Here is a 72,089-nt window from a genome sequence, read left to right as displayed (position 1 = left end):
CATCAACGTCTTGATTTACAAACAACTATTTTGCAATGTTTTTTCAAAGTGAGTTTAAAGTACATGTATGTATAATCAACGTTGAATCAATGTCTTGTGCCTGCTGGGTATTAACTACACAATCCTCCATAAAAAAAACTGCCCTGATACATTTCTATAAATACTTAAAAGAAAACTGGTTTTGTTTAATAACATTCTACCCACATATTTAATAAAGTCAAATACTAATAAGGCAACAAGAAGTTGTAAATCTGTACAGCAAATATGATCATCTACGTCAGTGGTTCTCAAATGGGGGTATGCGTACCCCTTGGGGTACTTGAAGGTATGCCAAGGGGTATGTGAGATTTTTTTAAAATGTCTGTCAAAAAGAACTGTGAAAAGAAATGCAACAATGCAATATTCAGTGTTGACAGCTAGATTTTTTGTGGACATGTTCCATAAATATTGATGTTAAAGATTTATTTTTTGTGAAGACATTTTTAGAATTAAGTTCATGAATCCAGATGGATCTCTATTGCAATCCCCAAAGAGGGCACTTTAAGTTGATGATTACTTCTATGTGTAGAAATCTTTATTTATAATTGAATCACTTGTTTATTTTTCAACAAGTTTTTAGTTATTTTTATATATTTTTTTTCCAAATAGTTCAAGAAAGACCACAACAAATGAGCAATATTTTGCGCTGTTATACAATTTAATAAATCAGAAACTGATGACATAGTGCTGTATTTTACTTCTATATCTCTTTTTTTCAACCAAAAATGCTTTGCTCTGATTAGGGGTGCTTGAATTAAAAAAATGTTCACAGGGGGTACATCTGAAAAAAGGTTGAGAACCACTGATCTACGTCAACAATATGATTTGCCTGAGTGGCTGGACAGGACAGAAAAATGAAATAAAAATACATTTATAAATCGATTTGTTATTTTTAATCAATTAAGAATCGTTAAAAATAAAAAATCACGATTAACCTGATTTTTTTTGACACCCCTACTATCCATCCATCTGTCTGACATTATTAACAGTGTGTTGTTTACAGCGTAAGTTACCACGGTAACTAACTTTTTGGAATGGAAAAGCCCAGAGTTTGTGTTGTGGTTTGTCATATTGGAGGAATAAAAACATCAAAATAAACACGAGTAAATCCTCAACGTGCAATGTTGTATTTATGGAGGATTCGCCATCGAGTCTCCTCCGCGTTGGAGAATATTAACACACTTCAACACACTGTTGTAACACAACGCGCGTGTGCGCGTGTGTGTGTGTGTGTGTGTGTGAGAGAGAGATAAAAGGAGCATCATGATGTCGATGGCCTCCAGGAGCTCAGAAGGAACATTTGTTTCCTTTTTTCCCTCCACTGAATCATCTTCCTCGGCGAGCAGGATGGGGCTTCCGTGGCGGCGGCGCCATCAAGGCCAAGCCACCCCCCACCCCCCGAATCCTACCCCTCCCCTACCCGACAAGGCAGATTTAGGAGACGGAGGCAGGAGGGATGCTGCGGGGGAGGAAGCAGCCTCTTTCAGACGCCTAATGAGGATAAGAATAAAATATGGACTCCTTTCTCGGGGAAGAAGGCACGGCTGATAAAAGAGCAAAGAGCTGATGGAGCGGCTTTGAGCAGCGGCTCGCAGGCTAGCACGTGCGCGGGGGGAGGAGGTCCAGGGGCCACTTTGCTCCTGCTGATGATGATGGTCCGGTCAACTCTGGAAATAAACTTCTTACTTTGCTCCTCTTTCTCTCCACAGGAAGTGACCTCACATCAAACATCATTGCTGTCATTAACTGATACACACTGTGTGTGTATAATGATACACACTATATGTACTGTGTGTGTATAATGATACACACTATATGTACTGTGTGTGTATTATTATACACACTATATGTACTGTGTGTGTATCATTATACACACTATATGTACTGTCTGTGTATTATACACATACCTGTATGTACTGTGTGTGTATTATTATACTCATTATATGTACTGTGTGTGTATTATTATACACACTATATGTACAGTGTTTATTATTATACACAGTTTATGTACTGTGTATTATTATTCACAGTTTATGTACTGTGTGTGTATTATCATACACAGTTTATGTACTGTGTGTGTATTATCATACACTGTTTATGTACTGTGTGTATTATTATTCACAGTTTATGTATTGTGTGTGTATTATCATACACAGTTTATGTACTGTGTGTGTATTATCATACACAGTTTATGTACTGTGTGTATTTTTTTATAAACAGTTTATGTACTGTGTATTAATATACAGTTTATGCATTGTGTGTGTATTTCTATACGCAGTTTATATACTGTGTGTGTATTATTATACACACTATATGTACTGTGTGTGTATTATTATACACACTATATGTACTGTGTGTTTATTATTATACACACTATATGTACTGTGTGTGTATTATACAGTTTATGGACTATGTGTGTATTTTCATACACAGTTTATGTACTGTGTGTATTTTTTATAAACAGTTGTGTGTGTATTTCTATACACAGTTTATATACTGTGTGTGTATTATTATACACACTATATGTACTGTGTGTGTATTATTTTACACACTATATGTACTGTGTGTGTATTATTATACACACTATATGTACTGTGTGTGTATTATTATACACACTATGTACTGTGTGTGTATTATTATACACACTATGTACTGTGTGTTTATTATTATACACAGCTTATGTACTGTGTGTGTATTATACAGTTTATGGACTATGTGTGTATTTTCATACAGTTTATGTACTGTGTGTATTTTTTATAAACAGTTTATGTACTGTGTATTAATATACACTGTGTGTGTATTTCTATACACAGTTTATATACTGTGTGTATTATACACAGTTTATGTATTGTGTGCATATTTCTATACACAGTTTATGACTGTGTGTGTATTTCTATACACAGTTTATGTACTATGTGTATTTCTATAGACAGTTTATGTACTGTGTGTGTATTTCTATACAGTTTATTTATTGTGTATTTATATTCAGCTTATATACTGTGTGTGTATTTGTATACACAGTTTATATATCGTGTGTATTTCTAAACACAGTTTATGTACTGTGTGTGTGTGTATTTCAATGCACAGTTAATGCTGTCAAGTTTGCACGTGTTTTAGTACACACAAACCTTAAGCACTTTAGGCCTTAAGTGTTTTTAACGCACCCATTTCCTGTAAGCTAAGCTTTTACATTTGACCCAGGAACAGACCAATACTTACACGGAAAAATGTTTGGTCAGTGTTTGAGCGTTTTTTGTCAGACTAAGACGTTCTAGCGTGCGTTGTCATGGCTGCACATGTCCGCTCACTGGTCGCGATCGTGTTGACGTGTGCGTCACCCGCGACGTCTGAAAAAACAACAACCGCGGAAGGAACGCGTCACATCGTCCACCAGCGGCTCACTTCCACCCGTCTCCGCGCTTTTGCAGGCAGCACGGAGGCGGCGCCAAGGGAGCCACAGGTGCTGCGGTGTCACGTCCAATCAGACGGCCGCCATCAGCACGCCGCGCGCCACTGAGTGCGAGTCAGGCCCTCGTTAGCTAAGGGTCAAATTGAATTACACTCACGCTCGCCCAAGAAGATGCGTGTGTGTGTGCGCGTGCGTGTGTGCGCATGTAAACATCATTCACTTGCATGATTGTGGACAATTTATTGGGCACACAACAGATGGCGATTTATAAAACTATAACTAAAAGGTCATTTTGCAGCATTTTGTACAATAAATATGTTAAAATCAAACAAATGCTACATAAAGTATCTGAACAAAACATCTTAGCTTCGTGTTACAGCTGGCAAAGCTAATTAGCGTCATAGCTCATAATGTACACTGCAAAAAAGAGCTGACAAAAGATAATACAAACAGACTTTAGGAAAACTGCAGGTGTTGCAATGCCGTTCTGTTCAGACTGAGCTTTCAACCGGAAGTACAAGTGCCATCCCGTCTAGCCGTTCGCATCGTTTCTACTGGTATGGATTCTTCATTCGTCACTCCAAGCAACGTTTGTATGTTTTGAAATATAACTAAAACAATTCTTACTTACTAAACTGTCCCATGTGTGATGTCTGTAGGTGTGTTTTCATGCATATGTGTGCATGAAATGTAATTAAGCTAGCGTTGTTAGCATTAGCTAAAATGCCAACACGTTTACGGGTGTCTTTTTAGTATCATTAATTTACAATGGCATTTTCTTTTTACTGTTTCAGTTTTGTAAATTCACCAAACCGTCACCGTGGAGTTATTTTATTTTAGCTGATTGGAGAGCTAGCTTCCGCAGTGAGTGGGTCCATGATGATGACTTCTGTTTTGTTTGATCATCCGTTTTACTGCCGTGTTACAAACACCGTTTGGAAACAATTAAGGTCTGTACATAAATATTTATAACATCTTTTTGTGTAAATAACTAATTTCACTACATATATATCTGCGGCTTATATATGGAAAAATATTTGTTTCCCTCAAATTTAGTGGGTGTGCACTCTATAGTCAAGAAAATGTGGTTTCTCTCTATGCAACAAATTACTTTTAAATTACATCCTAAATCAAGATTTGTATATGTCTAGCAATTAGCAGGACTTTTAAGATAGACAGAAGTATTTTATTCTGAAAACAACCATTATTGAACTTGCAATTCTTAAGCAAAGCTTCTTTAAATCTTTAAAGGCCTACTGAAATGAATTTACTTTATTTAAACGGGGATAGCAGATCCATTCTATGTGTCATACTTGATCATTTCGCAATATTGCCATATTTTTGCTGAAAGGATTTAGTATAGAACAACAACGATAAAGTTTGCAACTTTTGGTCTCTGATATAAAAAAAAAAGCCTTGCCCCTACCGGAAGTAGCGTGACGACACCGGAGGAAGGACTGCTCATATTTTCCTATTGTTTACACCAGCAGCGAGGATGAAAGATTCGTGGATGAGGAACGTGAAAGTGAAGGACTAGCGTGCAGTGCAGAACGTATCTTTTTTTCGCTCTGACCGTAACTTAGGTACAAGGGTTCATTGTATTCCACACTCTCTCCTTTTTCTATTGTGGATCACGGATTTGTATTTTAAACCACCTCGGATACTATATCCTCTTGAAAATGAGAGTCGAGAACGCGAAATGGACATTCACAGTGACTTTTATCTCCACGACAATACATCGGTGAAGCTCTTTAGCTACTGAGCTAACGTGATAGCATCGGGCTTTACTGCATATAGGAACAAAACAAATAAGTCCCTGACTGGAAGGATAGACAGAAGATCAACAATACTACCAAACTCTGGACATGTAAATACACGGTTAATGCTTTCCAGCTTGGCGAAGCTTAGCAATGCTGTTGCTAACGACGCCATTGAAGCTAACTTAGCTACGGAACCTCGACAGAGCTATGCTAAAAACATTAGCTCTGCACCTACGCCAGCTCTCTTCTGCTCATCACGACCCGTGTTCACCTGCGTTCCAGCAATCGACGGTACGACGAAGGACTTCACCCGATCACCGACGCGGTTGGCGGCTAGTGTCGGCTAGCGCGTCTGCTATCCAAGTAAGTCCTCCTGGTTGTGTTGCTACAGCCAGCCGCTAATACACAGATCCCACCTACAACTTTCTTCTTTGCAGTCTCCATTGTTCATTGCAAAAGATTCACCAACACAGATGTCCAGAATAATGTGGAATTTTGAGATGAAAACAGAGCTTTTTGTATTGTATTCAATGGGCTCCGAATACTTCCGCTTCAACTGTTGACGTCACGCGCAAACATCATCATATCGAAACGTTTTCAGCCGGAAGTTTGCCGGGAAATTTAAAATTGCACTTTATAAGTTAACCCGTGTTGCAATGTTAATATTTCATCATTGATATATAAACTATCAGACTGCGTGGTCGGTAGTAGTGGGTTTCAGTAGGCCTTTAAACAAGCTTTTCAATGTGGGGAAAACCAAAATATATTTTCTTCTTCTCAATTTTAACATTTCTAAACTAGAATACACAAAATATAATTATTCATGCTAAAATTCAGATTATGATGTAAAAAACTAAGACTAAAAATAATTAAATATAAATTTCTAGCTCATGAATAATTTGTTGTATCATTAAGTGACACACTTTGGACACATGATGTACTTTCTCATACAGACAACTCTGTGTGTGCATTACCACCACCTGCAGGGCTGGAGTGGAACAGGTCCCAAAAAAGAGTGAGCCGTGTTTGCACGGTGTTATTGTTGTTGGACGTCAATATGTAATGCGTTTTATTTGGGGCGGTCATAGCACAGTAAAACAAAATCTATGACTTTCCCTCAGCAAAGTGCTTTTCATCCCGCTTTCTCATTACAGCTGTAAACGTTTAGACGAGCGGGAGCAGCGGGATCCAATAAGGCGGGCAGCGGGATGAAGAAACGTCCCGTGGCGGTCGGCGCACGGACGTCTTCATTGTGTCTGAGCGTCCAGGCCACCGTGGTGTTTCACGGCGCATTAGAGGACAAAGAGGAGGAGTTATGAGGCCGGCGGTTGTACCGCCGCCGCCCGCCGGGAGATATCGAGCCGAGTGAAATGTTTGGAAATGGATTCATGCTCTCGCCGCTGTGGGTTAACAACCTGTCTCCGGGCTTCCTTATCGCCTGGCCCAGATCAATGAAGGCGACACCCACAATGCACCTGCAGCACGCTCTAATAAAATACTTTTCTTACCAACCGCAGCCAGCAGAGCAACAATACTAGCTGCTGCTAAAACCAATAACACACCTGTCCCACACCTGCTTATAGCTTTATATACAACATTACACTTTGTGTGTTTGAACAGACTTACACACGTTTACATGATGTGTGGATGGACTTACACATGTTAACATTATGTGTAAATTGACTTACGCATATTCACATCATGTCTGAATGGATTTACTTACGTATTTACTTGTGTAAATTGACCTACATGTGTTTACATGAACTGTGAATGCACTTATGTTAGCATGATGTCTGAATGGACTTACACATCTTATGATGTGTGAATGTACTTACATAAAATTACATGATGTCTGAATGGGGTTCCACACATTTACATATTTGAATATACTTACTGAGGTTTACATGATGTGTAAGTGGACTTACACGTAATCACATGATGTGAATGGACTTGCACGTGTTTACCTGATGTGTGAATTAACCTACTTATGTTAGCATGATGTCTGAATGGAATTACACATTTTATGTGTGAATGGACTTTCACACGTTTACGTAATGTGTGAATGGACTTACACATGTTCACATGTCTGACCTACATGTATTTGCATGAAGTGTGAATGAACTTACACGTGTTATGTGTGAATGTACTTACATACAATTACATGATGTCTGAATGGACTTTCACACATTTACATAATGTTTGAATATACAGTACTTACTCACGTTTACATGTAGAGATGTCCGATAATATCGGCAGTCCGATATTATCGGCAGGCCGATATTATCGACCGATAAATGCTTTAAAATGTAATATCGGAAATTATCGGTATCGGTTTTTTTTATTATCGGTATCGTTTTTTTTTTTTTTAAATTTTAATTTTATTAAATCAACATAAAAAACACAAGATACACTTACAATTAGTGCACCAACCAAAAAAAAATCCTCCCCCATTTACACTCATTCCCACAAAAGGGTTGTTTATTTCTGTTATTAATATTCTGGTTCCTACATTATATATCAATATATATCAATACAGTCTGCAAGGGATACAGTCCATAAGCACACATGATTGTGCATGCTGCTGGTCCACTAATAGTACTAACCTTTAACAGTTAATTTTACTCATTTTCATTAATTACTAGTTTCTATGTAACTGTTTTTATATTGTTTTACTTTCTTTTTTATTCAAGAAAATGTTTTTAATTTATTTATCTTATTTTATTGTATTAATATTTTTTTAAAGGACCTTATCTTCATCATACCTGGTTGTCCAAATTAGGCATAATAATGTGTTATTTCCACGACTGTATATATCGGTATCGGTTGATATCGGTATCGGTAATTAAGAGTTGGACAATATCGGAATATCGGATATCGGCAAAAAAGCTATTATCGGACATCCCTATTTACATGTGTAAATGGACTTACACATAATCACATGATGTGTGAATGGATTTACATGTGTTTACATGAAGTATGAATGGACCTACTTATGTTAGCATGATGTCTGAATGGAATTGCACATGTTATCTGTGAATGGACTTTCACATATTTACATAATGTTTGAATAGACTTACGTTTACATGATGTGTAAATGGACTTACCCAATTACATGATGTGTGTATGTACTTACACACATTTCCATGATATGAGAATAAACTTACACACATTTACATGGTGTGTATGGACTTTTCATACACACGTTTACATTGTGTGTATGAACTTCCACACGATTACATTATGTGTGTATGGACTTCCACACGTTTACATGATGAGTGAATAGACTTACACACATTTACAAGATGTCTGGATGGCCTTTTACACATTTACATGATGTGTGTATGGACTTTCACATGTTTGCATGATGTGTGTAGGGACTTACATATTTTAAAAAGTGGGATTTATCATTATCATTTATTGGACATCCACACAGTCATGTTCAAATTGACTTACACATGTTTACATGATGTGTGATGGACTTTAACACCTTTACACTAAGTGTAAATTGACTCAAACACATTTTCATGATGTGTGTATGGACTTAAGCACTTTTGCCTAATGTGTGTATAGACTTTGACGTTATACATGACGTGTACATGGACTTTCACACGTTTAAATTATGTGTGAATGGATTTACACATGTTTACATGTGTATAGACTCACAAATGTTAACATGATGTGTGAATGGACTTACATACATTTACATACATGTGAATGGACACGCACGTTTAAATTACGTGTATATGGACTTTCACACTTTTCATTTTGTATTAATGGATATACAATATTTCATGTTATCCATCCATCCATCCATTTTCTACCGCTTGTCCCTTATAACAATAAATACAATATTAACAATAGTTCATGTTATATAACAATAAATAATATGTCATGTCAGATAACAATTCATTGAACAATAAACAATATTTTATCCGATCAGCTGACAGTGTGGTCTGCCGGAGGCGTTACAGTGAAGCTGTACGAAGACGCAAGCGAGCCAAAGCTAGGGCTGGCCAGACAGAACATGTATTTTTCAAAACACAAAAATAGAATGAATAAAAACGTTGCTCTTGAACGTGACCAACATTTCCGCACCGAAATACAAACTATCAACACCGAGTACCTAATTTGACTCCCTTGAATTTGACATGTTTTACAGAAAAATATTGTTTGTTGACAAACAATAGAAAGACAATGTCGCAATAGTAGTACATAACGGCGTGGCGCGGTTGGGAGAGTGGCCGTGCCAGCAAACTGAGGGTGCCTGGTTCGGCCGTTGTGCCTCGTCACGTCCGTTGTGTCCTTGAGCAAGACACTTGGGTCGTGTTTAGCGCCTTGCATGGCAGCTCCCCCCATCAGTGTGTGAATGTGTGTGTGAATGCAGTGTTTCCCATAAACTGCCAAGATACCTGTGGCAGTGGGGGCGTGGCTATGGGCGTGGTCACCATGACATCATCGAGTAATTTGCATAATTTACTACAATATGATTTTCTCTAAAAAGGCTCAAAAAATTTATACTTACTAATTAATAATAACAGTTTTGTTTTAAACGTCCATCCATCCATCCATTTTACAATATAATTACAACACTTTATGTACATATTTATATACAGATTTGAACAATAAGTTATTCACTGAAATATATTTCTTAATTGTGGTTCTTACAAAAAATATATCTTATAAAATATAAAAGCTAAAATGTCTCTTAAAGCTCTGCCCCTTTAATTAGTGCATACTAAATAATTGAACTTTAGCCTACTACTACAACCATATTATTTACCAGCAACATAAAGTGAAACAGAGGCAGAGGTGTCCTGCCACAGTCAGTAACAAATAAACAGAAAACAGTAGTGGTCAAATACAAATAAGGCAACAAGAGAAGTATCCTACACTTCTCTTTTGTAAAGTAAATCTGAACAGCCTATATGGGCATCTACATCAACTATATGATTTGCCTGAGAAGCTGGACAGGACAATAAAAATAAAAATAAACATTATTTGTGGCGGACGTAATTCTTTCGTGGCGGGCCGCCACAAATAAATGAATGTTTGGGAAACACTGGAATGGGTGAATGTGGAAATAGTGTCAACGCGCTTTAAGTACCTTGAAGGTAGAAAAGCGCTATACAAGTACAGTATTTTTCGGACTATAAGTCGCTCCGGAGTATAAGTCGCACAGGCCGAAAATGCATAATAAAGAAGGAAAAAAACATATATAAGGCGCACTGGAGTATAAGTCGCATTTTTGGGGGGAATTTATTTGATAAAACCCAACACCAAGAATAGACATTTGAAAGGCAATTTAAAATAAATAAAGAATAGTGAACAACAGGCTGAATAAGTGTACGTTATATGACGCATAAATAACCAACTGAGAACGTGCCTGGTATGTTAACGTAACATATTATGGTAAGAGTCATTCAAATAACTATAACATATAGAACATGCTATACGTTTACCAAACAATCTGTCACTCCTAATCGCTAAATCCCATGAAATCTTATACGTCTAGTCTCTTACGTGAATGAGCTGAATAATATTATTTGATATTTTACGGTAATGTGTTAATAATTTCACACATAAGTCGCTCCTGAGTATAAGTCGCAACCCCGGCCAAACTATGAAAAAAAACTGCGACTTATAGTCCGAAAAATACGGTATAACCCATTCCCCAATTTACATAAAAATAACTCACTTCATGTCTTTCATGAATTAGCTTGTTAAAACTGTACACTGTACATTAGGCCTGTGAATCTTTGGGCACCACACGATTCAATTTGACTCAAAATCGATTCCTACAAAAAGTCCAAATTAAATCGATTTTTTTAAATTAATTAAGAATGGTTACATGTAAGCATCGCGATTCATTTAAAAATTGTACATGTAAAGTAGAAAGAAGTATGTTGGTGAAATTGAGGCAAACACGAGGCCGCCAACATGCTTGTTCAGCGCTGCAAGGATGTCTGAGATGGCGACACGGCGGCGCGGCAGGAGGCCATGTTTGGCACGCGGAAAGCGTCTGGCACGCTCCGTCCGGCCGCGGAGACATTTTTATCACGACCTCGGCAAGAAACCCGCTGATTTTTTTTTTTTACCTGAAGAACACGACTGATTTTGGCTCATTCCGAGGGGTTTTGTCGTAATTCTGTCTCACACTGCCGGTGACCTTTCAGACGGGCATGTGTGTGTGTCTGGCAGAAAATTGGATTAGCGTCACCTGCGATGAGGGAAGGGGCCAAAGCGGGAAAAGTATTAGATAACCCCCCCCACCTTCGTAATTTCATTGGGGAGTCCAGGCGCTGAATACATCATCCTGCTCCACTTAATGGAATATTTATATGCAGCCTGCACAACTCGCTCTCTGCAAAAAAAAAAAAAAAAAAAATCTGCCGTGCTGTCACTGAGCGAACATGTGAGCCGAACACCACCTGCAGGACGGTGCAGGAGGAGGAGAAGCTTCCAGCAAGCTAGCAAGCGCACACCTGTCAGCTAATAGAGACGGGCTAAAGGAGCAAGATGGAGATCTCACAGAGGAGCAATGCACGCGTCCGCAGAGGACCTGCCTTGTTAGCATGCAGCGAGTGCGGCCGCCGCGCGAACCAATCAGGAGGTGGCGCCGGGGGACTGCGTGTGTGTGCGCGTGTGTGTCTATTACACAAACATTTCTGGATGAGCTAAACACCGAGACACATGCTGACTGCAAGACACAAAAAGCCTCTCGGAGACTTTTATTATGAAAGGCTCAAAATGGTATTTTTCTGAACAAATAAAAGCTCGGCAGCGTGTAAAAATGTTTTATGGTGTTTGGGGAAGCGTGGGGGTGGGTGGGGGGGGATGCAATGATATGCATGCTGCCGGAATTCAATATGTAATCAATCATGTTGGACATTTTCACTTTCTGGACTGCTCACTTTGATAGCTGAAGCACTGATGCATTTTTCCAGCAGCCTTCGAGTCAGGAAAGTAAATATTAGTTTAAAATGTATTCACGCTGACTTTTGACGACATACGTTCATGTTTAAAGGGGAACTGCACACTTTTTGGGGGGGATTTTGCCTATAATTCACAATCCTTGTGTAAGACAATAACACTTTTTTAAAAAATGCATTCTAAGTCGTAAAATATGGCAAGTACGAGGTGGCTAACAATGCAGCTAATGGAAGTACACATAAAACCCACTAACATCCAAAAAGGGCCAACAATACTCCGCTTCAACTCAAGTATTAGCGATATTGTTGGTATGTTATAATTTAATTTTTTAGCTAACTAGCTTATACTGCTATCTTGACATATTGAGCTGCTGCATCGCCTCTGAGTTGGTGAAATTTAATTATAGATTATAAATCAGACAACATTCACACTCTATCTGTGTTGGCCCTGTGACGAGGTGGCGACTTGTCCAGGGTGTACCCCGTCTTCCGCCCAAATGCAGCTGACATAGGCTCCTGCACCCCCCGCAACCCGGAAAGGGACAAGCGGTAAAAAATGGATGGATGGATGGATCATGCCTCTTACCTGGATAGTAGAAGGTTGTGGACATAAACCGAGAAGTTGGTCAACTTTGACATCCAACTTAGACCAGGAAAAGACGCTAGATTCTAACTCTTCGTAAGGATTATGATCAATTCTTCATCTAAACGGGAATATACAAACATCCCAGTGAGAGCAGACATTGTACAGTAAGTGATTGTTTTGTTATGTTTGTACATTGTAGCAATACTGCTACATGATGCTTAATGTTTCACTAAAGCTGCATCTGTTTAGCACACAGCTTCTAAAACTTGTAGATCATCATCCTCCTTATATTCAGGCTCAAAAATGGGTTTTGGGTCATCATTTGTCCTCAAATAGTCTTTTTAGTCTCTCATGAAGTCTGCCATGATTAGTAGTCTTGTTAAAAGGGAAAAGCAAACGTTGTGATGCGTCTGTGAAATGAATACGCCGCTGTATGCTTAAAATGGGCAAAGAATGTAAATATTACATATTGTTATGAATGTTACTACATTACATATATACCGTAATTTCCGGACTATAAGCCGCACCTGACTATAAGCCGCACCAGCTAAATTTAGGGGAAAATACAGATTGCTCCATATATAAGCCGCACCCGACTATAAGCCGCAGGGTTTTGATGTGTAATTACCGTAGTATATAGGGGTTCCTGCTACCACGGAGGGGATTGTCGGGACAGAGATGACTGTTTGGGAACGCAAAGCGTCCCATTTATTAACAATAAATCTTTCAATCATTCAATCAAACTTTCACATCTTTGACATGGCGAACAGCATTCGTGCAAAGTACAAATAATACAACGGTGCAAAGTAATACAAAGTGCTCGCCTGTACGTTATCAAAATAACCAGCCTACCGGTATATGAAAAGTCAGTCTTTAATCATTGTGTCATCGTCTTCCTCCTGCGTACTAAAACCACCGAAATCCTCTTCGTCGGTGTCGGAGAAGAACAGGCCGTAAATAAGCCGCACCCTTGTATAAGCCGCAGTGACCAGAACGAGGGGAAAAAGTAGCGGCTTATAGTCCGGAAATTACGGTACTTACAGCATGTATATAAAATGTTGATGGAGGTGTCTGGATGTTTTTACAGTGCTTTGTAAGAGGAAAATAGCGACTCTCATTACCTGTATTGTTAGCTGACTTTTGCTAGCGTTTATTTACGATTTAGAAGGCAAGAACAAATAAAACCATACGTGTTCTTGTCGTACATAGGGATTGTGAACGATAGACAAAATTCCAAAAAAAACGTGCAGTTCTGATGATTGTTTACACTTCCAAAAAGTCTAATTAATAGTTAAATAATTATAATAAATTTCCTGTCAACCACGGAGACATTGTAGAGATATTTATAAATCAATCTTGCCTTCCTTCATATACAGTATGGTATCCATATATGGTAGAAATTTACCCAAACATCCTTGAGCGAGTGAGCCTATTTTTGATTTACAACGGGCTGTGCTACAACATCATGTCCATGATGAAACCCAATAAAAAAGAAAAAACTTTCAGCTGTGAAGTACACAAAAAGATGGATTTTCCCAAAAACTACTTTTAATGGTGGAGTCGAAGACTACCATGTATGGCAATGGAGGAGACTATAAAATAGTAAGTAATAACAGTAGGTTAGAAATGTGTGAATGATCCGTTAGCAATGTTAGCTTGAGTTGTTGTGTAGTTAGCTTGGCCTATTAATGTAAGACAATACATCACCGTCCTCTAGAAAAATAAAGAATGATCTTCATAAAAACAAATTTTTAATTGTATCAGTGTCAACTGTGTTTGGCAATGGACCAAGTAGTAATATAATCAGAGGCTCGCGAGTCCGTAGTAACTATATAGCCAGCTCCGGCCTCTATTGTTTACAGTTCAGTAAAATTAACATAATATACAATAGAAAAGCATTTTATGGTCAGTATACACACGCATACATCCAGAATTTAGCATTGGAGAGGTAATGACTCGATAGAACTTCAACTTTAGCCAGCGTTTTGGCAAAAAACTGCTCCAGGCCATCGCCAATCTGTTATTTCTGCACTTTAAGTGACCGGAGACAGATACTAAACTGATGCACATTCTCAGACCTCTCTGAAATATTTGGTGTTGGGTCAGGGCATCAGGAAGGACGTGATCGCAAGCATAATGCGTGCCAACCGACGCACGTACACCCCGTGGTGCAACAGGGTCGAGGTCCCATTCAACGCTGCTCGCAGCTTTAATTATAATGATTTAATTTTTTACTTTTTGGGGGGAAGCACATTTGATGTATGTTTGACAACTAGTTTCAATTATGTGACGGAAAATCAAATGTGGCACCGTCCAGGACTAGCTGCAGTGTGCTCAAACAACCACCAGGTAGCATCTGTGAGCAGATAATACTGTATGATCTGTTTCGGACTTCTCAGGTCTTATGAGGTCAGTAGTGCATTCTTCACTCCAGCCTAGCCGTAGTGAAAAACATGAACGCAAACTCATATTTTAACACAAATTTACCAATAAAAACGGCTTAGGGCAAAGACAACAGGGCTGAACTAGCTAACCAGAAGACGTTATAACGTACCAAGTTGCTTGCCGTTAGTTACCAACGGCATGCATTCGTATCATGTTCGTTCCGTTTTCTGTAACAGTTATGCCTTTAAATCTTGACTTGCCTGATTCTATTCTCAAAAAATGCCGAACTCCTGCTGCGTCGTTAAGTTTTATTCTTCCTCCTACTTTAGTTTTCTGGCAGAAAGTTGTTTTATTCAAAATGGTCTCTTCTTGTGTCTCGTCTTCTAATTGGTTTTACAGCGGATGCAAACTACATTGTTGCACTATTGCCACATCTCTCTAGTTTACACGCACGACAGAGCACTCGTCTGAGAGTCATTTGAGGGAAAAAAAAACCCAAAAAACTTAAAATGCAAGTAAAGCAAAAATAAACAATGATAATTTCAAGATACAACAATAATGAAGACAATGAAATTAACATACAAATCTTTAAGTTCCAACAGTGATTTAACTTGAATGTTGTCAACGTTCCTTCAACCGCTTAACATTAAAAGTTTTTTCAACATTCATTAAACTTTGAAACAACTACTGACATGTTTTCAACTCTATTTCAACGTTGAACGAATGCCAGCTGGGTATGCTTAAAGGCCTACTGAAACCCACTACTACCGACCACGCAGTCTGATAGTTTATATATCAATGGTGAAATCTTAACATTATAACACATGCCAATACGGCCGGGTTAACTTATAAAGTGACATTTTAAATTTACCGCTAAACTTCCGGTTCGAAACGCCTCTGAGGATGACGTATGCGCGTGACGTAACCCGGGGAACACGGGTATGCCCTCCACATTGAAGCCAATACGAAAAAGCTCTGTTTTCATTTCATAATTCCACAGTATTCTGGACATCTGTGTTCGTGAATCTGTTGCAATCATGTTCATTGCATTATGGAGAAAGAAGCTGAGCAAGCAAAGAAGAAAGTTGTCGGTGCGAAATGGACGTATTTTTCGAACGTAGTCAGCAACAACAGTACACAGCCGGCGCTTCTTTGTTTACATTCCCGAAAGATGCAGTCAAGATGGAAGAACTCGGATAACAGAGACTCTAACCAGGAGGACTTTTGACTTCGATACACAGACGCCTGTAGAGAACTGGGACAACACAGACTCTTACCAGGATTACTTTGATTTGGATGACAAAGACGCAGACGTGCTACTGTGAGTATGCAGCTTTGGCTTCTAAACATTTGATCGCTTGACCGTATGTGCGCAACTTTTTTTTCCGTATGTACGTAACTTTTTTTTAAATATATAAGCTTTATGAACCTTGGGTTAGGTGAACGGTCTTTTGGGCTGAGTGATTGTGTGTGTTGATCAGGTGTTTGAATTGTATTGGCGTGTTCTATGGAGCTAGGAGCTAGCATAGGAGCTAGGAGCTAGCATAACAAACACGCAGGTGTTTTTATGCAGGATTAATTTGTGGCATATTAAATATAAGCCTGGTTGTGTTGTGGCTAATAGAGTAAATATATGTCTTGTGTTTATTTACTGTTTTAGTCATTCCCAGCTGAATACCAGGTACCGTCAGTATGCAGCCTTGGCTGCTAAACATTTGATAGCTTGACCGTACGTGCGCGTCACGTACGTAACTTTTTAAAAATATATGAGCTTTATGAACCTTGGGTTAGGTGAACGGTCTTTTGGGCTGAGTGATTGTGTGTGTTGATCAGGTGTTTGAATTGTATTGGCGTGTTCTATGGAGCTAGGAGCTAGCAGAGGAGCTAGCATAACAAACACGTAGGTGTTTTTATGCAGGATTAATTTGTGGCATATTAAATATAAGCCTGGTTGTGTTGTGGCTAATAGAGTATATATATGTCTTGTGTTTATTTACTGTTGTAGTCATTCCCAGCTGAATATCAGGTCACCCCCGGCTCTCACAGCATCTTCCCTATCTGAATAGCTTCAACTCCCCACTAGTCCTTCACTTGCACTTTACTCATCCACAAATCTTTCATCCTCGCTCAAATTAATGGGGAAATTGTCGCTTTCTCGGTCCGAATCTCTCTCACTTCATGCGGCCATCATTGTAAACAATAGGGAACTTTGCGTATATGTTCAACTGACTACGTCACGCTACTTCCGGTAGGGGCAAGCCTTTTTTTTATCAGATACCAAAAGTTGCAATCTTTATCGTCGTTGTTCTATACTAAATCCTTTCAGCAAAAATATGGCAATATCGCGAAATGATCAAGTATGACACATAGAAAAGATCTGCTATCCCCGTTTAAATAAAAAAAAATCATTTCAGTAGGCCTTTAAAGTAAAGTATGAGGCAAAAATTCAATCTTACCTTCTGTAATAAGTGCAATACTTATGCAACCGGTCTGTACTTGTGATGGGTTTGCAGACAGCTATCCCACAATGGACTTCTTTATAGGAGGTTTCATTCTGAAAATAAAGTAAAAATCACATAAACTACTTCTGTGACTCCTTGAACCGCTCTGCTTCCTCAGCATTCCAAGTAGCAACGTCTACAGTTTTATCATTTTTATTTACATTTATCATACAGCATTGACTCAATATAGCATGGGTGTCAAACTCTGGCCCGCGGGCCAAATTTGTCCCGGAAGAGTTAGTGCTGCAAAGGGTTCTGGGTATTTGTTCTGTTGTGTTTATGTTGTGTTACGTTCTCCCGAAATGTGTTTGTCGTTCTTGTTTGGTGTGGATTCACAGTGTGGCGTATATTTCTAACAGTGTCAAAGTTGTTTATACGGCCATCTTTAGTGAAACCTGTATCGCTGTTGATCAAGTATGCGTTTGCATTCACGTGTGTGTGCATACAGAAGCCGCACATATCTTGTGACTGGGCCGGCACGTTGTTAGAATGGATGACAAGCGGACGTGACGACAGCTCGTAGAGGACGTTAAAGGCAGTGCCTTTAAGGCACGCCCCCAAGACTGTGGTGGACTACGAGATATATTGACTGATGAACACCTTCGTTCGATAATGAAGGTTGCCTCAGCTCAAAGCCTGAGCCCCGACATTAATGAACTAGCATCGAAGAAAAGATGGCAGGTATCTGGCTTGGGCACATCAGATTAGATCAGTGTGTTGCAAACTGAGCAGTTTAAAGTCCTGAATGGTTGGTTTATTCATTATTTTATTTTCAAATTTATTAGCCTGTGGAAAAAGTTTATGTTGATATTTACCTTAGAAGGCTGCAAATAGAAAAGAGGCATTCAATTTTTATTTAAATTGTATTTAAAATATGCCATTGATATTTTTTAATTACCAGTATTATTATTATTATTTGAAACTCGATTTTGCATGTCACTATAAAGTTATATAAGCCTTGCTTGTTCAATATTCAATGCAAAACTTGTTTGGGTCCCTATTAAAAGGTTAATTTGTTCAACCTTGGCCCGCGGCTTTGTCCAGTTTTAAATTTTGGCCCACTCTGTATTTGAGTTTGACACCCCTGCAATATAGGGTGCAAAAAGAAAACACTGCCGACCAGTGGCCACAATAAGAACTGCGTGGGGGAGGCGTTAAGGCAAGACAAAATGCACATTTACAGTATTAGACATACCTGAAAATGAAGTAAAAATCACAAACTCCTTCTCTGCGACTCCTTGCAGGGCTCTTCTTCCTACATATAAAAAAACATATTTTACCATCAGCAAACAGGTTACGTAATCTGGTCACGTGACACAAAAGAGACCCGCTTCAAACAAATCGCGCCAACAGGTGTCACTCGAAAAAACGCTCGTAGCTCTCAAAGTAGCGGGTAAAACAACACAAAAACACGTGATACTTTCAAAGGTACATAACAGTAAACAACATACGGAAAAAATTACACAATTAAACCATTAAATTAAACACAACACGACAGCATCTCGGCCACAACTTTACCTCCGCACTGCTGATAGAGTGAACCGGAAAGGGGGAGGAGCTACAGAAGCTACAGGAAACGCAGTGACCGGAAGTAGTAAAATAAAAATAATAAATCAATAAAAATGAAGAACTTTTCAAGATAAAAATACACACTAAAGCACAAATAAGAAAACAGAAACATTCAGAAATATTAATAGAGTGTGTTTTTAATTCTGCTGTCATGTCGGGGTCGCATGGTCGTTTCCCAAAGATGCAGAAGGACACCAGGAAGCAGGGTGGAGGTAAGAAGGTGTTGTATTCAAAAAACAAGGCAAAAGTACTAAAAAAGAAAGAAAAACGTGCGGATGGCACGAGAAGCTACGGCAAAGCTTATGGCAATAAGACGAGCCAACAACGGAGCAAGAAGCTAGTAATTCCAAACTCATATCAAAATAAACACCAAGGTAAATGTCGGGTGTTGCGGACAAAACTGCCAGGCAGGAATAAAATGCTCTCTGATTAGTGACCAGGAGCAGGTGAGCATCCAGACCAGAGGCAGGTGACTGTTACAATATGATTGTTACGTTGATAGTCCAGTATATTAATACATGTTGCAGGGGGAAGGTTTAGAAGGAGACACACTGTACAGGAAGTAAGCGGGCTAGTGTGAGGGAGCCAGCTTGAATTGTAACTGCAACTGGAGTTGACAATAAAGTTGAAGTGAGCAACTATACGGCTCTAACCGGCCACTCTTTATGGTTGGGTACATAACGGACTAGAGTGAAACATTGACGACAATCAGCACCCATGGCAACTAAGAAACCCAACGAGGGTGCTGAAACAATCAATCAATCCATAAACGTTTATTTATATAGCCCTTAATCACAAGTGTCTCTAAGGGCCAGAGGTGGGACCAAGTCATTGCTTTGCAAGTCACAAGTAAGTCTCAAGTCTTTGCCCTCAAGTCTCGAGTCAAGTCCCGAGTCAAGACAGGCAAGTCCCGAGTCAAGTCCAAAGTCAAGACTAGAAAGTCTCAAGTCAAGTCCCAAGTCCTGCATTTTGAGTTTCGAGTCCTTTCAAGTCCTTTTAACCACAGACTAATATTTTTACACAGATTGTGTATGCTTTTAAAACGCTGTATTTATTTATTAAAACAAGTGCATTTGAAATTGCAGGAAAAAAAATAGTGCTGACATTGCAATTCATAATAGCACTATTAACCAGTCATTTTAATAGTTTAAACAATTTTAAACATTTAACTTATTCCTTTACAGAATAAACACATTTGCAAAAACAAACATTAACATACTATTGGTTGTATTTTATGAAAATAACATTACCACAAAGTTGAGAAGGAGCAAAGATCTTCAATATTTGTATGTGAGAATCACAAAGAAATCTTCTGGGGGAGGATGACACCCCTACAGGGGTTTGGTTTACAAACTTTCAGCCCCACCTAAAACAAAATTCACCAGCCGCCACTGATTATGATGCATTCTCATTTTAGGCAAAGTATAACACAATACTTTCTTAACAGTATAATTGTAACCAGGAATAAGTCTTCAAGTAACAATATTCAAATACTAACATTGTTGGGTAAGACAGCATTTGGTTTTATTCTGAATCCAGTGAAACAGATTGGTGGTTTTAGCTGATATAAAGACTTTCAGGTGTTTATATATGTTTAAGTATTTGGCAGACGCTTTTATCCAAAGCGACATACATAAAAAATAGATATAAACAATCACTGTAAACATTATCATTTAAGGGAAGAATGTAATACAAAATATCAATACAAAGTGTCACGACAGAATAAACTCTCTGCTGCTGCAGCAACATAGTTACAGTCTATAGGTCCCTAAAATATATAGATATCTAATGTATTCATACATTGTTTATGTAGGATATACGCATGTATATATAATCTAATCATATTGTTTCTTCAACTTAAAAATAGCTGACCGTTTTTTTCCCCCTTCTCTGGGCTTATATTCCCAGTTTTGATCTCGGACGTCTGGTCACTTATAGCGTATAAGAATATTATATTACTGTTAAGCAAACTATGAATAATAAAAACGCCAAAACATGTGTCCGTTATCATAGCTACACGTATGACAAAAAAACGCGTGAAAATCAGTGGTATTCAGTGAGGTAAGATGAATTAAATTTGCTGACAGTTCATTGCTCCTGCCAAATGAATTGCACTGAGTGGAGCGGATCACCACTCCAAGATGGCGGCCCCGCGTCTCGTCTGCGCCAGTAGGCAGTAGCGCTCGATGCTGCGTCTACTTATAAGATGTGTATGGTTATAACGTTAGCAGTGAGTTTACAGCCTCACTGATTTAACTACACAGCAAATAAAAGTCATGTTACTTAGCCAATAAACGTTAGCTTACATTCAAAACTTACCCTTCTTTGTGCAACTTCAAATGTCGAACGAAGTTGGAAGTTGTTGCGTCTCCGTCTGTAATATTCGAACTGCGTGATTTGCATACGGCAATTCGTTTTTTGTTGACCAAGTCGTAGTTTTTATACCCGAACGAAACCAACTTTGGCATAATTGTTTCTCACTGCCGCATTGTTTGACAACTCATGTTCGGTGGTTGTCCTGCAATTGGGTAGGATGAGAGCTGTGTGATGAAAACAACGTAGATTTAATTTGATTGGCTGTTGTACTGACAGCACACATGCTGACACGCAGCACACACGCTTATAGACACAGACGTATAGAATGAAAGATACGGAGCGCTCCCAAATAACTTTTTAAACTTTAGGTTTTGGGGAAAGTAGCAAGTCATGTCAAGTCAAAAGGCTCAAGTCCAAGTGAAGTCACAAGTCATTGATGTTAAAGTCTAAGTCGAGTTGCAAGTCTCTTTACATTTTGTCAAGTCGAGTCTAAAGTCATCAAATTCATGACTCGAGTCTGACTCGAGTCCAAGTCATGTGACTCGAGTCCACACCTCTGCTAAGGGCTGCACAAGCCACAACGACATCCTCGGCTCAGATCCCACATCAGGGCAAGGAAAAACTCAACCCAATGGGAACAATAAGAAACCTTGGAGGGGACTGCTTATATGGGGACCCCTCCCCGGGTGACCGGTGCAATGGATGTCGAGTGGATCTAGCATAGTAGGGTTGTACGGTTTACCGGTATTAGTATAGTACCGCAATACTAATGAATAATTTTCGGTACTATACAGTCTCTGAAAAGTACCGGTCCCACCCCACCGCGCCCGCGCCAAAGTCACGTCGTGTCATTGCTGGTTTACGAGCAGACGAGCATGTTCGACAGTGTGGAGACAGAAAAGGGAGAACAGACGCATTTTGGCTTAAAAACTAACGATAAAAGTGAAGTTATAACACTGAAACACCCTCAGGAAGAGGTGCTTTAAGACATGACTAGCTAGCTAGCAGCTAGCATCCATCAGCCGTCTGCAGTGTTTTAGCTACTTCGAAATCACTAATCCTGGTCTCCATGGCGACGAATAAAGTAACTTTCTTACAAGTATCATCCCTGCCGGACGAGGAATAGCTAAACATGCTTCACTACACACCGTAGCTCACCGGCGTCAAAATGTCAACAAACGCCATTGGTGGATCTACACCTGACATCCACTGGTAGGTTGTGAGTTCAAACCCCGGCCGAGTCATACCAAAAACTATAAAAATAGGAGCCATTACTTCCCTGCTTGGCACTCAGCATCAAGGGTTGGAATTGGAGGTTAAATCACAAAAAATGGTTCCCGGGCGTGGCCACCGCTGCTGCTCACTGCTCCACTCACCTCCCAGGGGGTGATCAAGGGTGATGGGTCAAATGCAGAGAATAATTTCGCCACATCTAGTGTGTGTGTGACAATCATTGGTACTTTAACTTTAAGTAATGATATCAAGTACAGGCACGTATCTAGTCGATACTACTATGATTACGTCGATATTTTTGGAAACACAACATCTTCTTTCGTTTAAAAAAAATGTATATTATGTTCATAAACTCAGGAAATATGTCCCTGGACACATGAGGACTTTGAATATGACCAATGTATGATCCTGTAACGACTTGGTATCGGATTGATACCCAAATGTGTGGTATCATCCAAAACTAATGTAAAGTATCAAACAACAGAAGAATAAGTGATTATTACATTTTAACAGAAGAGTAGATAGAACATGTTAAAAGAGAAAGTAAGCAGATATTAACAGTAAATGAACAAGTAGATTAATAATTCATTTCCTACCACTTGTCCTTAATAATGTTGACAAAATAATAGAATGATAAATAACACAATATTTTACTGCATATGTCAGCAGCTAAATTAGGAGCCTTTGTTTGTTTACTTACTAATAAAAGACAAGTTGTCTTGTATGTTCACTATTTTATTTAAGGACTTAACTGCAATAATAAACATATGTTTAATGTACCCTAAGATTTGTTGTTAAAATAAAGCCAATACGGCATTTTTTTGTGGTCCCCTTTATTTAGGAAAGTACCAAAATAATTTTAGTACCGGCACCGGTACCAAAATATTGGCATCGTTACAACACTAGTCCATAGTGGGGCCAGCAGGGGAAACAAGTCAGCAGCGCAGAGACGTCCCCAACTGATGCACAGATGAGTGGTCCCCCCATACTTGCCAACCCTCACGATTTTCCCGGGGCAACCATTCTCCCGAATTTCTCCCGAATTTCCACCCGGACAACAATATTGAGGGCGTGCCTTAAAGCAGTGTTTTTCAACCACTGTGCCGCGGCACACTAGTGTGCCGTGAGATACAGTCTGGTGTGCCGTGGGAGATTATCTAATTTCACCTATTTGGGGTATAACATTTTTTGCAAACCAGTAATTATAGTCTGCAAATGATGTGTTGTTGTTGAGTGTCGGCAGAGTAACCGTGTAATACTCTTCCATATCAGTAGGTGGCAGCAGGTAGCTAATCGTGATCACAATTTTTCAGACGACAGTGGGAGGCAGTGTGCAGGTAAAAAGGTGTCTAATGCTTAAACTGAAAAATAAACAAAAGGTGAGTGCCCCTAAAAAAAAAGCATTGAAGCTTAGGAAAGGCTATGCAGAACGAAACTACAACTGAACTGGCGACAAAGGGAAGAAAAACAGATTGCTGGACGACAGCAAAGACTTACAGCGTGTGGAGCAAAGACGGCGTTCACAAAGTACATCTGAACATGACATGACACTCAACAATGTCCCCACAAAGAAGGATAAAAACAACTGCAATATTCTTGATTGCTAAAACTAAGCAGGCGCGGGGAATATCGCTCAAAGGAAGACATGAAACTGCTACAGGAAAATACCAACAAAACAGGAAAAGCCACCAAAATAGGAGCGCAAGACAAGAACTAAAACACTACACATAAGAAAACAGCAAAAATGTCCAAATAAGTCAGGGTGTGATGTGACAGGTGGTAACAGTACACCTACTTTGAGATAAGAGCTGTAGTGTTGCATGCTTAGTTATGGTTTAAAGTCATATCCCACGACTTTTTATTGTCAATATCGAGTTTCATATTTTAATGATTTCTGCTGGTGGTGTGCCTTTGGATTTTTTCAATGAAAAAAACGTGCCTCGGCTCAAAAAAGGTTGAAAAACACTGCCTTAAAGGCACTGCCTTTAGCGTCCTCTCTCTCCTGAAACCTTCACCCCTTAACAGCCGCATGCTGTCCAGGCGTCCGCTTTTCTCGATGGTCTTTACTCGAAGAGGTCAAGAAATGCTGACACGTTGTATGATCTTTTAACTGGTTTAATGATAATGTTAATTTCAAGCACACACACACACAAGTGAATGCACGCATACTTGGTCAATAGCCATACATGTCACACTGAGGGTGGCCGTATAAACAACTTTAACACTGTTACTAATATGCGCCACACTGTGAACCCACACCAAACAAGAATGACAAACACATTTCGGGAGAACATCCGCACCGTAACACAACATAAACACAACAGAACAAATACCCAGAACCCCTTGCAGCACTAACTCTTCCGGGACACTACAATAACATCTACGGCTTTTGGAGCTCAGTGCACAACTGCACACACAACAAGAAGGAGACGAAGCAGAAGAACGAAGAAGAGACATGGCGACGACGGGTAAGAAGAAGTACGCTTGCAAGTTCCAAAATGACTGGAAAAAATAATTTCATTACATCCAGGACAGCTCGAAGGGGAAGGGGTATGCTGCCTGCACCTCAACCCCGCCCCCCTATCTCCTGAATTCGGAGGTCTCAAGGTTGGCAAGTATGGGTCCACCCCGGGTCCCGACTTTGAACAGCTAGCGCATCATCTGTGGTCGCCTAATAACCTCTCCACACAGGAGAGGGGGTGGCGGAGCAGAAAACAGACGGCAGATCAACTGGTCTAAAAGGGGGTCTATTTAAAGGCTAGCGTATACAAAAGAGTTTTAAGAAGGGACTTAAATGCTTCTACAGAAACAGAGATAAACAACTAAGGAATACCAAACTACAAACGGATCATGGCATCCGTGACACTTACAGTGTAAACACTTTGTAGAAAAGACTGACACCCATTAACGTTTCAGCAATTTGACATAAATCTGTTCTTTGTTCAACTCAAAGTACTTTGGCACTCCACTAAAGTGTCAAGTTGTGCATTCTTATGACGGATGAGGGAACGGAGGAAGATAAAGGAGAAAGTGGAATAAGACAGAGTCGTGCAGACATGAGCTTTCATCCCAGTGCTTGTTGTTGACATTAAAAAAAAAAGAAGCATCGTAAGCAAAGTACCAAATGTGATTCAGCTTATTTTAGGGGCGGCTCGCCACTTGAATAACGCCGCGTGTAGAAACGATATCAGCGTGGCACAGCAGCTTCTTGGATCAGTACACGCCGCCTGATAACAGCATCAAGACAGATAAGCGGCGGGGGCGGGAAAAAACAAACAAAAAAGATCCACCTGTGCGTCGGCGGGTGGTTCCCGAGGAAAAAGACGCGAATGGACTCGGCGGGTGGCTCTAATGAAGGCGGCCGACGCCGCCATCAGCATGTCGTTATCTTCCGCGTGTTTCGCACCTAAGAGCGTCCATCGACGCCGGGCGCCACAGGCCGCTAACGACCCGCACCTGGCAACCAGGCGGGAAGGGGAAAGCAGCGAGCCTCATTAGCACTTTCAAGTGACACACCTCTGCTGCACAGGTGGAACACACACGCACACACACAAGGTCAGCCAGTGTGTATGTGTGTGTGTGTTCTTGTATTTCTACCCTTCTTGAGACATCAACAGGAAAAGTAGCTTCCATATGAGGAGGTGTGAACAAGTTAGGACATAAATCATGCTCCCAATACAGAAAACCATTGCATCTAATAGAGAATGTCTCATTTGCACCCCTGGTGGTGAAATCTATCCAAATGAGGGTGGTCCCAAAAAGGAGGGATTTTTCAAATGGACTGTGTGTCTGTTTTAAAAGTGCTCCCCCTCAGGTCAACATATGTAATAACAAGTGTGTGTAGGAAATTGAAATGCGCCCCCTTTGGCCAAAATTAATAAAAACTAATCAAATAAATATGTATATACAGACATACTGTAATAACTTGAAGTAAATAATGAAGATCAAAAAACAACTAAAAATTCAAAAAACAATTAAATTAACTAAAAGCAGTCTTTTTCTCACAATGCGTCGACTTTTTTCTTATAAAAATGGCAACTATTTCTCATATTCTGTTGCTGTAATATTGCAATATTTTCTCATAAAATTACTTTTTATGTAAAATTATCACTTTTTAATGCAAAATGGGGACATTTGTCATATAAAATTCTGACTTTTGTCACAATATTGCCCAATTTAACGATTTAACCGTTGTGTCCTTGGGCAAGACACTTCACCCTTGCTCCTGATGGGTGCTGGTAGCGCCTTGCATGGCAGCTCCCTCCATCAGTGTGTGAATGTGTGTGTGAATGGGTGAATGTGGAAATACTGTCAAAGCGCTTTGAGTACCTTGAAGGTAGAAAAGCGCTATACAAGTATAACCCATTCATCATTATAATTTATCATAATTTTTTTGATGTTCTTGTAAAATAGTAAACATTTTTTAATAAAATTATAACTTTTGTCATAATTTTGCCAGGTAAAATTCCGATTGTTATTATAATATTGCCAACATTTTAAAGTTTTCTTATAAAATTGTGACTTTTGTCAAGTAAAAGTATGACTCTTTTCATAAAATTGAAAAAATGTTAAGCTTTTCTTGTAAAATTGCGACTGTTATGGAGTAAAATTCCAACTTTTATCATAATATTGCACAAATGTTCAGTTTTTCTTGTAAAATTTTGAATTGCATTGAGTAAAATTACGACTTTTATTATAATACTGTTTTTCTTGTGAAATTCCAACTCATTTTTCACAAGCAGCTTTTTTGTATTTGCATAGTATGTATATATTATTAATGTTGTAAATACACATCTTTGTATATCTAGAATGGTTGGTCCTAAAGAGGTAGGCCTTTTTCAGAGGTCTCAAGAAGTTAACAAATACAAGAATATGTGTGTGTGTGTGTGTGTGTGTGTGTGTGTGTGTGTGTGTGTGTGTGTGTGTGTGTGTGTGTGTGTGTGTGTACTCATCATGGTCCCAGTACAGAAAAACATTGCATCTAATAGAGAGCCAAATACTAGAGTCTGTGAACATTGCTCCAAAGTCAGGATTTTTGGTTGATTTAATGTGCATACAAAAGTAAACATTGACAGGGGCAAAGGCAGCAATACATGATAAAACAAGACCGCAGTTAAATAACGACTTCCCTATTCATCCCCGAAAAAACCCGCCAGGTGAACAGCTGATTTTACCACTTCCGGAGCTGACGTAAGACAACCCGCGTCCCATATGTGACCATAGGATGAACAAATACATTACGGTACTAAGACTATGATGGCCATTAACAGCTAGCTTCTACAACTGGGTTGCTCAAAGTGCGGCACAGGGGCCATCTGTGGTACGTGACTCCTTTGTCATCGGCCTTAAGCACATTACAAAAAACAAAAAAAATAGAGATCTCATTTGCTATTAAAGTGAGGGTGGTCCCAAAAAGGAGGGATTTTTCAAATGGACTGTGTGTCGGTTTTAAAAGTGCTCCCCCTCAGGTCAACATATGAAATAACAAGTGTGTGTAAAAATTTGAAGTGCTCCCCCTTTGGCCAAAATTAATAAAAACTAATCAAATAAATATGTATATAGAGACATACTGTAATAACTTGAAGTAAATAATGAAGATTAAAAAACAATTACAAACAAAAAGTTAACTAAAAGCAGTCTTTTTCTTGCAATGTGTCAACTTTTTTCTTATAAAAATGGCAACTATTTCTCATATTTTTTTTGTTTCTCTAATATTGCAATATTTTCTCGTAAAATTATTACTTTTTTTAATGTAAAATTATTACTTTTTAATGCAAAATGGTGACATTTGTCATATAAAATGCTGACTTTTGTCACAATATTGCCCAATTTTTTTGTTGTTCTCGTAAAATAGTGACATTTTTTGAATAACATTATAACTTTTGTCATAATTTTGCCAGGTAAAATTCCGATTATTATTACAATATTGCCAAAATTTCAAAAGTTTCTTATAAAATGTTAAGCTTTTCTTGTAAAATTGCGACTGTTATTGAGTAAAATTCCAACTTTTATCATAATATTGCACAAATGTTCAGTTTTTCATGTAAAAATTTTGACTTTTGTTATAATACTGCCAAAATTCTAAGTTTTTCTTGTGAAACTGTGACCTTTTTCTTGTGAAATTCCAACTCATTTTTCACAACAAGCTTTTTTATATTTACATAGCATGTATATATTATCAAGGTTGTAAATAAAAAATCTTTATTAATCTATATAAAGTGTGGTGCTAAAGAGGTAGGCCTTTTTCGGAGGTCTCAAGAAGGTCACAAATACAAGGAAATGTGTGTGTGTGTGTGTGTAATTGCGCAACACAAACGTGTGAGTGTCACACGTCTCCTCCCGCCAAAAGGTCACTCGCACCTTTCTCGACACCTTCCGGCTGCTTCCGTCCCTGGCACGAACCAACACAAGCCGTGCTAACAGTGCCCCCTGGCGGAGGCTGACTAAACAACCGGCTGTACTTTTGTTTGCGTTTACTCACTTCATTAGGTACACACACCAATACACGCGAATAAAATAACCTTCGTTCGAGATAATCATGTAAAAACCCAAGGATTATTTTCAACAGCATGACATCATGCAACAATGTCAATCAATACAAATATTGACAAAACTATTTTATTTTCATGACCCCAAAAGACACAAATATTTGTGTCTATATTACTGATGCAAATAGTTTCCCATGTAAATAAAGGTTAGAAATAATAACAATTTAAAAAACACCAATATTTGTAAATATAATATCAGCAACAACTTCTTAAACTTTTTCACTTACTGCTAAAAAATATGAATGTTTATTGATCCACTACATAATATTTTAAGGGTCATATTATGATTACCTTCAAAACACTTCCTTGTGTTATACATAACATGAACCGGTTGGTCAAAATGTTGCATAGATGATGTTACAGACCATCTTTCCGTTTTGTGGGTGGTCTTATTTACGTGCCTCCACTTCGACAGCGTCTCCCCCCAGCCCCCAGTCAGCCATGTTGTAGTTTTTAGCGCTTCCATAGCGAGTCTACTGCCAGATGTAAGTTAGAAATATGTGCTACTTTGTATCACAACCTCTCCAACATGTCCCCAGTCTTCCCCGCGGTCTCTTCCCACTCATCTTTGCACTGACATATGCTTTTATTTTTTAAATGGTTTTATTTGCGCAAACAGACAAAAACCCCAAAACAAATACATCATGTGATACAAAAACATGGATGGGAAAGGTTGAGAAGACCCAAGGTCTTGTAAAACCACCATTCTTTACAGTCAAAGTCAAACGCAATACACTTATGACATTTATTATACTATATAATATTTAAGTATTTTAGTATATTTAATATTACATGTAATTTTACATAATATTGAAGTACTTCAGTATGTCATAATTTTTATCAAAGTACTGAAATATTCAGGTATATTTATCATTACATTTATGATATTACATGATATTGAAATGTTTGATTTTATATTTATCAATACATTTATTAAATATGATTTAATTCTTCAAGTATAATTACCGCTACATTCTTTTCGTTAAATAATTAAGAAGTATTTAATTATTGTTTTCTTTAAACGTATTATAGTTTATAATATCAAAGTATTTAAGTACATTTATTATTACATGTGTTTTCTTTTAAATAATTTTGAAGTACTTCAGTATCATAATTGTTTATCAAAGTACTGAAATATTCAGGTATATTTATCATTACATTTATGATATTACACTATATTGAAATATTATATTTTATATTCATCAATACATGTATTAAATATTTAAATCTGCAAGAATATTTATTACTACATTTTTATATTAAACAATAAAGAAGTATTTAATAATAATTTTCATTAAATGTATTAACGTATATAATATTATAGTATTTAAATATATTTAATATCACATTTAATTTGACATAATATTGAAGTACTTTGGTTTGTCATCATGTTTATCCTATTACTGAAATATTCAGGTATATTTATCATTACATTTATGACATTACATAATATTGAAATATTTGATTTTATATTTATCAATACATTTTTTAAATATTATTGAAATCTGCAAGTATATTTATCGCTACATTTTTATATTAAACCATAAAGAAGTATTAAATAATCATTTTCATTAAATGTATTAAAGTATATAATATTATAGTATTCAAATATATTTAATATTACATTTAATTTTACATAATATTGAAAGACTTCGGTTTGTCATCATGTTTATCATATTACTGAAATATTCAGGTATATTTATCATTACATTTATGACATTACATAATATTGAAATCTTTGATTTTATATCTATCAATACATTTATTAAATATTGAAATCTGCAAGCATATTTATCGCTGCATTTTGGTATTTAATAATAATTTTCTTTAAATGTATTAAAGTATATAATTTTAAAGTGTTTAGGTATATTTATTATTACATGTATTTTTTTTTTACATATTGCAATACTTCAGTATATTGTATTACATAAACTAAAAAATTATATATACAGTATGTATAAATATTAAGGTATATTTATCATTACATTTATTATATAACATGATATTGACATTTTAAAATATATTCATTACATTTGTTAAATAAAATCGAACATTTTAAGTATATCTATCGTTGTATTCATTATATTAATTAATAAATAACTTTTTATTGATACGCATCATTAAATTTGTAATAGTGCAAAGTAAAAAAGTATTTCAAGGTTATTTACCACCATGCTAGACCCTAAAATCCACATTCCTTTGCCATGTGACCAGTGAGCATGCTCAATAACCACTTCATAGTTCATGTTTTTATATGACATCATGTTGGCTAGACACCTGGACGACTCCCAGGTGAGGTGTTCCAGGCAGGCCCAGCCGGAAGGAGGTCCTAAGTAGACCAGTAGGACACATTGGAGGGTTTATGTTTCACGGCTGGCCTGGGAACTCATCCATGTTTCTCCTTTAGAACTGGAAGAGGGGGTCTGAGACCAACTAGTCTGGGCTTCCCTACCAAGACCCGGACCCGGTGGGAGAAAACCGATGGATGAACGGATGGATCCGGGTTTATCGTCCGGCTTTGCGTCGGCTTTTTAGAAACCGCAAAATGGAAAGAGATGACTTTAACGTGAAGATGTAAGGAATTGCTCATTTGACATCCTCATGCAGGGGGTGTGGGTTCGAATCCGGACACTGCAGTGACACACCCCTCCCAAATAAAAATGGGGGTTCCGTCAGGACGGCTTCAAGGGAAATCCTTGCGGTTCAAAACATGGATAACAACGCCGTCCTCATGTCGGACACTGGGGACAACAATGCATTCTGGGAAATAATTAGTCAGTTTGGTGCACACCAAACGTAGGACGTTGAAGAAAAATGTGAGGACTGGAGCTGAGGTTTTCTGGAAAAACTGAGTGGCCGTCTTTTCTTTAGCAGCTGACACAAACACTCCTTACTTGTTGCTATTTTAAATCCACTCACCTGTTGACCTGACAGCAGAGTGTCAGTTGGGGGGGGGGGGATATATACGTGGGGGCGGGGGGCACATGTCACCTGCAGGTGCACACTCTGAGCTGGGGTCCATGTTGAGGTTGAGCTCCAGACGACACAACACTTTGAAGACCTTTGCTGGTACCGCACTTTTGGCTCTCCGCCTGGTTCTGACCTGCCGGGTGCTGCCGGGGACATTCGGATCCGTGGCCGCCTGCCCACTCAGTCAGTTCCTGTTGGGTTCTTCTTCTTCTTTGAATGGAGCTGCTGTCCTGAAGAGGCTGGCTGAGGTTTTCATGAGGTTGAGCAGCACTGAGGTGAGCTCCCGTCTGGTCCACTCTGACAAGAAGAACCTCTCCTCAGCTGAGCAGTTAAATCGGGCAGCACCGAGCCCTGTGAAGATGTACGGCCTGTACTTGGAGGCGGTCAACGACTACATCAACGAGTCCTACGGCGAGGACGTGTGGCGGCTGATTGAGAACCGAGCCGAGATCCCTCACCTGAAGTTTGTCAGGCATCAGATGTACAAGTAGGTTCCTCATTTGGGTGACGTTAGAGGTTCTGGATGCTCTTAATGTTTGTGTCTTTGTTAATAAAGTTGATGGATTCGAAGGTTCTAGGTCAGACCTGGGCAAATTAAGGCCCGGGGGCCACATGCGGCCCGTTAAGCTTTTCAATCTGGCCCGCCGGACATTCCCAAATATTTTTTTTAGATCTTTAAGATGGAAAGTGTAGCTCCCATTATGATGTGCAGTCATGTTTTCAAATGACCATAAGTCTTGAACAATACAAAGTATTTCAATGGTTGGAATCTGCGCTTTGGGATGATATACCAGTTACTATGGTAATCTAATTAGTTACTATGGTCATCTAATTAGTTACTATGGTAATCTACGTCACAGCAGCTCAGACGAGGCACCAAGCAGTGTGGGCGGGAAGCGTTTCCACAGACGCGGAAGGAGATTTTCACAACAAAGTTCTAAAGCTTAGTAATATATCAGATATATCAGATTGTAGGTCGGGTTTATTTTGTACCCTTCACATTCATATTTAACTGTTTGTTGCATTTTTGTTGCGTTTCACTTTATTGTAAAATATGTTGATCGAAAGGGGGTGTGACAATCATATTTTGTCAATATTCAGTGTTTTATCCTTCATAGAAACATGTACAATTCTAATACGTTTTTTAAGGCGGTCTGTCATAACGTTTTTAGCCTTCAATCAGACATTATTGTGAGGTTTTGTATTGGTGTCCCTAAAAATAGATATACCGGCCCCCAGACACATTTTTTTCTCTAAATGTGGCCCCCGAGTCAAAATAATTGCCCAGGCCTGTTGTAGGTGGACGTTTTTTTGAGTAAGAGATGTCTCGGACCGGTCGTAGCTTCCTGGTGTGACGTGCCTAAAAAAACAGCCGACCTTTAAACCTTCAAAAAGGAAGTTGTCCGACCACATACACTACCGTTCAAAAGTTTGGGGTCACCCAAACAATTTTGTGGAATAGCTTTCATTTCTAAGAACAAGAATAGACTGTCGAGTTTCAGATGAAAGTTCTCTTTTTCTGGCCATTTTGAGGGTTTAATTGACCCCGCAAATGTATTGTTCCAGAAACTCAATCTGCTCAAAGGAAGGTCAGTTTTGTAGTTTCTGTAACGAGCTAAACTGTTTTCAGATGTGTGAACATGATTGCACAAGGGTTTTCTAATCATCAATTAGCCTTCTGAGCCAATGAGCAAACACATTGTACCATTAGAACACTGGAGTGATAGTTGCTGGAAATGGGCCTCTATACACCTATATAGATATTGCACCAAAAACCAGACATTTGCAGCTAGAATAGTCATTTACCACATTAGCAATGTATAGAGTGTATTTCTTTAAAGTTAAGACTAGTTTAAAGTTGTCTTCATTGAAAAGTACAGTGCTTTTCCTTCAAAAATAAGGACATTTCAATGTGACCCCAAACTTTTGAACGGTAGTGTATCTGCGGTCACGGATTAAGGATTGTGTCCCGGGTGTATGCCCCCTCATCACTTAACCGCATCCTGATTTCCACGTCACACCAGGATGCTACGACAGCTCTGACAAAGACTAAAATTGTCCACAGGTAAGAGACATCTCCCGTTCAAAAAACTTTGTCTGCACACGAACCCTGAACCACTTGACGTCCATTGCACCGGTCGCCCAGGGAGGGGTCCCCACATCTGCGGTCCCCTCCAAGGTTTCTCATTATATCCCATTGGGTTGAGTTTTTTCTTGCCCTGATGTGGGATCTGAGATGTGGATGTCGTTGTGGCTTGTGCAGCCCTTTTAAACACTCGTGATTTAGGGCTACCGTATTTTTCGGAGAATAAGTCGCACCAGCCGGAAATGCATAATAAAGAAGGAAAAAACATATATAAGTCGCACTGGAGTATAAGTCGCATTTTTGGGGGGAAATGTATTTGATAAAACCCAACACCAAGAATAGACATTTGAAAGGCAATTTAAAATAAATAAAGAATAGTGAACAACAGGCTGAATAAGTGTACGTTATATGAGGCATAAATAACCAACTGAGAATGTGCCTGGTATGTTAACGTAACATATTATGGTAAGAGTCATTCAAATAACTATAATATACAGAACATGCTATACGTTTACCAAACAATCTGTCACTCCTAATCGCTAAATCCCATGAAATCTTATACGTCTAGTCTCTTACGTGACTGAGCTAAATAATATTATTTGATATTTTACGGTAATGTGTTAATCATTTCACACGTAAGTCGCTCCTGAGTATAAGTCGCACCCCCGGCCAAACTATGAAAAAAACTGCGACTTATAGTCCGAAAAATACGGTATATAAATACACTTTGATGGATTGATTGATTGAACCTGTTCAGGAAGAGGACACCATGAACGATTCGTTTGATTTTGTGTACAAACTGTACACAAATACAAATACAAATACCACAACTTGCATTGTTCATTCGCTTGTGGATTATTTTATATCAAAGGGGAATTGCAGTTTTTTGGGGGGGAATTTTTGTATATGATTTAAAATCCTCATTTTTTCATACATTCTAAAACAGAGGTGTCAAGCGTAAACAAACCAGACATTTTTGATTGAAAGAAACTGCTGTTCTAAATGTGTCCACTAGAGATGTCCGATAATATCGGCCTGCCGATATTATCGGCCGATATATGCGTTAAAATGTAATATCGGAAATGATCGGTATCGTTTTTTTTATTATCGGTATCGGTTTATTTTTTTAAATTTTTTTTATTTTATTAAATCAACATAAAAAACACAAGATACACTTACAATTAGTGCACCAACCCAAAAAACCTCCCTCCCCCATTTACACTCATTCACACAAAAGGGTTGTTTCTTTCTGTTATTAATATTCTGGTTCCTACATTATATATCAATATATATCAATACAGTCTGCAAGGGATACAGTCCGTAAGCACACATGATTGTGCGTGCTGCTGGTCCACTAATAGTACTAACCTTTAACAGTTAATTTGACTAATTTTCATTCATTACTAGTTTCTATGTAACTGTTTTTATATTGTTGTACTTTCTTTTTTATTCAAGAAAATGTTTTTAATTTATTTATCTTATTTTACAAAATTTTTTAAAAAGTACCTTATCTTCACCATACCTGGTTGTCTAAATTAGGCATAATAATGTGTTAATTCCACGACTGCATATATCGGTTGATATCGGTATCGGTTGATATCGGTATCGGTAATTAAAGAGTTGGACAATATCGGATATCGGCAAAAAGCCATTATCGGACATCCCTAGTGTCCACTAGATGTCGCAATAGCAATTCTTTGTATCTTTGTAGGTGTGAATGAATGATGGGTTCCCACTTCTCTGTGAGCGCTTTGAGTATCTAACAATAGAAAAGCGCGATATAAAATCGAATACATTATTATTATTATTATTTGTAGATGATGCTACATATGTAAAAAAAAAACAAAAAAAAAACACATGTTAGTGCATCAGTCCAGAAAAATGATTAAACTACATAAATAACATACTGTAATTTGATTTTGACATTATTTTCTTATCTTGTTAGACTGAAAATTAACACCAATGAGTTGACTGATGAACATTATCACATCATTTATTCAGAGAGTATAAATAACAAATAAAGATAGAATACTATTAACCGCGTCCGCAACATGTAAGTGTAAAAAAACAACAACATTATGATTTGTACATTTTCAGAATGTGCTTGTTCTATTCTTAAACATAGAAAACAATCTGAAGTCGTCTTTATTTTTACGTTATCGTGCCGTGATTTTACCAGTTCGGCCCACTTCGGAGTAGATTTTTCTCCATGTGACCCCCCCCATCTAAAATGATTTTGACACCCCTGTTCTAAATCATAAATAAACACTACATTTTATATATGCTCCATCACAGCCGCATCGGTTATGGTTTTGTTTCGGATGACTTAGTGGCTGAGCGTTTCTCAGAATGAAACCAAAATGTCCATCATGTATTAATGCGGACTTCGGCTTCCGTGTTCTAATAAAAGCATGTTGTGACATCGCTGACCACAAAGAAAGAACTTCCTTGATCACATCGCTGAGAATAATAATGCTCACTTATTCACAATCCTTATGTAAGAGAAACATTTTCTTAAGCATTTTAAATAGTAAATAAACGTTAGCTAAAGTCAGCTAACAATTGAGTCAGTGTGGGTCGATCAATTCCGCCTATAACGCGCTCTAAAAACATCCATCAAGGTTTAATATACACATTATAAGTATATATTATAAGTAGTAACATTCATAACAACATGTAATATTTACGTATTTTGATCCTTTTAAGCATACGGCGGCGTATTAATTTAACAGACGCATCACAACGTTCGCTTTTCCCTTCAACAACATCAACAGTACTAATCATGGCAGACTTCATGAGAGTCAACAAAGGCTACTTAGGGACAAATGATGATCCAGAACCTTATATTTTTGAGCCTGAACATAAGGAGGATGAAGCAGTGTGCTCAACAGATCCCGCTTTAGTGAAACACTAAGCATCATGTAGCAGTATTGCTAAGTGCTAAACAAGATATACAAACATAATAAAACAATCACTTACTGTACAAAGTCTGCTCTCATTGGGATGCCGACTGATATGTTTTTATCTCAATCAAATGTTACTTATATACTGTAGCCCTTAATCACAAGTGTCTCAAAGGGCTGCACAAGCCACAACGACATCCTCGGCTCAGATCCCACATCAGGGCAAGAAACAACTCAACCCAATGCGCACAACGAGAAACCTTGGAGGGGACCGCAGCTGACCGCAAAAGTCTAGCAGCCACATTTTGTACCAACTGTAATCTTTTAATGCTAGACATAGGGAGACCCGAAAATAATACGTTACAGTAATGGAGACGAGACGTAACGAACGCAAGAATAATGATCTCAGGGTCGCTGGTGGACAAAATGGAACACATTTTTGCGATATTACGGAGATGTTTTAGTGACACTCTTAATGTGTGTCTCAAATGGGAAAGTTGGGTCAAATATAATATACATAATATCTTATTATAGAAACAAACTATAATAATATAATAAGATATATATATACTATCTTATCTACGATAGATAGGTCGTGAGTTCAAACCCCGGCCGAGTCATACCAAAGACTATAAAAATGGGACCCATTACCCCCCTGCTTGGCACTCAGCATCAGGGGTTGGAATTGGGGGTTAATTCACCAAAATGATTCCCGGGCGCGGCCACCGCTGCTGCTCACTGCTCCCCTCACCTCCCAAGGGGGTGAGGGTGATGGGTCAAATGCAGAGGATAATCTCACCACACCTAGTGTGTGTGTGACAATCATTGGTACTTTAACTTTATAATATCTTCCCGTTTGAATGAAGAATGAATCATAATCCACACAAAGGGTTAAAACAAGTGTCTTTTTGTGTATTTCTCACCATCTCCGGGTCAAAGTTGACCAACTTGTGGGTTTGTGTCCACAACCTTCTACTATCCAGGTGATTTCTACCAGTTATGGATACCATATATGAAGGAAGGCAAGATTGATTTATAAATATCTCTACAATGTCTCCACGGTTGACAGGAAAATTTATTATAATTATTTAACTATTAATTTGACTTTATGGAAGTGTAAACAATCATCAGAACTGCACGTTTTTTTTTGGAATTTTGTCTATCGTTCACAATCCCTATGTACGACAAGAAGACGTATGGTTTTATTTGTTCATGCATTCTAAATCGTAAATAAACGCTAGCAAAAGTCAGCTAACAATACAGGTAATGAGAGTCGCTATTTTCCTCCTACAAAGCACTGTAAAAACATCCAGACACCTCCATTAACATTTTATATACATGCTGTAAGTATATATGTAATGTAGTAACATTCATAACTGTGGCGGCCCACCTGGATTAATGACACAAGATGCAGAGAGCTTCGACTGGTGTAACTTTAATTCTCTCCTCCTTTTCTCCTCACAATTTTGACACCGTGAAAACTATGAAGATGGACAGAAAATACCATATTATCGTACCATATTTCCACAAAACAATACATAAGTAATGTTTACATTTTTAAACTTATAAACAAATCTTTTTAGTAAACTTAAATAATGAATTTTCACATGAATTAAGCTTAATTACAAGTTACAGCTCTCATTTAAATAAAAATAATGACATTTTCCCGATTGTTTTAAATGAAATGAACCACTTGTTTTACAATAAATAAACCATTAGTCTCCTCCTACCTCCTTCCGCTAAGTTTGCTCAGCTAGTTAGCCTAGCTTCCACACATAGCTCGTAGTGACTCTCCTAAAGGTGACATATAAACAACACAAACACGAGGCACAATAAAATAAGCTCTCACAAATGTTCACACAGAATATGAGAAATATATCTTTGTCAGCATGTTTTACCACTCCTGGAGTAACGTGAGTATGCTGTTGCCAGACGGAACGGCAGCAGGAAGTCAAGCATCAGCATTAAAGGAAGTAACAGAATTAAGAGTGGGCTCTTCAAAATAAAGGCACAAAAAAAAAAAACCGTAACATGACAGAACTGCATTTTTCTCATGAACAAAACGTTCTGACATTTACTATAACAATATGTAATATTTACATATTTTGCCCATTTTAAGCATTTCACAGACGCATCACAACGTTCGCTTTTCCCTTTTAACAAGACTACTAATCATGGCAGACTTCATGAGAGACAAAAAAAGACTACTTAGGGACAAATGATGACCCAGAACCTTATATTTTTGAGCCTGAAAATAAGGAGGACGATGATCTACAACTTTTAGAAGCTGTGTGCTAAACAGATACAGCTTTAGTGAAACATTAAGCATCATGTAGCAGTGTTGCTACAATTTACAAACATAACAAAACAATCACTTACTGTACACTGTCTGCTCTCACTGGGATGTTTATACCTTCCCGTTTAGATGAAGAATTGATCATAATCCTTACGAAGAGTTAGAAAAGAAGTTGCCACAATCTAGCGTCTTTTTCGGGTCTAAGTTGGATGTCAAAGTTGACCAACTTCTCGATTTACGTCCACAACCTTCTACTATCCAGGTGAGAGGCATGATTTATAATCTAGAATTAACTTTCACCAACTCAGAGGTGATGCAGCAGCTCAATATGTCAATGCAGCAGCATAAGCTAGTTAGCTCTCTGTGATCAATGTGCCGCTAAAAGTAGTTCCTCTGCGTTTTACTTGGTTAATATTCAGGTCACGACATGTAAATGGTGTATTGTTGGCGGTTTTTGGATGTTATTTTAGAGGGCTTTGTGGGCGGAATGGTGGAGTTTTCATTGACACCAGGCCTGGCCCTAACCAATCTGGCGCCCTAGGCAAGATTTTAGGTGGCGCCCCCCCCACATCGGCAGTGAAGTGTATATACTCACAAGAAACCGAATAGCTTTGTCTTTGACCTTTTTTTTAACTTAAAGAAAGCAAATTAACATATTATATGAGAATGTTATGTTATGATTATCTTTAACCGAATCACAGCAGTGCTGAAATTAAAAAACAGCATTCCTTCTCATGTGATATTGCTTAATTAACATTAATGATGTGCACTTTAACAACTAGGATTACAACTTACCTAATATATAAAGGGGTGGAAAAGTGACTGTTACTTGCAGGGCAAACATTAGCTAACCAGAAGGCAATAACAATGTAAACAAAAAACACCTGCTTAAAAGATCTAATACAAATGTCCCTGAGGAATGTAAGGTGGGAGTACTGTAATTACCTAACGTTACATTATTATTTTCCATAACAATTTAGCCCCCTCCACAATATTAACCCGACGTTAAAACAGAACTAGCTATTTATTGATTAGCAATTGCCGAATCATGTAACATTAGCTTAATGCTAAAAAGCCAGGTTACTATCACATTCTGTAACAGACAAATAATTTAATGTAGGCTAACGTTACATACCTGCTACCTCTGTCTTTTTCTCGTTTCTCCTCCTCTTCTTTCCTGTTTTTTCTTCCCTGGGCACCTGACAGTTTTGGCCGTTTTGACATCTTGTGTTGATTTTTTGATGTGGTAAGAGTCATGATACGGGAAGGTAGGGGGCGCACCGTGCGGGGGGATGGCGGGGGGGGGGGGGGGGGGGGGGTTGTAACAAATAATATTTCTATTAAATAGGCTTTACTTTGCATTTTAATTAACGTGGGATTATTTTTTGTATTTAGAAATAATAGTACCAACTTTTTTTTTTTTTTTCTCTCCAACATTTGTGGCACTGGCTTGGCGCCCCCTGATGGACGGCGCCCTTAGCATTTGCCTATACGGCCTATGCCACGGGCCGGCCCTGATTGACACCATTGTTAGCTGAGTCTTGCTAGCGTTTGTTTATGTGCACAAGACTGCTTCAATAGAGACCACATAGGAAATGTGCCGTCCAGTGGTATAGATCGCAATGTGGTCTGTGTGTGTGTGGTGGGAACAGTGAAGAGAGGTGGCTATAAGAAAAACGACAAAGAGAGCAAAGGGCCCAAAGAAAACTAGAAAGGTTTGAAATAAAAAATAAATTTTGAGCCGTCGAGAAAATTAACATTTCACATTACCACTACATTAATGATGCAGCCCATTACCAGGAAGCACCCTCATATTTAAGAACAGCAAACAAGCGATTCTATTTGATCTATTTTGGCAGCTAATACATCTTATATCTAGATACATGCCAGGACATGTTAGCAGCTACAGTTTGTACGTTAATGCTAACCAGTTGTTTGTCCAAAAATCAAACACCAATTGATACCTTTTCAAATGTGTTGGTGTTAAAGTGGCTCCGTAATGCAAAACAACCTTACCTATCGGTAACTGTTTTTAAACGATCAAACTGTCAATAGATGGAATTGATATTGAAAGGGTTTCTGAACTTAGATTTTTAGGAGTGATACTGGATGATGGTCTGACATGGAAATCTCATATTGCACATGTACGGAAAAAGATGTCTAAGAGTATTTTTATATTAAATAAGATAAAATATGTGTTAGATTATAAGGCAATGCATATATTGTATTGTGCACTTATATTGCTATATATCAGCTACTGTGTGGAAGTGTGGGGGAACACATATAAGAGTAACATAAAGGCATTGTATCAACTACAGAAAAGAGCTATAAGGATTATTCATAAAGCAGATTATCTAGAACACAGTAACATACTATTTATTAATTCTGGTTTATTGAAACTACAGGAGCTAGTAAGGTTACAGACATTATGTGTTATGTTTAAGGCTAAAAGTATAACATAATAATAATAATAATAGATTTTATTTGTAAAAAGCACTTTACGTTGAGCAAACAACCTCAAAGTGCTGCAGTGTTAAACCCCCCCCGCCCCCCCCCCAAAAAAACAAAAAAAACCCAAAAAAAACATTACCAGCAAATTTACAAAAAATGTTTGTCATCACTTCTGAGAATGAAGAGCATGGAAGAAAAGGTCATTTCAAACATCAGTATTCAAGGACAACTTTAAAACAAATGTGTATATCAGTGGTGGGGGTTAAACTATGGAATTCTCTTTACAATGAGATAAAAGATTGTAGAAATATATTCCAATTGAAAAAAAAAAATATAGACAGAACAATAAGATCATATGGACAGCCGTAAGTGTTTACATTTCGCTTTATATTTATTATTTTACTTATTTTTTGTCTGGTTTTGTATTTGTTTTGTATCATCCCGTGAGGTGTATATTATTTTTTGTTCGGTTTGTACTTCATGAAGTTTTTGCACTTGTTTTTTTTTTTTGTTTGTTTGTTTGTTTGTTTTCATTATATTTGGATGTATTTGTTTGGTTTGTATGCTTGTGAATCTGGGCTATCTATTAACTACTTATTATGTTGAAGGGGGCAGGAAATATACGATTTTCTTCATCCTGTTCCTTCTCAAGCATAGGTGTGTAAATATGTGTTTTGTTGTTAGAGTTTAATTGTCTATTGATCAAAAATGCACATCAATAAAGGAGATGAATAAAAAATGAATGAATGAATGAATGTATTTGGGATCTGCATAAGTCCCGAAAATTTGAAATTAAACTACGGTGACACTGCAGAGATATATTAATAAAAATAACCTTGCCTTCCGTGGTACTTCCTCGAAACGAGCTGTTTGGAAGTTTGCAAAACCTGTGACATTTTTCACCGATGACATCACCGGATTACCGAAAGAGCTATTGTAGTCCGACGCCGTAGTCAATAACTTCCTTCTTTTTCTCTATCCTCTTGTTGTGGGGCAGACTGGCTCGTACATGCACATGCATCCTCCTCTGTTGCCCGTTCTAATACAAAGTAGCAATGAGTTCTACCTATAGAGGTGTACGATAATATCGGACTGCCGATATTATCGGCTGATAAATGCTTTAAAATGTAATATCGGAAATTATCGGTATCGATTTCAAAAAGTAAAATTTATGACTTTTTAAAACGCCGCTGTACGGAGTGGTACACGGACGTAGGGAGAAGTACAGAGCGCCAATAAACCTTAAAGGCACTGCCTTTGCGTGCCGGCCCAATCACATAATATCTACGGCTTTTCACACACACAAGTCAATGCAAGGCATACTTGGTCAACAGCCATACAGGTCACATTGAGGGTGGCCGTATAAACAACTTTAACACTGTTACAAATATGCGCCACACTGTGAACCCACACCAAACAACAATGACAAACACATTTCGGGAGAACATCCGCACCGTAACACAACATAAACACAACAGAACAAATACCCAGAAACCCTTGCAGCACTAACTCTTCCGGGACGCTATAATATACACCCCCTCCCACCCCCACCTCAACCCCGCCCCCCGCCCACCTCAACCTCCTCATGCTCTCTCAGGGAGAGCATGTCCCAAATTCCAAGCTGCTGTTTTGAGGCATGTTAAAAAAAATAATGCACTTTGTGACTTCAATAATAAATATGGCAGTGCCATGTTGGCATTTTTTTTCCATAACTTGAGTTGATTTATTTTGGAAAACCTTGTTACATTGTTTAATGCATCCAGCGGGGTATCACAACAAAATTAGGCATAATAATGTGTTAATTCCACGACTGTATATATCAGTATCGGTTGATATCGGAATCGGTAATTAACAGTTGGACAATATCGGAATATCTGATATCGGCAAAAAAGCCATTATCGGACGTCTCTAGTTGTAACTTATATCTGTCAGTAGATTCGCTATGGAAACGCTAAAAACTACAACATGGCTGATGGGGAGAAGACGCTGTCAAAGTGGAGGCATGTAAATAAGACCCGCCCACAAAGAGATGGTCAGAAAGCGGCTTGAAGATGGTCTGTAAAAGAATCTGTGCAACATTTAGACCAAAGAACCACCATTACATGTTATGTAGACCACAAGGAAGTCTTTTAAAAATGTAGAAACCTGAAATATAGTCAATTGATCATACACTATATTGCCAAAAGTATTTGGCCACCCATGTGTTTCAGGAGTTGGGCTTGGCCCCTTAGTTCCAGTGAAAGGAACTTTGAATGCTCCAGGATACCAAAACATTTTGGACAATTCCATGCTCCCAACCTTGTGGGAGAGCGGACCCCTTCCTCTTCCAACATGACTGTGCACCAGTGCACAAAGCAAGGTCCATAAAGACATGTATGACAGAGTCTGATGTGGATGAACTTGACTGGCCTGCACAGAGTCCTGACCTGAACCCGATAGAACACCTTTGGGATGAATTAGAACGGAGACTGAGCGCCAGGCCTTCTCACCAATGCGCTTTTGGAAGAATGCTGGAAAATTCCTATAAACACACTCCGCAACCTTGTGGACAGCCTTCCCAGAAGAGTTGAAGCTGTAATAGCTGCAAAAGGTGGACCCACGTCATATTGAACCCTATGGGTTAGGAATGGGATGGCACTTCAAGTTCATCTGTGAGTCAAGGCAGGTGGCCAAATACTTTTGGCAATGTAGTGTACTTTATCAGAGTCTTTTGGTTTAGTTTGTTTTTTTATTTAGTATGTATCACCTGGTTTTAGGCTACAAGCTAAAGGTTACCCAAATGTTTTTGTTAATTTCAACTAATTTCCCTTAAAGACGCATTGAGACTAGTAAGTATATTTTTTTCGATGACTCGATTAATCGAACAAATCAATCAATAGATGACTCGGTTACTAAAATAAACGATAGATGACTCGGTTACTAAAATAATCGATAACTGCAAGCATAATTGTCTGCAAGCATAATTGTAATGAATTCATTTTTTCATGTTCCTTTATTTAACCAGGTAAAACAACTCATTGAGAGACCTGGCCAAAAGGGCAGCAAAAACAGGTTTCATTAATACAAAGAACAACAACAAACAGTAGCAGTCACACACTGTAAAAGCACAAATTACAAACAACATAAACACAATAGGTAAAACAATAAAATTACAGTGCTCAACAGAAACAGCGTCTGTCTTTTAAAATGGCCTGAAATTCCCCCAAAGGGATGAGTTCAGGTAGCCTCAGATCCTTTTTGTATTTCATTCCATGATCATGGAGCAGCAAATCTGAAGGCTTTTTTTCCCGCCCCCAAGACCCCAAGAATGTCCTGTGACCGCAAACTGTATCGACTGCAGTCTCTGCACATAAAAGAACATAAATAAAGGGGAACCAGACCAAGAAGTGATTTATAAATTAAACTATCCATGGAGGAAATCTGCGCACTGATACAGATGGACAGTTTGCCTTTGCATACAAAGTGGTCAAGGTTGCCACAACCAGTAATTAAACTTAAGGCGCAGTATTCAGTTTTTCAAACGAGTGTCAGGTGCATTCATAAAAAGCAAGTATAAAAGTGGTCAGTAGTAATACTTGCTACCAGCTGCTTCCAAGCAAATCGTTACAACCGGCTGTCGACTCTGCACATCAACTGTGTCGGAAATGGTCTCAGAGGTGAGTCGTGGACTACCGTAATTTCTGGACTATAAGCCGCACCTGACTATAAGCCGCACCAGCTAACTTTAGGGGAAAATACAGATTGCTCCATATATAAGCCGCACCCGACTATAAGCCGCAGGGTTTTGATGTGTTTAATTACCGTAGTATATAGGGGTTCCTGCTACCACGGAGGGGATTGTCGGGACAGAGATGACTGTTTGGGAACGCAAAGCGTCCCATTTATTAACAATAAATCTTTCAATCATTCAATCAAACTTTCACATCTTTGACATGGCGAACAGCATTCGTGCAGAGTACAAATAATACAACGGTGCAAAGTAATACAAAGTGCTCGCCTGTACATTATCAAAATAACCAGCCTACCGGTATATGAAAAGTCAGTCTTTAATCATTGTGTCATCGTCTTCCTCCTGTGTACTAAAACCACCGAAATCCTCTTCGTCGGTGTCGGAGAAGAACAGGCCGTAAATAAGCCGCACCCTTGTATAAGCCGCAGGGACCAGAACGAGGGGAAAAAGTAGCGGCTTATAGTCCGGAAATTACGGTACATTTTACATAAAACCATAACACAACAACATTAAGCAACAAGGGAAGGGACTGAAACAAGGGAGTGGACCCCTTTCACTTACCCGGTACTCTTCCGACTTCCATTGACAACATACACTATATTGCCAAAAGTGTTCGGCCACCCATCCAAATGATCAGAATCAGGTGTCCTAATCACTTGGCCCGGCCACAGGTGTATAAAATCAAGCACTTAGGCATGGAGACTGTTTCTACAAACATTTGTGAAAGAATGGGCCGCTCTCAGTGATTTCCAGCGTGGAACTGTCATAGGATGCCACCCGTGCAACAAATCCAGTCGTGAAATTTCCTCCCTCCTAAATATTCCAAAGTCAACTGTTGGCTTTATTATAAGAAAATGGAAGAGTTTGGGAACAACAGCAACTCAGCCACAAAGTGGTAGGCCACGTAAACTGACAGAGAGGGTCAGTGGATGCTGAAGCACATTGTGCAGAAAGTCTTTGCACAGTCAGTTGCTACAGAGCTCCAAACTTCATGTGACCTTCCAATTTGCCCACGTACAGTACGCAGAGAGCTTCATGGAATGGGTTTCCATGGCCGAGCAGCTTCATCTAAGCCAGGGGTGTCAAACTCATTTTAGATGGGGGGCCACATGGAGAAAAATCTACTCACAAGTGGGCCGGACTGGTGAAATCACGGCACGATAACTTAAAAATAAAGACAACTTCAGTGAACAATGGGAGACCGGGCTTTCTGCTCCGCTGCTCCCAGTCTGTGGAACGCTCTCCCTGACCACCTGAGGGCACCACAGACTGTGGATGCTTTTAAAAAAGGCTTAAAACCCTTCTTTTTAAAAAAGCCTTTTTTTTTTTTTAGATATATGCATACTAGTTTTAGCTATTTGGCTGTTCTAGTTTTTATTTTTTTTAATTATCTTTTTATTTTTTCTAATTTATTTATTTATTTTATTTTATTTTTGTAATACACTGTAGCACTTTGAGGTTGTTTACTCAATGTAAAGTGCTTTTTACAAATAAAATCTATTATTATTATTATTATTATTAAAAAAAGTATATAAAAATCAAATTACAGGATGTTATTTATGTAGTTTGCTTACATCGTGTGGTATATTTTTTTTATTTTTTTTACATATGTAGCATAATCTAGAAAGACACAAATAATTGCTATTGTGACATCTAGTGGACACAATTAAAACAGCAGTTTCTTTCATTCAAAAATTTCGGCTCATTTTTATACTTAGTAAACTCATCCCGCGGGCCGGATAAAACCTGTTCACGGGCCTGATCCGGCCCACGGGCCTTACGTTTGACACCCCTGATCTAAGCCATACATCACCAAGTCCAATGCAAAGCGTCGGATGCAGTGGTGTTAAGCGCGTTGCCACTGGACTCTCGAGCAGTGGAGACACCTTCTCTGGACTGATGAATCACACTTTTTCATCTGGCAATCTGATGAACGAGTCTGGGTTTGGAAATTGCCAGGAGAACGCTACGTTTAGGACTACATTGTGCCGAGTGTGAAATTTGATGGAGGAGGAATTATGGTGTGGGGTTATTTTTCAGGAGTTGGGCTTGGCCCCTTAGTTCCAGTGAAAGGAACTTTGAATGCTCCAGGATACCAAAACATTTTGGACAATTCCATGCTCCCAACATTGTGGGAACAGTTTGGAGCGGGCCCCTTCCTCTTCCAACATGACTGTGCACCAGTGCACAAAGCAAAGTCCTTAAAGACATGGATGACAGAGTCTGGTATGGATGAACTTGACTGGCCTGCACAGAGTCCTGACCTGAACCCGATAGAACACCTTTGGGACTTATGTTGGGCCTTCTCGACCAACATCAGTGTGTGACCTCACCAATGCGCATTTGGAAGAATGGTGGAAAATTCCTATAAACACACTCCGCAACCTTGTGGACAGCCTTCCCAGAAGAGTTGAAGCTGTAATAGTTGCAAAAGGTGGACCCACGTCATATTGAACCCTATGGGTTAGGAATGGGATGGCACTTCAGTTCATATGGCCAATTACTTTTGGCAATATAGTGTATTTTCAGCTACTTGGTCTGCCGGCAAAACATGGCCAGCGGTCACTTTCATTGTCGCTTAACGTTGTGTTATGGCGTAAAGTTGTTGTGACCCTTCATTGCCACCGTATTCATCAGAATTCATAGAAGCTAAACATGAAAAAAGGTCTGGTGTTAAAAGATTAGGTCTTGACAAGAAATAAACAAGTCATCTCGCACACTGTTATGGTGGTTGTTGGGTTCGAAAACAACGTTTTAGGAACTGAGTTCAACCAATCAGCGGTCGGGTCAATCAACCACACAGTTCCTGGAACATTTCGAAAGTCCCACCTTTTTAGTAAAAATTGTTGCGTCAGACCAGTCTTCCCCTCAGGGAATAAAAGACACGGGTCAATCTCAAATTCTTTCAGATGACATATATGTTGAGTAAGAAGGACCATCAAGACAGAATAGCAATATTATCAAGTTTTACTAAAGCTTTAGGAGACCAGCCTTACAATGCGTTAATAGCGGCATCAAGAAGCGGTCTGAAAATTAAACGGGAAAAGTCTGTTTATTTAGTACGAAAACAGCCCCCTCCCGCCCAGAAAGAAATACAGCCTGATTGTTCCAAACCGATAAGGCCTCCTCCACAGAAAAGGGAGTATGTTACACACCTACGCGGACAGTACGCCGCCTTCAAGGTGAAACAAAGAGTTTACTAGTGGACATAAGTTAAAGACCCAAAGTTTTTCACATGGGAAAATATTAACTGCTTTAAACATGACTATGGATTAAGAAAGAACACTTAAAAATATCTCATTCGCACAAAACACAGGGGAACTTTAGTTACCCAGGAAAATGGGTAAGTTCTTGTATCAGTTCCTACTGATTGGCCTTCAAAGTAATTACTCTGTTATTAATGAAGATCTATTTCTTGTTTGCTTTTTAACGTTAACGTATGCAAATCAGTTAAAATTGGAACGCTAACTAACTAGCTAACCAATTAACGAACCAACTGACCACTCCCCCTAGTGACAACCTGATCCTGCGTCTAGCGAAGGCCGCGGGTGAAGTGTTGGGAAAAACCCACGATGAGCTGATGTACGCCTTCGGAGTCTACATGGTGAAGAGGATCGGGAACTACGGCTATGAGCGGATCCTGAAGGTCCTCCAAAGACGCAGCAATAAGTCTTCTACTCTCTGATCACATTAGCGCCCTACATGGTCTTTGGTTTTTGCAGGTTTTGGGACGAAACGTCCGCGACTTCATCAACGAACTGGACAACCTGCACGAGTACTTCCGCTTCTCCTTCCCCAAAGTTCAGCCGCCGAGCTTCTGCGTGGAGGAGGAGTGCGAGACCAGCCTGACGCTGCACTACCGCAGCACCCGCAAAGGCTTCACGCAGTTTGTCAAAGGTGACGTCACAGCTGACCTTACAGACGAGGACATGAGACCCACCTCCAAATCTCCCCCGACTCGTCCCAATAGTTTGTGCTGCAAAAATGTTCATTAGTGCTGTTAAAAACATTTCTCCACAACCATACCCTACCATTTGGGATTTGTTTGTGCTGCAAAAATTGTTGGTCTAACTCTTACAGTTTTCAAGTTATTAACAAATTATGATTCACAACCAGCTCCATGAAACGATAAAAACTTAAAAATTATAGTAGTTAGACCAGGGGTGTCCAAACTTTTTCCACTGAGGGCCGCACACGGAAAAATTAAAGCATGTGGGGGCCATTTTGATATTTTTCATTTTCAAACCATAACAAAATATATGGATTTTTTATTTATTTTACCTTTAGGGGACCGGGGACCATAAAGGGTCTCAGTCATTAAAATGTTAAAAATAAGTCAGATTATTATTTTTTTTTAAATTATTTAACGCTTACAGTAAATCTCTATATCAACTTCAAGTTGATATAAAGTAATACAAATTAAAAAAAATGTTTTATGGCTTTTCTGTCAAAAACAACTTAGTTTTTTTTTATAGTAAAACTGAAATATGCAGTATTTAGTAATTAGAGCCCTAAAATATCAATAATGCAGGACACCATTGATTTTAATTCTTTCATATTTTTGAGTAATCACAGTGAAAAGATAAATAAAAAATCACTAAATATATTTGGGATCCAAAAGGTGCCCCACTCATAAAGTGATACATTTTTTTTAGGTTTTTCTTTTACTTTTACCACTTCAGATATATCTGTCGATTTTATGCTGGAACAATTATTTTGTTTGTTTTATGCGCTTTTGTAAAAGAAAACTTTGATGTTTTTATATGGCTACTACACAATATATGCAGTATTTACCACATAAAACATTTTAAAGTGAAATATTTGAAGTAATTGGAGCCCTGAAAATAATTGGATTTTTTGTCATTATTATTATTTTTTGAGCAATGGCAAAAAAATAAAAATAAAGAAAGACAAAAGAAAAAAAAAACAGCCTGCATGGCAGCTTTTGTGTCAACATTGCAACTTTTTCACGTTAGATTTCACCTCATTCCACTTTTTTTAATGTTCTTTTTTATTTTTACAATAGTATTTCCAGAATGTGTGGCGGGCCGGTAAACAATTAGCTGCGGGCCGCAAATGGCCCCCGGGCCGCACTTTGGACACCCCTGAGTTAGACAAACAACTTTTGCAGCACAAATGATTGGGACAAGTTTGGGGAGATTTTGACATAGTTGGGGGTGGGTGGGTGTAATTATGATTAATAACACAGTAATTACATGCTATTAACATAAAACCGTCAAACGTTAATTACTTAAAATCTATAGTAGTTCGACAAAAACATTTTGCAGCACAAACGATTGGGACAAGTTGAGGGAGATTTTGACATAGTTGGGGGCAGGGGGTTGTAGTTATAATTAACAACATGCAAATAACATGTTATAAACATAAAACTTCAATAACTTAAAAACTATAGTAGTTAGACCAAAACATTTTGCAGCACAAACGATCGGGACAAGTTTTGACATAGCGGGGGTGGTGGTTATGATTAATAACACGCTAATATGTTAACATAAAATGTTAATAACTTAAAATAAAAATTTGCAGCACAAACAATTGGGACAAGTTTTGACATAGTGGGGGCCGGGGGTTGTGCTAATATGTTAACATAAAATGTTAATAACTTAAAATAAAAATTTGCAGCACAAACAATTGGGACAAGTTTGGGAAAATTTTGACATATTTAGGTTGGAGGGAAGGGGAGGGCTACTTAATAACACATTAATTACATGTTAACAACATAAAACAGTTCAATTCTAATAACTAAATCTGTTATGTGTCTTGACCGGTTCACCGTTGCTTGTCGGCCACTTAGGGTTGCTAAAAGCTGGGCTAGTCGGCTCGCTACAGTTAACGCTAGCAAACGGCGGACACGGCCCTCTTGTAGAGCCAACCGATTTATGAGAATGGTGCAGGAAGAACAGGAAGCCATACTCGCGTTGTTTTTTTCACCGTGTCTGTTGTGATCCGTTGCCCGGATCATATTTGTTTTGTTTTGTTTGTTTTGACTACCTCGGTTCTGTTTTCTGCATCCCTGGGTTTGTGTTTCAGTTGCCATGACAGCCGATTAGTTTCACCTGCCTCTGATTAGTGTTCGGGACGCTCACCTGCTCCTGCAGGGCACTAATCAGAGAGCTATTTATTCCCGTTTCTCTCCACAATCAGTTTGGCTTCCTTGTTTGCATCACGCAACAGCTATAGTTTTGGATTCCTGTTCATATGCTAGCTCCCGCGCTAGCCTCCTTAGCTCTGCCCCCCGTGCTATCGACACGCTTTTGTTTTTCCTGCATTTCCCCGCATGATTTATGCAAATAAATAATTTCCTACCTGCACGCTGTCTTCATCTTGGGAGAACGACCTCCGCATAACCATGCGACCAAGTCGTTACAGTGTCTTCGGTGCACATTAGCTTTGGACCGGGATTAGCTTAGCTTCGCTAGCCTAGCAGCTAGCTAGCTGAAACAGAAACAGAGAGAGTGGGTGCTTTGTAAGTTCGATAAGACTACTAAATGTGTTGGAGAAGGATTAAAGAAAGCTGTAAAACAATTAGAAGCACACAGAAAGATAGTGCTTAGCTTTGAACGGCAAACAGCAGCAGCTGTATGAATCAATTTAAGTGGACCCCGACTTAAACAAGTTGAAAAACTTATTCGGGTGTTACCATTTAGTGGTCAATTGTACGGAATATGTACTTCACTGTGCAATCTACTTATAAAAGTTTCAATCAATCAATCAAAAACACCGGACGTGACGACTCAAAAGTAAAGTCTGTGGGAACAGTTAGCTGGAAAAACTCCACATGTCCTCCACTTTTCACTTTTGGTAGCTAAGCAGTCCCAATACTTCACATAGTAATGCTGCATTACATTTGTATGCGGTCGCCCCTACAGGCCAACTCTCCCAGGTGGGCCGCCAGTTCTACAACACAGATATCGAAGTGGAGATCTTATCCAAAGAGGAGACAGAAAAGATGACATACGTGGTACGTACACTCAACTTTGACCCAACTTCCATTAAAAGAGTAATGATTCCATCATCTTCCAAGCGAGGCCAGCGGCGAGTATTTGTTGGAGGCGGATGTTTATTGGAGAATGACTAAAGGCGATTACAGTAGAGGAACCGGTCACCAATGTCAGCGTGACCCCTGTTCACTCTTTGATTTGGACTCATATTATTTAAAGGCCTACTGAAATGATTTTTTTTTATTTAAACAGGGATAGCAGATCCATTCTATGTGTCATACTTGATCATTTCGCGATATTGCCATATTTTTGCTGAAAGGATTTAGTGGAGAACATCGACGATAAAGTTTGCAACTTTTGGTCGCTGATAAAAAAAAGCCTTGCCTGTACCGGAAGTAGCGTGATGTCGCAGGTTGAAGGGCTCCTCACATTTCCCCATTGTTTACACCAGCAGCGAGAGAGATTTGGACCGAGAAAGCGACGATTACCCCATTAATTTGAGCTATGAATGAAAGATTCGTGGATGAGGAACATGAGAGTGAAGGACTAGAATGCAGTGCAGGACGTATGTTTTTTCACTCTGACCGTAATTAGGTAAAAGGGCTCATTGGATTCCACACTTTCTCCTTTTTCTATTGTGGATCACGGATTTGTATTTTAAACCACCTCGGATACTATATCCTCTTGAAAATGAGAGTCGAGAACGTGAAATGGACATTCACAGTGACTTTTATCTCCACGACAATACATCGGTGAAGCACTTTAGCTACGGAGCTAACGTGATAGCATCGGGCTTAACTGCATATAGAAACAAAAGAAATAAGCCCCTGACTGGAAGGATAGACAGAAGATCAACAATACTACTATCAGGAGACACCGAACCAAACACTGGACCTGTAACCACACGGTTAATGCTGTGCCGCCTGTCGAAGCCTATCAATGCTGTTGCTAACGACGCCATTGAAGCTAACTTAGCTACGGGACCTCGTCAGAGCCATGATAAAAACATTAGCGCTCCACCTACGCCAGCCCTCATCTGCTCATCAACATCCGTGCTCACCTGCGTTCCAGCGATCGACGGCGTGACGAAGGACTTCACCCGATCATCGATGCGGTCGGCAGGCTAGGGTCGGATAGCGCGTCTGCTATCCAGCTCAAAGTCCTCCTGGTTGTGTTGCTGCAGCTAGCTGCTAATACACCGATCCCACCTACAGCTTTCTTCTTTGCTGTCTCCATTGTTCATTAAACAAATTGCAAAAGATTCACTAACACAGATGTCCAGAATACTGTGGAATTTTGCGATGAAAACAGAGCTGTTTGTATTGTGATACAATGGTGTCCGAATACTTTCGTTTCAACCATTGACGTCACGCGCAAACGTCATCATACATAGACGTTTTCAACCGGAAGTTTAGCGGGAAATTTAAAATTGCACTTTATAAGTTAACCCGGCCGTATTGGCATGTGTTGCAATGTTAAGATTTCAGCATTGATATATAGACTATCAGACTGCGTGGTCGGTAGTAGTGGGTTTCAGTAGGCCTTTAAAGTTCTGATGTGCCACTTCTCTTTTGACCAGCACAGCTTTAAAAGGTAAGTACTGGTTTATCAATGACCAAATGAACGCGATACTACCCATTAGGGTTGTACGGTATACCGGTATTAGTATAGTACCGCGGTATTAATTAATCAAAATCGGTACTACATCAGACTAATAGCATTGTGGTTGGGCCTTCTCAACAATGTCTGGCTGTGGGCTTTTACTACTAGTGGTGCTCGTAACTCTAATTTATGCTTGCAGTTTAAAGCACAACAAAAAGCAGAGAGAAAGCTCACCTCTAAAAATACTCGTAAGTTCAGGTACCTCTTTTCAATTTTAAAATCCGCAACGCACTGAGGCCGGAGTAAGTGAACCGCAGAGTGGCGAAGGAATACTATATTTTATCATGCCCTTTAACTCTCGATGGAAGCCACTGGGGTCAAAGTTAAGAGAGTAATCAAATAAAGTCACCTCGAAATATCTACAATTCCTAGAAATTATGGAATCAGCAGACTTGGAGGTTGATTAATTTAGTATAAAAAAGCAGATAGCAAACATGAGACACAACTAGTGTTATTTCAAATGGCAACTTTCTAGCTTTAAGAAACAGTAAAATGTGGTAGTCAGTAATAGTTAAATTTTTAAAACAAGCAGAGTGAAAAATTATGGGATCACACAATTCTGAGGAAAATAATATGGGCTCAACCTGTCAATTTTTTAGTCTGCAGTTAAGAAGAAGTGTTCGCATCTTTGAGAGCTGTTGCAGCAGGTCGATTGACATGAATCATGGAGAGATGTCAGGTGAAACAAAGGAGGATTGTCAAACTCTTTCAAGAAGGTAAATCATCACGCAATGTTGCAAAAGGTGTTGATTGTTCACAGTCAGCTGTGTTTAAAGTCTGGACCAAGTAAAAACAACATGGAAAGGTTGTAAAAAGCAAGCATACTGGTAGACCAAGGACAACATCAAAGCGTCAAGACAGAACATTTAAAGCAATTTGTCTTGAAAACGAAAAATACACGGCAAAACAAATGAAGAACAAATGGGCAGAAACTGTAGTCAGCTTCTATGACAGAACTGTGAGAAAGCGCCGAAAGGAAATGGGATTTAATTACCAAAAAAGCTGAATGAAAGCATTGAAACATAAACCAACAAGGTTCCAACTGGCTAAGGAAAAGCAATTGTGGACTATAGAAGACTGGATGAAAGTCATATTCAGTGATGAATCCTGAATCTGCATTGGGCAAGGTGATGATTCTGGAACTTTTGTTTGGTTTTGGTTCTAATGAGATTTATGAAGATGACTGCCTGAAGAAAATATGCACATTTCCACAGACATTGATGATGTGGAGCTGCGTGGCAGGTAATGATGGCTGTCATTACTTCTTCAATAAATGCATAAGTTTCCATTTACGTTTTGGACATCAATGGAAAGGATGTTTGGGGATGATGGCATCATTTTTCAAAATGATAATGCATCTCACCATAGAGCAAAAACTGTAAAAACTTTCCTTGAAGAAAGATAGCTAAGGTCAATGTCATGGCCTGCAAATAGTGCGGGTCTCAATTCAATGTAAAATCAGCAAATAGAAGAAAATGGTGGATGACAACACTTCAACCTGCAAAACCGATCTGACAACAGCAATCAAAGAAAGTTGGAGAAAGATTGATGAAGAGTTCTGTTCGTCACTAATTAAGTACATGCCTCACACACTCTGCTGGCTCTTATAAAAGCCAGAGGTGGTGCAACAAAGTACCCGTAGTGTGTTGTACTGGGGTTTTTTTTATTCACTCTGCTTGATCTAAAAATGAAACTACCATAACCTTGATATATTTTAGTGTTTCTTAAAGCCAGAAAGTTTCCATTTGAAGTGACTATAATTTGGTTTAATGTATGTTATCTGCTTTTTTTCTACAAAATTAAACAACTAAATTCTCAGGGCATTAAATCGATCACAACTGGACTGTTTGGTTTGTTTTAAAAGATGTTTCTCCTCTCATCCAAGTAGGCTTCATCAGTATTGGCATCAGCATGCTAGACTAGATCGGACCCATCTAAGTCTAAGACTAGATCTGACCAATCGAAGTCTATGAGCATGACCTGATGAAGCCTACTGGCTGAGAGGCGAAACGTTTTCTAAGACAAACCAAACAGTCCAGTTGCAATCGCTTGAATGCCCTGAGAATACAATGACTTGGATGAATAAGAACATCCATAGACATAAAGAACTGAACGAACATCCTCCAAGTCTGGTGATTTTATAATCTTTTCCAGGGCTTGTACAAAGCCTACTTTGGTCTTTGGCTCTCATTGCTGAAGTGGTTGGCTTTGTGCAACCTGCCTTACTATGTCTAGGGAATAAAGAATGTGGTTTCATGAATGTCCCTGTCCTTGTTCAGGTCTATAAGATGAACTTTGACAATGCTGCCTTCAAGCACCGCATGCCCCAGCAAAAGACGGCACCAAGTTATGAGAAGCTTCCCATGAAGCGAGGTATCTTTTTTGACATGTTCCCCTTCAGCGTCATCTTCCGGCGCAACATGACCATGTACCGCGTTGGCGACGGCCTCAAAGAGGTCTTCTCTGACCTCCAGGGCAAGAAGGTCAACGAGGAGTTCACTCTGGTCAGGCCGATGCTGGAGTTCAGTTGGGACAACGTGAGTGTTCGGTCAAACACATCTTGTTTATCTACATCACAACTACTTTTTCCACATGAAACTGTCAACCTCCTCCTCTTGCTTCTGACAGATCTACACCCACCTGAACAACGTCTTTGAGCTGATGTCTGAAGCAGTGGTGGAGAGCAAACAAAAAGTCAACATTCCTAAACTGAACAAAGAGGAACCCGAAGAAAAAGAGGAGAGCGAGAAAGCAAAAAGGGAAGAAGAAAGAGGTACATCATTCTTACATTGTGTCTACACTGAGTCCAAAAGTCATCCTGACTCCTGAGTGTTTGTCTCATGTGAAGAAAAAAAGTCAGTCGAGGAGATAAAGGGCACAGACCAGGAGTACAGTAGCACTCTGACTCAGTACAACAGTTCTGCTAACTCTGGAGGCGAAGACATCGAGCTGCTGGCTTTCCAGACTGTCACAGGTCAGAACATCTTTCTCTCCATTAAATCTTACATCCTTTCTGTTTGCATGAAGATCAAGTGAACTGAAAAGCTCTTTTTTTTCTTCGTAGGCAAATGCAGTGAAACCATCTTCGAAGACATGCGGGAGCCCCCTAAAAAGCCTCTCCACCTGAAAGGCCAAATGAAGTATGTCCCCCAGTGGGACTCTCTCATCTTCCTGGGGACGCCCATGTAAGACCTCAGTCCATCCGTGCTTATGTCTTCATATGCCTACACCTTGGTCTCAAGCAGCCAGTAAACCTCTTGTCCTCTCTCTGCAGCATTGAGACAGTGGAGGACATGATCAAGATGGGCGTCTACGTCAACGATTTGAATCTACACGACTCCAGCAGAGAGCTGATCCTGGCTGGGACGCAGCAGTCAGCTGAGCTGCAGCTGGCCCTGGACCAGGTTCGGAAATGTCCATTGTCTGTGCTTATCCTGGTACGGGTCATGGAGCAAAAACCTCTTACAGATGATACACTTTTTAATCTTGTAGGAACAACAAAAGTACGCTCAGCTGCAGGAAATCATAAAGAAGCTGGATGAAGAGAAGAAGAGAGGCGACTCCTTGCTGTACGCCATGATCCCTAAGGCTGTAGCCGACCGCCTCAGGAAGGGAATCACAGCTCTGGAAACATGTCAGGTACGTCATGGTGGACAGCTCAAATAATTGACTGCAACCACCCCACGCAACACGGTGACCTGTGTGTGTTCCAGGTCTTCCCCGATGTGACCATCCTGTTCAGCGATGTGGTCAAGTTCAATGAGATCTGCATCCACATCACGCCCATGCAGGTGGTGGACATGCTCAACGAGATCTACATTGTCTTTGACACGCTCAGCGAGAAGCACAACGTTTACAAGGTTGGCTTATCCAAGAGTCCTCAATTGTCCCTGAGTCTTCATTCTTCATTTTAGCAAGACAGATACGTGTATGTGCCTCTAACTTTGTGGAAACACAAAAAAATGCTCTAACTCCTTCGGGTGCAGGTGGAGACGATTCGTGACGCCTACATGGTGGTGGCAGGCGTTCCCAACAAGACCACGTTCCATGCCCATCACATCTGTGATATGGCCTTGGACATGCTGAGCTCAATCGACCACTTGAAGGACCCGTCCACCGGGGACAATATTCAGATCAGAGTGGGTGAGTGGGCCGACTGCTTCTGTGTGGATCACTGTTGTTATAGCTTTTAGTTATGAGTAAAACACGCTTGCCGCAGGGGTCCACTCGGGAATGGTGGTGGCCGGCGTGGTGGGTCTGAAGATGCCTCGCTATTGTCTCTTTGGAGACACCGTGAACACGGCCTCCAGGATGGAAAGCAATGGCGTGGTGACTCCACTAACCTTAAATACTCACTTTGTACAGCTAAAATGATTGATCAAATATTAAATGTCTCCAACAGACTAAATAGATAAAGAGAGGGAGATCCGGTGTAATTGTGTTTGTGTGTGTGTGTGTGTGTGTGTGTGTGTGTGTGTGTGTGTGTGTGTGTGTGTGTGTGTGTGTGTGTGTGTGTGTGTGTGTGTGTGTGTGTGTGTGTGTGTGTGTGTGTGTGTGTGTGTGAGCAGGGCATGCAGATACACATCAGTCAGACCACCAAAGACCACCTGGAACACGAGCCCTACAGTATAGAGGAGAGGGGCAAAATCTTTGTCAAGGCAACAACCTTCTCCTTGCTCTACTCTTTATAATGAAAGATTGGTTAAAGTTTGAAGTAGCATTTCAAGTGAAATACCTGCTCAGTGGCCTTGTGGTTAAAGTGTTCGCCCTGAGATTGGTAGGTCGTGAGTTCAAACCCCGGCCGAGTCATATCAAAGATGATAAAAATGGATCCCGTTACCTCCCTGCTTGGCACTCAGCATCAAGGGTTGGAATTGGGGGTTAAATCACCAAAAATAATTCCTGAGCGCGGCCACCGCTGCTGCTCACTGCTCCCCTCACCTCCCAGGGGGTGAAACAAGGGGATGGGTCAAATAATTTAATTTCACCACACGTGTGTGTGACTATCAGTGGTACTTTAACTTTAAAAAGAAGTTCACTGCTGTGAATGCATTGGCTAACGTATATATGCTACTGTGCTGTAGGGTAAAGGCTACATGAAGACTTACTGGCTGAAGGGAAAGAAGACTCCAGCTGAGCTGCGTTACATAAGCGAGCAGAAGGACTTAGAGGACAAAAGTTCAAATGGGTGAGAAGATAATGAAGTGGATCTTCTCTGCATTTTGTACACTTTATGTATACTTTCTTGTTTCAGGAATGTAAAGTGTCTTTATGTTCAATTTGTTTTCGTGTCAGCTCCACCAGCACCTGTGCCAAGCGCAGCGACTCCTGTGTCCTCACCAGTGGCGGCGAGGAGCAAGCGGAGGGCAAGACCAGCCCCGGTGACCTCCCTCCGGATGCCGTGCCACTGCCGGAGGTCGCCACCGAGCCACTCAACACTTCGGACGAGCTTCAGGAAAAAGAGAAATCCAAAAAGACTAAGAACAACAAAGGAGCCAAGCTGGACGCGGTCCAGGGAAACCCCATGTCTGAGTTGATGCCGCCCACCGATGAGCTGGAGAACCTGGGAGCGTTTCTACAAAACAAGAGGAACAGCTTCAGGCAGCAGTACGCCAAGCTGCCCACCAACTTGCCCATAAGGAGCGCCTCCTGCACCCTCCTGTGAACCCCCACCATTACCACCATGACGTTGACATCATGTCATGACAAAATGACATAGCATCACAACATCATGACCCAAGGCACTATGACGTCATGATGTTGTGGTGCCATGACATCACAATAGCGTGGCGCCATGACAACACAACATTATAATGGTGTGGCGCAACGTAAATATAACATCAGAATGGTGTGGTGTCATTAAGTTGTGATGGTGTGGCGCCATGACGTCATGGGATAATAAAGGTGTGACGCCATGACATCACAATAGCGTGGCAACCTGACATCATAATGACGCGGCATCATGATTTTGTGACATAACGATGTCATGACATTATGACACCATAATGGCGTGGTTCCATCCATCCATCCATCCATCTATCCATTTTCTACCGCTTGTCCTTTGACATCATAATGGTGTGGCACCGTGACATCACAATGGCATGGCATCATTACATCAGAATGGTGTGGCGCCATGACATCATAATGACGCGGCAACAGGATTTTGTGACATAACGATGTCATGACATTATGACACCAGAATGGCATGGTTCCTTGACATCATAATGGTGTGTCACCATGACATCACAATGGCGTGGCATCATTACATCATAATGGCGTGGCGCCATGACATCATAATGACGTGGTATCATGACATCATAATGACGCGGCATCATGATTTCGTGACATAACAATGTCATGACATTATGACACCATAATGGCGTGGTTCCATCCATCCATCCATCCATCTATCCATTTTCTACCGCTTGTCCTTTGACATCATAATGGTGTGGCACCGTGACATCACAATGGCGTGGCATCATTACATCATAATGGTGTGGCGCCATGACATCATAATGACGCGGCATCATGATTTTGTGACATAACAATGTCATGACATTATGACACCATAATGGCGTGGTTCCATCCATCCATCTATCCATTTTCTACCGCTTGTCCTTTGACATCATAATGGTGTGGCACCGTGACATCACAATGGCGTGGCAACATTACATCATAATGGCGTGGCGCCATGACATCATAATGACGCGGCATCATGATTTTGTCACATAACAATGTCATGACATTATGACACCATAATGGCGTGGTGGTTCCATCCATCCATCCATCTATCCATTTTCTACCGCTTGTCCTTTGACATCATAATGGTGTGGCACCGTGACATCACAATGGCGTGGCGCCATGACATCATAATGGCGTGGCATCCTTACTTTGTGACATTATAACGGTGTCATGACATTATGACATCATAATGGCGTGGTTCCTCGACATCATAATGGTGTGGCATCATGACATTATGACACCATAATGGCGTGGTTCCATCCATCCATTTTCTACCGCTTGTCCTTTGACATCATAATGGCGTGGCATCATTACATCATAATGGTGTGGCGCCATGACATCATAATAATGCGGCATGATCATTTTGTGACATCATAACGATGTCATGAAGTGAAGTGAATTATATTTATATAGCGCTTTTTCTCTAGTGACTCAAAGCGCTTTACATAGTGAAACCCAATATCTAAGTTAGATTTAAACCAGTGTGGGTGGCACTGGGAGCAGGTGGGTAAAGTGTCTTGCCCAAGGACACAACGGCAGTGACTAGGATGGCGGAAGCGGGGATCGAACCTGCAACCCTCAAGTTGCTGGCACGGCCACTCTACCAACCGAGCTATACCGCCCCACATGACATTATGACACCATAATGGCATGGTTCCTTGACATCATAATGGTGTTGCACCGTGACATCATAATGACGCGGCATCATGATTTTGTGACATCATAACGATGTCATGACATTATGACACCATGATGGCGTGGTTCCTTGACATCATAATGGTGTGGCACCGTGACACCACAATGGCGTGGCATCAATACATCATAATGGCGTGGCGCCGTGACATCATAATGGCGTGGCATCATCACTTTGTGACATTATAACTGTGTCATGACATTATGACACCATGATGGCGTGGTTCCTCGACATCATAATGGTGTGGCATCATGACATCATAATGGCGTGGTTCCATCCATCTATCCATTTTCTACCGCTTGTCCTTTGACATCATAATGGTGTGGCACCGTGACATCACAATGGCGTGGCATCATTACATCAGAATGGTGTGGTGCCATGACATCATAATGAAGCGGCATCATGATTCTGTGACATCATAACGATGTCATGACATTATGACACCATAATGGCATGGTTCCTTGACATCATAATGGTGTGGCACCGTGACACCACAATGGCGTGGCATCATTACATCATAATGGCGAGGCGCCGTGACATCATAATGGCGTGGCATCATCACTTTGTGACATAACGGTGTCATGACATTATGACACCATGATGGCGTGGTTCCTCGACATCATATAGGTGTGGCATCATGACATTATGACACCATAATGGCGTGGTTCCATCCATCCATCCATCAATTTTCTACCGCTTGTCCCTTGACATCATAAAGGTGTGGCACCGTGACATCATCATGACGTTGCATCAACACTTTGTGACATCATAACGATGTCATGACGTCATGACAATACAATGGCATGGTGCCTTGACATCATAACGATGTGGCATCATGACATTATGACATCATAATAGTGTGGCGCCATGACATTCTAGTGGTGTGGCGCCATGATATTATGACACAATAGTGGTGTGGTGCCTTGAGATCAGAATGGTGTGGCATCATAACCTCATAATGGCCTGGCATCATGACTTTGTCATAACAATGTCATGACATTATGACACCTTAAGGGCATGGTACCTTGACATCATAATGGTGTGGAATCATGGCTTCGGGACATAACGGCGTGGCGCCATGACATTATGATACCATAATGGTGTGGTGCCTTTAGATAATAACGGTGTGGCGCCATGATATCATGACAACATAATGGACACATATCGGACAACAACATGACAACCATTTTGAACCGTGCACAAAAACACAAACTTATTTCTAGCGTCCCTGATGCTTTTTGTTTTTTAAGATTGGAATTTTCACCTGGGAGATGATGACAACAAACGACAGAATATTTGGGCAATAAACACTTTTTATATTGTACGAGTATAGACATCTTCTGTTTTATTGAAAGTAGACATATTGTTCATGGTCCAGCGAGTTATTAAGTAGGATGACTTGTACGCCTGCATGTAAGATAGTGTGTATTTATATAAAGATGGATGTACAGCCTTTATACACCAATGCACGTGTGTATTCCTCGCACTATAGTGGCTCTGAATGAAGTAACCTAGCTTGCACTGAGGCTTCGTCGCAATGTACATAAGTAAAGTATGAAGTAAAAAGATGAACGCGCGTGAATCTTTGTATCTCTGACTTTGTGGTACGGAGTGAGTGTGTGTGTGTGTGTGTGGGTGTGATAGGGGGGTCGTAACCATGGTAACACAAGCAGACCTCAGAGTCAACTTATGATGCAACAGAAGTGGAAGCACTAAAGGGCCTGTTAGGATGTGACCAAGTCAAACATGATAGTGTGTAATAAAGTGGAACACACACACACAAACACACACACACACACACACACACACACACACACACACACACACACACACACACACACACACACACACACACACACACACACACACACACACACACACACACACACACACACACACACACACACACACACACACACACACACACACACACACACACTTGTATGTGTTACCTTCTTGAGACCTCCGAAAAATGCCTCCCTCTCTAGGACCACCCTTTCTAGATATACAAAGATGTGTATTTACAGCATTAATAATATATACATACTATGTAAATATTAAAAAAGAGCTTGTTGTGAAAAATGAGTTGGAATTTCGCAAGAAAAAGGTCACAATTTCACAAGAAAAACTTTTAATTTTGGCAGTATTATAATAAAAGTTGTCATTTTACCTAAGGCGAGTCAAAATTTGACAAGAAAAACTGAACATTTGTGTAATATCATGATAAAAGTTGGAATTTTACTCAATAACAGTCGCAATTTTACAAGAAAGGCTTAACATTTTGGCAATTTTATGAAAAGAGTCGTAATTTAACTCAACAAAAGTCACAATTTTATAAGAAAACTAACATTTTGGCAAAATTATAATAATAATCAGAATTTTACTTGGCTAAATTATGACAAAAGTCATAATTTTACGCAAAAAATGTCACTATTTTACAAGAACAACAAAAAAATTGGCAATATTGTGATAAGTCAGAATTCTATATGACAAATGTCACCATTTTGCATTTAAAAGTAATAATTTTACATAAAAAAGTAATAGTTGTACGAGAAAATATTGCAATATTACAGAAACAGAAAGAACATGAGAAATTGATCCCAATTTTATAAGAAAAAAGACTGCTTTTAGTTGCTCTATTTTTTATTTTTTTTTGTTTGTAATTAGTTTTTAATCTTCATTATTTACTTCAAGTTATTACAGTATGTCTCTATATACATATTTATTAGATTTTTTTTAAATACATTTTGGCCAAAGGGGGCGCATTTAATTTACTTGCACACACTTGTTATTACATATGTTCGCCAGAGGGGGAGCACTTCACATTTTTACACACACTTGTTATTTCATGTTGACCAGAGGGGGAGCACTTTTAAAACAGACACACAGTCAATTTGAAAAATCCTTCCTTTTTGGGACCACCATCATTTTTATAGATTTCACCACCAGGGGTGCAAATGAGACATTCTCTATTAGATGCAATGGTTTTCCGTATTAGGACCACCTTTTCTAGATGTATAAAGATGTGTATTTACAACATTAATAATGTATACATACTATGCAAATATAAAAAGCTTGTTGTGAAAAATGAGTTGGAATTTCACAAGAAAAATGTTACAATTTCACAAGAAAAACTTTTGGCAGTGTTATAATAAAAGTCATCATTTTACCCAACGTGAGTCAAAATTTGACAAGATTCATTTGGGCAACATTATGATAAAAGTTGGAATTTTACTCAATAACAGTCGCAATTTTATAAGAAAACTTTAAAATTTGGGCAATATTATAATAATCGGAATTTTACTTGGCAAAATCATGACAAAAGTCAATTTTACTCAAAAAATTTCACTATTTTACTAGAACAACAAAAAATATATTGTGATAAAAGTCAGAATTTTATATGACAAATGTCGCCATTTTGCATTAAAAAGTAATAATTTAACATAAAAAAGTAACTATTTTACGAGAAAATATTGCAATATTACACTACCGTTCAAAAGTTTGGGGTCACCCAAACAATTTTGTGGAATAGCCTTCATTTCTAAGAACAAGAATAGACTGTCGAGTTTCAGACGAAAGTTCTCTTTTTCTGGCCATTTTGAGCGTTTAATTGACCCCACAAATGTGATGCTCCAGAAACTCAATCTGCTCAAAGGAAGGTCAGTTTTGTAGCTTCTGTAACGAGCTCAACTGTTTTCAGATGTGTGAACATGATTGCACAAGGGTTTTCTAATCATCAATTAGCCTTCTGAGCCAATGAGCAAACACATTGTACCATTAGAACACTGGAGTGATAGTTGCTGGAAATGGGCCTCTATACACCTATGTAGATATTGCACCAAAAACCAGACATTTGCAGCTAGAATAGTCATTTACCACATTAGCAATGTATAGAGTGTATTTCTTTAAAGTTAAGACTAGTTTAAAGTTATCTTCATTGAAAAGTACAGTGCTTTTCCTTCAAAAATAAGGACATTTCAATGTGACCCCAAACTTTTGAACGGTAGTGTACATAAACAGAAAGAATATGAGAAATCGTTCCCAATTTTATAAGAAAAAAGTGGACACATTGTGAGAAAAAGACGGCTTTTAGTTAATTTTTAAAAATTTTTTGTTTGTAATTTATTTTTAATTTTCATTATTTACTCCAAGTTATTACAGTATGTCTCTATATACATTTTATTTTTTAAAAACATTTTGGCCAAAGGGGACGCATTTCAATTTCTTACACTTGTTATTTCATATGTTGACCAGAGGTGGAGCACTTTTAAAACCGACACACAGTCAATTTGAAAAATCCCTCCTTTTCGGGAACACCCTAATTTTGATAGATTTCACCACCAGGGGTGCAACTGAGATCTAAATTTTTTGTTTTTGTAATGTGCTTAAGGCCGATGACAAAGGAGTCACGGACCACAGATGGCCCCTGTGCCGCACTTTGAGCAACCCAGCTGTATAAGCTAACTGTTAAAGGCCACTATAGTCTTAGTACCGTAGTGTATTTGTTCATCCTATGGTCATATATGGGACGCGGGTTGTCTTACGTCAGCACCGGAAGTCGTAAAATCAGCTGTTCACCTGGCAGGTTTTTTTCGGGGATGAATAGGGAAGTCCTTATTTAACTGCGGTCTTGTTTTATCATGTATTGCTGCCTTTACACCTGTCAATGTTTACTTTTGTATGCACATTAAATCAACCAAAAATCCTGACTTTGGAGCAATGTTCACAGACTCTAGTATTTGGCTCTCTATTAGATGCAATGGTTTTCCGTATTGGGACCATGATTTATGTCCTAACGTGTTCACCGGTCCTCATATGGAAGCTACTTTTCCTTCTTGATGTCTCAAGAAGGGTGGAAATACAAGAACACACACACACACACACACACACATACATACACACACACACACACACACACACACACACACACACACACACACACACACACACACACACACACAGGTGATATTGTAGATACCGCTGACGTTTCCCTGCGAGATGTCATTACGCGATACAGAGGAAGTCGACAGGAAACCGCCTAAGCACTACTTCCTGCCTGTCACCGTGGCAACAGACCTGCGACTTGCCAGTGGAGCTCACTTGTGTGCGAGTTGTGGGAGGCCACACAAAGAGGCAGGTGTGTTGGGCGACGTCCAGCACAGGCCCCTCCTCTTTGTCCAGCTGCATACCAGCGTGACCTCCGACCCCCCCCACCTCCCAAACATCTGGCAGCAATCATCATTTGGGAGTGTTTGTGGGACGCAGCTGGATGTCATTGAAAATAATGTCTTGCAATGATTGAGAGTTTAACGAGTTTTGTTTTGAAATTTTAACTAAGACGACGTTAGCATTCTACTTTGATTGTCATCTTGGTAGTAAAAAAAACCCAACACAACGTAACACAGTTTTAGTTCACGGCTAGTGGAGTCCTGAATGAGGAACGAGAAAAACTTAAAAAGGTAAGTTGTAGGGTAGTCCCAATGCCAAAATTTTGGTGCCGGTACCGAAATGTATTTCGGCACTTTTCAAAATAAAGGAGACCACACAAAAAATGTCAATGTTGGCTTAAGCTTACCAAATAATCTTATGATACATTAAACATATGTTTCCTATATCTCGGCAGATCATAAAAATTTAATTAATTAATTGCTATTAAAATGTTATCAGTAGAGCTGTCAAACAATACATTTTGAAATTGGATTAATCATGATTAATCACAAGTATTCCCAGTCGCGTCAACTCGCTTGCATGATTTCAGTTAACTTAACAATTTCAATTAAATTAAGAAAAGACCCCAATACTTGGTCACAAATGCATTTTTATTTTTAGAATCCATTGAAGGTGAAAAAGCAAAAATAAACGGCGTAGTTAATTAACGTGATTAATGCAATATTTTTTGTGATTAATTGCGTGAGTTAACTCGTTGTTTTTCCACAGCCCTACTTATTAGATTACACTGATTTTCTTAGTCACCTGTAACACAATTCTACCTTGTTCAGCTAGTTTAGCATATGTTTTTACATACAAAACCCAAAACCAGTGAAGTTGGCACGTTGTGTAATTCGTAAATAAAATACAGAATACAATAATTTGCTAATCCTTTTCAACCTATATTCAATTGAATAGACTGCAAAGACAAAATATATGATGTTCGAACTGATAAACTTTTTTTTAAATTTTTTTTTTGCAAATAATCATTAACTTAGAATTTAATGGCAGCAACACGTTGCAAAAAAGTTGGCACAGGGGCATTTTTACCACTGTGTTACATGGCCTTTCCTTTTAACAACACTCGTTTGGGAACTGAGGAGACCATTTTTTAAAGATTTTCAGGTGGAATTATTTCCCATTCTTGCTTGATGTACAGCTTAAGTTGTTCAACAGTCCGGGGGTCTCCGTTGTGGTATTTTAGGCTTCATAATGTGCCACACATTTTCAATGGGAGACAGGTCTGACTACAGGCAGGCCAGTCTAGTACCCGCACTCTTTTACTATGAAGCCACGCTGTTGTAACATGTGGCTTGGCATTGTCTTGCTGAAATAAGCAGGGGCGTCCATGATAACGTTGCTTGGATGGCAACATATGTTGCTCCAAAACCTGTATGTACCTTTCAGCATTAATGGTGCCTTCACAGATGTGTAAGTTACCCATGTCTTGGGCACTAATACAACCCCATACCATCACAGATGCTTGCTTTTGAACTTTGTGTCTATAACTGTCCGGATGGTTCTTTTCCTCTTTGGTCCGCAGGACACGACATCCACAGTTTCCAAAAACAATTTGAAATGTGGACTACAGAACACTTTTCCACTGTGTATAAGTTAATCTTAGATGAGCTCGGGCCCAGCAAAGCCGGCTGTGTTTCTGGGTGTTGTTGATAAATGGCTTTTGCTTTGCATAGTAGAGTTTTAACTTTCACTTACAGATGTAGCGACCAACTGTAGTTACTGACAGTGGTTTTCTGATGTGTTTTTGAGCCCATGTGGTGATATCCTTTACACACTGATGTTGGTTTTTGATGCAGTACAGCCTGAGGGATCGAAGGTCACGGGCATTCAATGTTGGTTTTAGGCCTTGCCACTTGCGTGCAGTGATTTCTACAGATTCTCTGAACCTTTTGATGATATTACAGACCGTAGATGGTGAAATCCCTAAATTCCTTGCAATAGCTCGTTGAGAAATGTTGTTCTTAAACTGTTCGACAACTTGCTCACGCATTTGTTAACAAAGTGGTGACCCTCGCCCCATCCTTGTTTGTGAATGGTTGAGCATTTCATGGAAGCTGCTTTTATACCCAGTCAATCAATTTGATATCAAATCATGTTCCTAATTAGCCTGTTCACCTGTGGGATGTTCCAAACAAGTGTTTGATGAGCATTCCTCAACTTTCTCAGTCTTTTTTGCCACTTGTGCCAGCTTTTTTGAAACATGCTGCAGGCATCAAATTCCAAATAAGCTAATATTTGCAAAAAATAACAAAGTTTACCAGTTCAAACATTAAATATCTTGTCTTTGCAGTCTATTCAATTTAATTTAGGTTGAAAAGGATTAGCAAATCATTGTATTCTGTTTTTATTTACGATTTACACAACGTGCCAACTTCACTGGTTTTGGGTTTTGTACTTTGGTTTGCTTTTTGTCACACCGTGGTGAGGGAAGTCCTGTTTTGGGGTTGTCTGGCACATTTCCTGTTTTATTTTGAAAGTTCTAATCCTCCTCTCGTTTCAGGCCACTTGCCCTTCCTCCTGTGTCACTGGTCTGATGTCTCTCCTGATTGCCTGATTGTGTCCACCTGTGTCACCCTCCCTCATGTGTATATAGTCCTCGTCTTCCCCTGTCTTGTTGCCAGAGTATATCGTCTCGCTACGTACCTCCAGCCTTGTCCACAGCCTTGTTCACAGCCATCAACCAAGTTTGTTAAGTATTGTCTCGCTTTGTTTATTGATTCCTTTGTTCCCTCTGAGAGAGTGATTTTCTTTTGCTAAAGTTTTTGGTCAAGTCTTTTGTATCAATTTTCATAGTGCCTTGTCTTCCTTTTTTTTCCCCTCCTTCTGGAGCGCTTTTAGTTTTCAGGCCTCGCAAATACTTTATACATACTTTCTGTTTATAGCGTCTCAACCTTTTAGCATGAGATAATTTCCTTTTTGTAGATCATTATAGATTGTTGGGTTTTTTTTTGTGTATTCGACTCATATAACTTTTTGGCTATTGCCGGTTCCTCCTTATGGAGTGATTTTCTGTTTATTGCCTTATGTCCTATGCTAATACCCTATAGGTGCTTGAATACATCTTACATAGATTTTGTAGCCACTTTCTTTAATCACTCTGTCCTAGAGATAGCAAGGAATTATTTAAATAAAGGTCTGAGTCAATTGTCACTCCTCTGCATCTGAGTCCTCATTTACGCCAAGTTCCAACAGTATACTCTGGCCAGTATGGACTCAGCAGAGGCAAAACAACTGACGGAAATCCTGCACACCCAGGAATCACGGCTCGCCCGACAGGAGGCGTTTCAGACGGCGATGGCAGCAAACATGGGTCACCTTTCCTCCCAGCTACAAGGACTACTTGAGCAGCTTGCTCGACCGATTCCGGCGACCCATCCCCCCACGCCACCCGCTGCCCCCACTGTGTCTTCACCTCCTTCCGGAGCCGGCTGCGAGCTGGCCCCTCCGGCGCCATATGCTGGCGCTCCTGGTTTGTGCAAAACCTTTTTGATAGACTGTGCTATTCATTTTGAACTGATGCCCCATGCATTCCCCACTGAACGTTCCAAGATTGCTTTCATGATTTCTCATCTTACGGATAGAGCTAAGGCGTGGGCTTCTGCCGAATGGGGGCGGAACTCTTCACTCTGCCACTCCTTCACAGACTTTCAAGCTGCGCTAACCAGGACTTTTGACCCGGTGACCTCTAACAGAGAAAAGGCACAAGAACTAAGCAGTTTAAAGCAGGGCACCGGGCCCGTGTGTGACTACGCCATTGGCTTCCGCACGCTGGCAGCAGAAAGCGGGTGGGACGACACGGCTCTTTACGACGTCTTTTTGAAAGGGCTCAGTGCGTACATACAGGACCTCCTCGTTCCTCTGGACCTACCCGACAATCTAGATGCCCTCATCGAGCTTGCCATCAGGACGGACAATCGACGGGCCCAGCTCAAACGACAGCGAGATGGAGGATCGGAAGCTGCAGAAAGAACCACCCATCCTTTAGCACCTAACCGGTCGACGACTCGGCGCTCACCCCTGGAGCTACATCCTCACTTACGCACCAACCAGGAGGGGGAGCCCATGCAGCTGGGGAGAGCCCGACTGACGCCAGAGGAGCGACGCAAGCGGCTGATGGAGGGGAGATGTTTTTACTGTGGAGAGGGCGGCCATCTTGTCGTTTCATGTCCAACCAAGAGATCCCAGGCGGTGAGTCACATTCAGGCTGTTCCTCAGAGGCCACGCACTCATACCAAGATCACGTTAACAAATCACACAGTCACATCGCTTGAGGCGTTAATAGACTCTGGGGCAGATGAGAGTCTGATGGACTGGGGTTTAGCTAGGAGACTAGGACTCAAGTCAGAACCACTAGTTAAACCCATTAAGGCCAGGTCTCTGAATGGTAAGGAGCTTTTCACCATCACACACATCTGTGAACCTGTCCAAATGAACATTGACGGCCATCAGGAAAAAATTTGTCCATATTTGATTAATTCTCCTTCTCATCCGTTGATCTTGGGGTATCCATGGCTGTACCAGCATAACCCTCGTGTGGACTGGAAGACAGGGAAGATCAGTGAATGGGGAAGGGAATGTACCCAGAACTGTAATTTTTCTACTATCCAGAAAGAAAGTGTCAAAGAAATTAATCTTTTTTCTGCTAAACCTGTCACAGACTCAGAATTTCCGGACCTGAATTCTGTCCCCCCCTGTTATCACCATCTACGACAAGTCTTCAGCAAGACAAAGGCCCTGTCACTGCCACCCCACCGTTCCTACGACTGTGCCATTGATCTACTCCCCGGGGCCACAATTCCCAAAGGGCGTCTGTACTCCGTCTCGGGTCCAGAAAAAGCTGCTATGAACGATTACATCTCGGCATCACTGGAATCCGGCCTGATTCGCCCGTCATCATCGCCAGCAGGAGCAGGGTTCTTCTTTGTGAAGAAGAAAGACGGGTCGTTAAGGCCCTGCATCGATTACAGCCCCCTGAATGACATTACCATCAAGAACCGTTACCCTCTTCCCCTCATGTCTTCTGTCTTCGACCAACTCCAACAGGCTAAAATATTCACCAAGCTGGACCTACGCAACGCTTACCATCTGGTCCG

General features: G+C 39.7%; 1 protein-coding gene and 1 pseudogene across 1 annotated transcript; one reads left to right on the top strand and one right to left on the bottom strand.

Moving 5' to 3' along the window:
- The window catches only part of LOC133635718 (semaphorin-6D-like), a 259,415-nt pseudogene extending 240,263 nt beyond the window's left edge, over positions 1–19,152 (bottom strand).
- Positions 19,153–32,282: 13,130 nt separating this feature from the next.
- LOC133636081 (soluble guanylate cyclase 88E-like) lies at positions 32,283–63,224 on the top strand. The gene is made up of 16 exons (XM_062029726.1): positions 32,283–32,732; positions 49,225–49,357; positions 49,434–49,608; positions 52,599–52,690; positions 56,612–56,869; positions 56,961–57,105; positions 57,181–57,306; positions 57,397–57,517; positions 57,607–57,736; positions 57,825–57,971; positions 58,046–58,192; positions 58,319–58,475; positions 58,552–58,661; positions 58,901–58,990; positions 59,417–59,520; positions 59,628–63,224. Exons 1-16 carry the CDS (start codon positions 32,296–32,298, stop codon positions 59,995–59,997), a joined length of 2,742 nt encoding a protein of 913 aa, XP_061885710.1. The 5' UTR covers positions 32,283–32,295; the 3' UTR covers positions 59,998–63,224.
- The last annotated feature ends 8,865 nt before the right edge of the window (positions 63,225–72,089 follow it).

This window comes from Entelurus aequoreus, linkage group LG20, assembly GCF_033978785.1.
Source record: "Entelurus aequoreus isolate RoL-2023_Sb linkage group LG20, RoL_Eaeq_v1.1, whole genome shotgun sequence".
Lineage (NCBI taxonomy): Eukaryota > Metazoa > Chordata > Actinopteri > Syngnathiformes > Syngnathidae > Entelurus > Entelurus aequoreus.
The sequence above is the reverse complement of the archived record's forward strand: the minus strand, read 5'-3'. Positions and strand labels throughout refer to the sequence as shown.

Coding starts and splice junctions, on each gene's coding strand:
- LOC133636081 (XM_062029726.1), top strand. CDS start 32,296: ATGTTGAGGTTGAGCTCCAGACGACACAACACTTTGAAGACCTTTGCT. Junction 49,358..49,433: donor GCTATGAGCGGATCCTGAAG/GTCCTCCAAAGA, acceptor TGGTTTTTGCAG/GTTTTGGGACGAAACGTCCG. Junction 58,991..59,416: donor GGGGCAAAATCTTTGTCAAG/GCAACAACCTTC, acceptor ACTGTGCTGTAG/GGTAAAGGCTACATGAAGAC.